Raw genomic sequence first — 58,833 nt, forward strand, 5'->3', positions numbered from 1 at the left:
TAACGATCAGTTAAATAAGAGCTGAGCCAGGAGAGGGCCGTTCCCTTAACTCCCACAACATTTTCTAGTCTATCCAGAAGAATGGAATGATCAATGGTATCAAATGCTGCACTAAGGTCAAGCAACACAAGTAGCGAGACACAGCCCTGATCAGATGCCAACAGTAGGTCATTTACTACTTTAACCAAAGCTGTCTCTGTGCTATGATTAGGTCTAAATCCTGACTGATACATTTCATGGATGTTATTCTTATGTAAATATGAGCATAACTGCTGTGCCACAGCTTTTTCAAGGATCTTGGAGATAAAGGGGAGGTTTGATATTGGCCTATAATTGGATAGCTGACAGGGATCAAGGTCAGGTTTTTTAATCAAGGGTTTGATAACTGCTAGTTTAAAGGATTTGGGTACATAGCCAATCATGAGAGAAGAATTTATTATTTTTAGAAGTGGTTCAATTACTTCAGGTATTATCTGTTTGAATAGACGTGTAGGTAAGGGATCGAGTACGCAAGTTGAGGCTTTTGATGCCGAGATTAATGAAAGTAATTCAGTTTCTTTAAGGGGAGTAAAACATTCTAATTGATGATCTGATACAGTTATATGGTTAACTACAAGGTCACTTACACTGTCTGACCTTAAATTAGTAGTTTGAATTTTTTGTCGGATATTCTCAATTTTGTCATTAAAAAAATTCATGAAATTGTTGCTATTACATACTGCAGGTGTGCATGCGTCTATAGTGGACTTATTCCTGGTTAATGTTGCTACAGTATTAAATAGGAATCTAGGATTATTTTTGTTATCTTCTATTAGGGAGGAGAGATATGTTCATCTCGCAGCACTAAGAGCTTTTCTATACTTCAGGAAGCTCTCCTTCCATGCTAATTTGAACGCTACCAATTTTGTTTGACACCATTTACGGTCCAATTTTTGAGTGGTCTGTTTTAATGTACAAGTGTCATCATTATACCAGGGTGCTAATTTTTTGTCTCTGACCATTTTCCTTTTAAGAGGAGCTACATTATCTAAAGTATGACGGAATGTTGACTCTAAGCATTCAGTTGCCTGATCAAATTCTGCAGGGGCTGACAGTGACCCAATCAAAGTTGATAACTCTGGGAGATAATTTATAAAGCTCTGTGCAGTAGTTGACACGAATGTACATTTAATACAGTAGCGTGGTGAGGTCATATTATTACTCAGACATAGTTTGAATGAGATGAGATAATGATCTGAAATAACTTCAGACCATGGAAGTATGACTATATTGTCTACGTTTAACCTGAATGTTAGTATTAGATCAAGGGTGTGACCACCATTATGGGTCGGTCCTATGACATTCTGATTAATCCCTACTGAATCTAAAATGGACACAAACGCTGTTTTTAAAGGGTCTTCCGGATTATCGAAGTGAATATTAAAATCTCTGACAACTAAAGCTTTGTCAAAGGAAATAACCAGATCTGAGATAAAATCTGCAAATTCAGAAAGAAACTCAGAATATGGCCCCGGGGGCCTGTAAATAATAAGCAATGGAATTAACTGGGTAGACTTATTTTTCGAGGCTACATACATTATATGAGTATGAAGAACTTCAAATGTATTAAATTTTTAACCAGGTTTTTGTGTTACACCTAGGTAATCATTATAAATAACCGCAATGCCTCCTCCTCTGCCAGTTTGACAAGGCTGGTGTATATAACTGTATCCAGGAGGCCTCGCTTCATTTAATGCTATATATTCATTTGGCTTAATCCATGTTTCAGTTAAACAAAGTACATTAAACTTCTGATCAGTAATGAGTTCATTAACCATTAGTGCTTTAGATGTAAGAGATCTAATATTTAATAGCTCCACCTTTAGATCAAAGGTGCTGGCAGCAGCTGTACAGTCAGTGTGATCTTATTTTATATTGATTAGGTTACTGGAGCAAACTCTCTGAAAATTTCTACCTTTTTGTTTAGCTCAGGGAACAGACACAGTCTCAATGTAGTGGACCCTGAGTGACGACTCTGTGCAGCTAGCAGACAGTCGGTTTAGCCTGTTCATCTGCTCCCTGGCCTTGGCTCTGGATTGTCAGGAATTAACTAGGCCTGTCCTGAGACTATGACCTATGCTGCAGGAAATGAGAGCAGCACCTTCCCGAGTGGGATGGATACCGTCCCGCCCTAACAGGCCAGCAGTGCCCTCAAAATTAGCCCAATTATCTAGAAAGTCCACACTGTTTTCAGAGCACCACCTGGACAACCAGCAGTTCAGTGACCATAACCTGCTGTAAGCTATATCGCCACGCCACACTGGGATGGGGCCAGAACATACTACAGCATCGGACATCGCCTTCGCTAATTTAAACACCTCTACAAAGTTAATCTTAGTAACCTCAGACTGACAAAGGCGTATATCATTAGCTCCTGCATGGATAACTATCTTTGAGAACCTGTGCTTGCCTAGGACCCTAAGATTACCTGCTATGTCCGGCACCCTGGCTCCCGGTATACACCTGACTAAAGCTGCTGGTGCCCCTAAAGGCTGAGCTAATTTCACGTGCTCTTTCAGGTTTCTCAGTGGGTGCATCACTAAGAAGAGCAAACCTGTTCGACACGTGACGCAGAGAGGAGTGGTGCTCCCGTGGGCAAGCCTCAGCGGTAGCTTTGGCTCTACGCTTATGCCACCGAGTCATCACCCATTCGCCCCGCTGTAAGGGCTCTAATGCCGGAGTTGGGGGATTACTAACTCCACCTAGGGCATCCAGACTTTCTCCTACAGAAACTACACTGTTCTCACGCTCATTGACCTTCTCTAAAGCCTGGACACGCGCTTCTAGCACTGTGATCTTCTCCGTCAGAGAGCTAACTAATCTGCACTTATCACAAATAAAGCTAATAAATAAAGCTATCGCTAGTGACAGAGGAAGAATGACTAAACATCCTGCACTCAGCACACTGAGCAAGCTGAAGGTGTGCCATGATGAAAAGATTCACGTACCTTATTCGAAGATCTGTTGATATTAAAGCAGATCCGATGTATATGGCCTCCGCTTGTGGTCTTTACACAGGAGGAGAGAAAAAAAGAAAAAGAAAGCTTCCAGTCTTGGTGTTCTTCCGAAAAAAGAGAAAAAAAGTGAATGCCGGCAAGATGAAAGTTCCATCCCGGATCCAGATTGGCGCTGAACTGGGAGATAATAAATCTCTGGAGTGGAAGTCCGGGGCGGAGCATGACACTTTTAGGATTTGTGTGAAAATCTGATGATGTTTTCGGTCATGTTTATGCAGAAATATAGAAAATTCTAAAGGGTTCACAAACTTTCAAGCACCACTGTATTAAACATAAAAGAGGAGAAAGACTTAGGTGTAACCATAACAAGCAAAATAACATGGGGCTCTTATCTGCATGCAGTCACTGCCAAAGCAAAAAATTTACTTGGTTTATTACGATGCACTTTTCCTCTGCTGACTGATGTGAAAATAAGGAGAATGTTATATCTTGCCCTGGTGAAATCTCAGATGTGCTACGCCACTGAAGTGTGGTCCCCTGGCATTGTACATTTGCAACAGAAAGCTGAAAGGATACAGAGAACAGCTACATGTTGGATCCTACAAGTCAAACAAGGAGAACTATCATACAAAGAAAGAATTATTCAGTTGGATCTGTTACCTCTTACCTACGGTATGACCGTGACGTCAAGGACTTAGGTTTTTTTTTTATAAGGCTTTATACGGACATGTTGATATGGATACTAGTTTCTTAAAATATGTAAGTCATGATCACACATCACAATCCCAGTCTAGTGAAATTAAGTACTTAGAAACACTGTTTTGTAAAACCTCTACTTTTCAATCCTCTTGTTTCAATCACGGTGCTAAACTCTGGAACCTCATCTGCAAATGAGCTACATTTAGTTGTTTCCTTAGTTCAAAGTCTTTCAAGGTTTTTGTTACTAATGTGTACGAGGATCAGTTAATTAATGTTAATTAATGATACTGAAATTAATGATACTGAAAGGCCTTGCTCATAGAGCCTCTGTCATAATTGTGGTTGCCACTGGTAATAATAGATTTTACTTGTGTTTTTCTTTTGCCTAAGTCCTTCGAGATTTTTAATGTTTTAGTAGGGAGGTGCCTTGCATGGGACTCTAGGTCCCATTTGCACCTACCCTTTTGGACCTTCTTTTTTTTATTTTTTTTTCATTGGTTTAGTTTCATTTGTATGTCTTGTAAATTTGTAGTTTTGTTGTTTGAAGGCCAATAATGCTGTTAAAATAATAAATAAATCTTGCTTGATATTAAGCATGCACCGATACCGGCATCGGCCCCGATACTCCACTAATATACTCATACTCGTACTTGTCAAACAGTTGCCGATACCATGAACCGATACCAGTGCCGATCCCATGCGCCGATACCAATGTTCCCCGCAGCGCTTTTTGTTCCATTCGAGAGAAAAAAAAAAAACTGAAGCATTGTTGAGCTCAGGCTTGAGCATAATATGATAGGCTATACCATGCGCCGATAGGGTTCCATGAAGCGCCTTTTGCCAGCGTCCGTTCGAGGAAAAAAAGCCTCTCCCAGGAAAAAAATTGTAAATCTCAAGCATTGAGCGTAGGCTAATTTCGTCAGAAGACAAAAAAAAATTGTTCGACAACAACCCATTTTTCCATGACGAAGATGTGTTTGCGTAGTCATGAAACAGTGCCGTCACAACATCTTTCCCCAACACTGTCATTTTAAACATCTCTCCACACTCCACTCCCTTTCGCGGCCATACGCAGATAGGCCTATGCTAAGATCCCCAACGTTGTCCTTTTTTAATGTTGGCTATTCGCCTAGGTAAGGGTTTTGTAGGACAGGCTACTCACTAACAAACAAATGAAAATCATATTTTTGTATAGGTGAATCCAACCGGCAGAGTTTTTAAGTACGAGTCCAACCGGGAGAGTTTAAGAGTGAAGAGTGAGAGAGAGAGCTTTAAGAAATGGCTGATTGAGTTTTCCAACTTGTTTCAGTTGAGGGCAACGCTAAGACCAAGGAAATTGACGTCCCATCTACAGGTATGGAGCTCCACGAGCACGGGACGCGATGTTGCGAATGGATAGCAACAGCGTCTGTCTAACAAGTTCTGCGACTGAACAAGAGCATGCTCGAGGCATTCAACTCTCCTGCAGCACACAGCAGGATGTGCGCACATGCACATGAGAGGAGGAAGGGGGGGCATATTTTAGTCTGCATTACTGGCGATGGAAATTAAATAATACATCGTCGCCGGCCGCCACTGTTATCTTGTGCGCTCTCTGTGATGTTGCGATGGTCACTGCTCCTCCCTTTCACGCCCTTGTCTTGTTGCTAAATGTAATTGGAGTAGTTTAAGCGCACCACCAGAACAACCCTTAAGTCAACCAAGACCGCAATGTTGCGGAAGGCCGATGATACACTCGTTCATGACTAGTTGTCTCCCTCTGCTGGGTACTGAATGTCAGTGCGCAGAGTTGTAGTGGGTGGTTGCGAGCATTGCGGCGGCCCGCGGGTGTTAGATTATAGATATGTAGGTAGCCTATATTTTAATAACATCAACAGTATCGGTATCGGTAGTACTCGGTATCGGCAAGTACTGAAATGATAGTACTCATACTCGTATCGGTTTTCACAAATGTGGTATCGGTGCATCTCTACTTGATATACAATTTCAGTTGATCAACAGTTTTGGGTCTCCTTTGTCGTTTTTTGTTTCATAATGTAATGAGAGACAGGTCTGGACTGCAGACAGGCCAGATTAGCACCCGGACTCTTTTACTACAGAGCCACGTAGTTGTAATACATGCAGAATGTGGTTTGGCATTGTCTTGCTGAAATAAGCAAGGCCTTCCGTGAAAAAGATGTCATCTGGATTGCATGCTGTCACTTCAAAACTGAATATATCATTCAGAATTAATGATGCCTTCCCAGATGTACAAGCTACCCATGTCATGTGCACTAATGCCCCCCATACCATCACAGATGCTGGTTTTTGAACTGTGTGCTGATAATAAGCTAGATGGTCCTGCTCTTCTTTAGCCTGGAGGATGCGGTATCCATGATTTCCAAAAAGAATTTCAATTTTTGATTCATCAGACCACAGGACAGATTTCCATTTTGCCTCAGTCCATCGTAAATGAGCTTGGGCCCAGAAAAAGCAGCGGTGTTTCTGGATATTGTTTATATATGGTTTTAACTTTCATTTGTAGATGCAGTGATGAACTGTGTTCACATTACCTCCCCTGGGAAATGGAGATCACAACTGTGTCCACCTTCTACCCACATACAGAATTGTTCTAAAGAGGGAAAAAGTCCAAACAAAGGACATTAAAAACTGGACAGAGGAGTCCGTGCAGTGCTTGCAGGACTGTTTTGACTGCACAGACTGGAATATGTTTATAGAGCCATGTGATGAGGATTTAGATGAATTAGCAGATGTAACATGTTCCTATGTGGCCTTCTGCAGAGACATGATCATACCATGTAAGAAGGTCAGAATTTTCCCCAATAACAAGCCCTGCGTTACGAAATCTGTGAAATCCAGTTTACAGATTAAGAGATGTGCTTTTAAGTCTGGTTCTGTCCCTGCTTTGCACACAGCCACTAAGGAGCTGAAAATTAACATTTTAAAAGCAAAACAGGACTATAAAATGGCTGCAAATAATCTTGGCTCTGCCTGGTCAAGTATGAAAGCCATAGCAGGCATAAGTAACCCAAAAAATAGAAGCACTGTCACTTTAGAGGGTTTTGACCAATGCTTAATTTGTGAAGTGGGAGGTCCCGGAACGCCAAATATTTTCAAATACATTTTCATGAGAGCCATATATAGAAAGTGACGCTCAATACAACTAAAATGCATTTTTTCGTATGACCAACAATTTGAGTGTAATATATTCTTTTTCATAATGAAGAGGCTCTTGACATGCCATCTTCCTCCTGTCCCCCGCTGAATATTTTGACGCAAACATAGCTTGGCGTATTTTGAAGTGCCGCTTTATTTCATTGTTTCATCGATGCAATCTTGTCATTGTATAGGCCTATTGGACACAAAGCAGAACCCTCTCACCCCACAAAGGCGAATTCCTCTGTCCATTCCTGTTGAAATGTACGGTAGACTACCAGTCACCTTTTTCCGTTTTCGCCATGTTCTTTGTCAAAAGGCTTTGCTTTGCGGACAGCTAACTGACTTTTTCATTAAATGGAGGTGTACTTCTTGATCTCAATGTGAGCTGATTAATCTGCGAGCCAGATGCAGTCACCAAAAGAGCCACATCTGGCTCCCGAGCCATTGCAGACCCCTGTGGTAAGGCAACAACTGGATCAACAATTAACAAATCAAACACAGGTTACAATATATTGATGGCCATAATAAAACACAGCAGAGTAAAGACTTAATCTTGCTTGTGTATCTGACTGAGATTATAAAGAAAATAAATAAATAAAACGGTCCTGGCACTTGCACCCACAACGCAGCCCCATAGACCGTAGAACGCATTTGAACAATAGACCTACCACGTGTCAACCGACCCGGCAGTGGCCCCGCTTGGCAAAAAAAATAATAATAATATCAGACATTATGATCTTAGAAAACGCTTTAGTGACGAACAGTTACAGACAGTAATATGTCGTGATATTATGTTATAAAATATTATTTTTATTAGGCTATATATTAAATTTATCTTCTAAAATAACAGACTGTACTCATATCACAACCGGTTTATTTCACCATTGGAGATCAGATCACACAAGACATGAGTTAAATGACTCATTTTAAGGATTTAAGTAGGGTATTTAAAAGCATAGCCTAGGATTTCAAGCATATTTCAAGTTTAAAAGCAGTGCTTGTTACAGTTTCAGGTTGCTTTTCTGGATGCAGCAGCAGACTGTGTTAAGTGACAAGAGTTTTCCAAAGTACTCCCAAGCCCATGTGGCTATATTTGTCACATTAGCATGATGGTTTCATCAGGCAGTGTCGCATGAGGGCTCGAAGATCATGCACATTCAACAGTGATTTCTGACCTTGCCCTTTACGCACTGAGATATCTCAGAATTCCCTGAATCTTTTCACAATATTATGTACTGTAGATTCTGAAAGACTGAAAATCTTGCATTGAGAAATGTTCTTTTTGAATTGATTAACAATTCTCTCATGAATTTTGGCACAAAGGAGTGAGCCACAACTTGTCCTTGCTTGCAAAGACTGAGACTTTGGCGCTGCTCCTTTTATAATACCCAATCATGTTACCAATTAACCTGCTTATTGTAGAATATTCCAAAATGGTGTTACTTGAATATCCTATAAACTTTTCAGTCTTATTTTGCCTCTGCCTCAGCTTTGTGTGTGTGTGTGTGTGTGTGTGTGTTGCAGGCATCAAATTCAAACTGCATTTATATTTATAAAATACAATTAAGTTGTTCAGTGAAACTATTGAAAATCTTTTGTACTTTTGTCAGTTAAATAAAGGTTCATGTGAATTAACAAATCACAGATTTTTGTTTTTATTGCATTTTGGAAAATATCCCAACTTGTCTGGAAATGGGATAAGTATATTGAGGGACATTATTTTTAAATTGTTGGACTATTTGCCTAGACAGTATTTCACAGAGGGTAGCACGGTGGTGTAGTGGTTAGCGCTGTCGCCTCACAGCAAGAAGGTCCTGGGTTCGAGCCCCGGGGCCGGCGAGGGCCTTTCTGTGTGGAGTTTGCATGTTCTCCCCGTGTCCGCGTGGGTTTCCTCCGGGTGCTCTGGTTTCCCCTACAGTCCAAAGACATGCAGGTTAGGTTAACTGGTGACTCTAAATTGACTGTAGGTGTGAATGTGAGTGTGAATGGTTGTCTGTGTCTATGTGTCAGCCCTGTGATGACCTGGCGACTTGTCCAGGGTGTACCCCGCCTTTCGCCCGTAGTCAGCTGGGATTGGCTCCAGCTTGCCTGCGACCCTGTAGAAGGATAAAGCGGCTAGAGATAATGAGATGAGAGATGAGATTTTTGTTTTTATTGCATTTTGGAAAATATCCCAACTTGTCTGGAAATGGGATAAGTATATTGAGGGACATTATTTTTAAATTGTTGGACTATTTGCCTAGACAGTATTTCACAGAGGGTAGCACGGTGGTGTAGTGGTTAGCGCTGTTGCCTCACAGCAAGAAGGTCCTGGGTTCGAGCCCCGGGGCTGGCGAGGGCCTTTCTGTGTGGAGTTTGCATGTTCTCCCCATGTCCGCGTGGGTTTCCTCCGGGTGCTCTGGTTTCCCCTACAGTCCAAAGACATGCAGGTTAGGTTAACTGGTGACTCTAAATTGACTGTAGGTGTGAATGTGAGTGTGAATGGTTGTCTGTGTCTATGTGTCAGCCCTGTGATGACCTGGCGACTTGTCCAGGGTGTACCCCGCCTTTCGCCCGTAGTCAGCTGGGATAGGCTCCAGCTTGCCTGCGACCCTGTAGAAGGATAAAGCGGCTAGAGATAATGAGATGAGTATTTCACAGAGCAATGAACCCCTCCCCATCTTTACTTCTGAGAGACTCAGCCTCTCTGGGATGTTCTTTTTATACCCAATCATGTTACTGACTTGTTGCCAATGAACATAATTAGGTGGTTTTTGTTTTAATTGCACAACTTTTCCATTTTTTTGTTGCCCAGGTCCCAACTTATTTGAAACATGCTGCTGGCACTAAATTCAAAACGAACATAGATTTTTCAAAAAACAAACAAGATTTCCTCAGTTTCAACATTTGGTTTGTTGTCTTTGTACTATTTTCAAATAAATATAGGGTTTTCATGATTTGTAAATCATCACATTCTCTGTTTAATTATGTTTTACAGAATGTCCCATCTTTTTTGGAATTGGGGCATGTGCCGGCGGGGGCGGGGCCTAACGTCAGTTTGCGAATGGAGGGCGGGGCCAGGAAAGGTGAGTGGCAAAGTCAATGTACCTGTGGTTAATTACATGCTGGGTGTCTGTTGTTGCGGTGACAGAGGACAGAAAAGGAGGGAGAGAGCAGAGAGCTCTCCCGACCAGAACACGTGTGTGTCTGGGTGTGAGCAGCAAGTGAGTAAAGCTGAAAAGCAGGAAAATAAAGTATATGAGAACATTAGCTCCCGCCTGCCGTGCTTTGGTACTCCATCCACATCAGGGACATATTACAGTGGTGCCAAATGTGAACGGCTGGCCGACCTCCTCCAACGTCAGCGTCCGGAAACGCTGACGATGTTGTTCCGGGGAACGGCCGACACACTGCAAGATGGCTTTCATGAGCCGACTGTCGGCAGGGAGCTGCTGTGCTGCGAGCTGCGCCTCGCCAGTCAGGAGGTGGGAGGAGGCGCGTCACTCAAGTGGCCATCCCCTCATCTCAGTCGCTTGCTCAAACAGAGTGAGGCAAACTTCCGGATCATCATGCAGACACATCTTCATGAGGGTGACATGAGGAGGGTCCGCTGTGGTGGCGGTCAAAGCCCCTGCCGATGTGGGCAGATGCCGGAACGCTTGGCGATCTTCCTGCTGGGCCAGCATCAAGGCTTCAAAGCGTTGCTCTTGCTCCTTCCAGAGTGCACTGGTGAATTAAAGCTAGTGGAAAAACTTGACATTAATGACCATAATATCCATACACAATAACTGCATTCAGTGATGACAAATACTTGTCTTCATGCTAAATAGTGGTTAATCTTGATTGTTAATTACTAGTAAGCTCACCAGCACACATAGATCAAGAACAGGATGACAAAAGGGAAGAATGCATCATCATGAAGGGCCAAGTTTTGTATGACAAAGTTTGAATAAAGAATGATCTACATTTCCATTTTAAAAGAAAACTCTAAATATTCACTATTAGTGAGACTAATCAGCAGCCATGCCAAAAATATCCTACAGAACAATGGAGCAACTTCTGGACTGTTATAGAAGCAACATTCTGTCTCCTAATGTAGTCAAAATGCAAAAAAAAAAAAAATTAATAAATAAAGACCCATGATGATCATTTTTCATTGCATATCAAGTCCAGAGCTCCAAGTTTCTGTGTGTGCATGTTACAGGGGTGGTCTTAATTGGACTTTTAGCACCAAATCTCTATCCAAAAAAAGTCCAAAATCATCTCTATTTACAGAGGAGACTCATTAGAGAAAACCAGCAGCCAAATCATGCATGCAGGGCATTCTCAGTCAAAAGGGATTAATGATCCAAAAGTAGAGTCTGGTCAATTAACACAAGAACTTATTGCCATGTTTGTGGACAGCAAACAAGCAAGTTATTAAAACCATGAAGTACACTCAAAAGAAGTGAATATAGAAACCACTCAATGGGATAGATCCTTAAATGTTAACAAAGAAGGATTTTTCCTATGAGTTGGAAAATTATCCATCTGTTGAGCTCCCCAACACCTCAAATTACCTGCTGCTGCAGACATCGTTCTACATGGACAAACAGATAAAAACCTGGAAGAGCACGGAGGCATAAAACTATTTATATGTGGCTGGGTTAAAGATCTGGGAATCAGGACACTACAGGATAGACGGATCTAAGTGTTTATTAGCAGGCATGATCTTTACAAAAATGAAAGCAAAACAGAAAGCAGAATCATAGAGTATTTAAACAGTTATAAACTTGGCTAAAAACAAACGTGACAGTGATAATTATACTTTGCAAAGCCTCTCTGAAAACAGTGTCTGTATCTGCACGTGCTGATGGCACTCAAATCAGTATCAGATGTTTCCCATAATGACCGGGTCCCAAGCGCACGCACAACGAGCTCCGTGAGCAAGCGTGGCTGCTCGAGCTGCACCAGACTCAAGTGCACAAAGGCATGACAGTCAAGTGTTCGCGTGCTGTGTGACCACAACTTTTAGCTCACGTGTATATCGCCATGCATCGCCACCAAAATGCCTCATTCTCATTGATAACCCATCACAAAGCATCACGAGCTGTAGTGTGACCATAACTTAATGAGGCAGATGTGACGTCAGATGTAACCCAGCAATTGTACCCTACTATGAGTAAAAATTAGCTTCAACTTGAACAAAAAAAATCTTGGCCCACAAGAGGGTGCTTTGTGGCCCACTAATGGGCCGCAGCCCAATGATTGAGAAACAGTGCACTAAACCATACCAAAGCATTTGATTTTGCCACCCCCAATGTTTTGACCATGACATTCACTTGTTCTGATATTTCAGTCTACTGGGCTACGGATGACCTGTTTTACTGGCATTGTCTCCTCTTTCTGTCATGTTGAAAGACATAAATGGAGTCCAGGTTCACTCATGAAATTGTAATGTTGCATAATATAGCTGGCCAATCAATCAATCAATCAATCAATCAATCAATCAATCAATCAATCAATCAATCAATCAATCAATCACTTTAGTATAAATCTGCTGACTTAAAAATTAAATATTTGACATTAAGTAATTATACATACAGTATATTAATAAAACACAAGCCAACAAATAAACACACACACACACACACACAGTATATAGAGTTTACAAAGAATGGTCTGAAAAACGAACAAGAAAACAAACAAAAAATCCTGTGAGAGGAGGATCTGCAGGCTGAAACACCTTGTTGATGAGAGAGATCAGAGGGGAATGACCAGAAGTCTATAATAACTCAAATAAGCACTTTTTACTTACATGGTGAGCAGAAAAAACATCTCAAAACACACAACACATCAAACCTTCAGGTGGATGAACTACAACAGCAGAAGACCACATCAGGTTCCACTCCTGTCAGCCAAGAACAAGAATCCGAGGCTCTCATGGGTACAGACTCATTGAAACTGGACAGGTGAAAACTGGAAAAAGACAAATTGATTTTTTTTTCCTCACTATCCACTGCAGGTACTTTTATTCAGCGACATTGCAGTTCCCGAACCAGACAGTGATGTAACTGCAAAGAATACTCTCAATGGTCCCTTGGGAGGAGGATGGGAGGAGGGAGGCTGGCCTTCTTCAGCTTTTGCAGAAACTGTAAACACTGTTGAGCTTTCTTGGTGATGGTGGTGGTGTTCAGGGTCCAAGAGAGGTTGTCTTCAATGTGCACTCCCGGGTACTTCACACTGCTGACTGTTTCAAAAGTACAGCTATTGATGTGCAGTGGGGAGCGAGCAGCAGGATTCTTTCTGAAGTCAATAACCATCTCTTAGTCTTCTCAACATTAAGAGTCAGATTGTTGTCCTGATACCATTCCACCAGGTGTTTGACCTCTGCTCTGTATGCAGAGTTATCATTGTTACTGATGAGACCCACTACTGTTGTGTTGTCTGCAAACTTGATGATGCAATTTCAGCTGTGTTGGGCAGCACAGTCATGGGTCAGTAGAGTAAACAGCAGCAGGCTGAGCATGCAGCTCTGACGGGCAGCTGTGCTCAGTCTGAGGACCCCAGAGGTGTTGTGTCCTATGGAGCACTTGCATGTGACGTCACAGCCGATCCAGATTGTGACAGACGCCATCTTGTCGGTCAAACGCCATATTCCGCCTTCTACTTCTGGTTCTACTTCTGCTTTTACTTCTACCTTTTCTTCTGGAAAACCCTACTATATACAATTCTACTACAACGGCTGTGGCTATAAGCTCTCCCTACCTGTGCACGTTTTTTATGTTTTTTGTGTGTATTTTTGCGTGTTGTTCGTCTGTACTGGACTTCAATATCCACTACAACCGTATGGACTTACTGGACATTGGTTTCCAGCAGAAAATGACGGTTTGTAGCGATTTCCATCGCATGCACAACATTCCGGACGAGAAAAAAAAAAAAAACATTCCGGACGAGATAGTGAGACCAGCGGGGTCTCCATGGATTGTTATCGGAAGCAAAGCGAAGGAGGCGGTGCCGGGAGCGGAAGCAAAAGCGAGGCTGCAGAGCGGCCTGTTGACTAAGCTCAGAAAACAGCCACTCAAACCTCCACTGCTAAGCCTCTACCTCTCCAACGCCAGATCCTTCAATGAACGAGTTGAAGACTGGGAGTCCACCAGGGGGCGAGGTATTGTTTTCGGTGGGCTTCTTGAAACATGGCGGCAGGTAGCAGCAGAGTGGCAGGTGCTGCTGTTTCACCTATCTCAAAACAAACGGGGAGACCGCCTGATTATCAAACTTTATGTGGGAGCTGGGTGCCATGGCGATGTTACTCCCATTTTAGAGTCAAGGATTTTTCATGTCTGCTCAAACTAATGCTCTTCCTAACTATCATCATGGCTGTACAACTGCGGGGAAACTGCCTTGCAGGCAAATGCTCAGCCCTGCTGGCCTACTCTCAAGGAGGCTGCGCTGTCAACTGGGGTCAATATATCATCTACTCCAAAGTTTTGGACGATGGGCGAGTGCGAGACCAGCGTTTACAGCGTGAGGACAGAGAGTGTGTTTGCAAAACATCTCAATCATCAAAACGGAGTACATCTGTGGTTTTCTGCATGTTTCTCTTACTGTGCGGAGATATTCATTTAAATCCTGGTCCTGTGTGCACCGGATTATCACGTGGACAATTGTCAATCAGCTGTTTCATCGAGAATCAACATGCAGGCCACTAGGCCTTCTTACTCCGTAGGATTTCGAGGTAATAACTTTTCTACAATCTGTCTGTCTGAATGTCTGAAAACATCGATCTCTGCTAAGGCTAATATCAAGCGACTCGACAATGTGTCTGCCAAACAACAGCAAACAAAACTTTTTCAGACTGTCAATCATGCACGCGTACTATGGAACCCGAATACAAAACCGAAGGGCGTTTTCGGTGGACATTTAAACACACGTAGTGTTATATCAAAGACTGAACAACTCCAACATCTACTAACGGACTCAAACATTGATTACCTGTGTCTTACTGAAACTTGGCTGATGCCTACAACTCTTCAATCTGTTTTTAGTGTCCCTGGTTATAATGTATACAGACGTGATAGAACTACGGGGAAAGGGGGTGGGTTTTTGATTTATGTGAAAGACACTCTGCAAAGCGAGCAGGTACAACTGCCCGCAAGCAACCTAGAATGTGCAGAGGTAAAAATAACATTATCCCCTCAAATGTCTTTTGTTGTGTTTGTTGTTTACCGACCCCCAACCGCTACAAATGACTTTTTTAATTACATATCTGATGTCCTTAAACAGTATGCAGGGGGTGAAATGATACTCATGGGAGATTTTAATTTAAATTGGCTCGATAAAGTGCGTAGGAAAAAGCTCAAGGATGTAATGGAAACGTTTCAGATGACTCAAATGATAAGTAAACCCACAAGATTAACAAAGTCCTCTCAAACTCTTATAGACCTTATATTTACAAATAAACCGGACAGGATTACTAAAACCTATAACTTGATCACCGGTTTATCAGATCATAATTTGACATTGGTAGCCAGGAAGCTAACTAAGTCACGTTTTCGGAATCAACATATCACAAAAAATAATCCTAGTACATCTTTCATATCAAAGAAAGATTTGGCGTATATGGGTAAAGAGATAAAGGAAACAAGATGGTCTGGTATAGTGGATAACAAATCCTGTGAACAGGCTGGTTCTGATTTAATGATGGCCTTTAAGGCTATTGTTCTAAGATATACAAAAACAAGATCTAAGAAACAGAACAATAAACACAACCTTCCCTGGTTCAATAACCATTTATGGGACATAATGAAAAAGAGGGATGCCGCTCTAAAAAAGTTTTTAAAATCTCGACTTAATATTGATTATCTGATTTTTAAAAGTTTAAGAAACAAAGTTACACAGCAACTTAGAGTGGCTAGAGCAACGTTTTATTTGGATCTCATTAGGGATGCCAAAGGTAACAGCAAAAAACTATGGAATTGCATTGATAAATTACTTGGGAAGGAAAAAAAGATACATGGGAGCATTCAGCTGAAGGTAAATAGCTCAATAGTAAATGATAGCCAAGCTGTTGCTACTCATTTTAATGACTATTTTTTAAATTCTGTGCAACAACTTAGCCTGATGTATCCAGTAATAGACCTTCCACATCCAGTTACCTATGAAGGGCCTGTATTTGACCTGCACATAATAACTGAGGCAAAAGTTGATAAAATCCTATCGATCCTGTCAAATAGTAAGGCCAAGGATATACATTGCTTGGACACTGCTTTTTTAAAGCTGTACAAAGATACTGTCATTCCACCACTAACTACAATAATTAATCAATCTATAAAGGAAGGCATTTTCCCCAGCACCTTTAAAACAGCTATAGTGACTCCAGTTCATAAATCTGGCAATGTTCAGGAGGCCTGTAACTACCGCCCCATCAGTATCCTTCCAGCAGCGTCGAAAGTCATAGAAAAGGTAGTGGCAGAACAACTTACTGCCCATCTTGAATCCAACGCACTATTACATCCTCTGCAGTTTGGATTCAAGAAAAAACAAACATTCTACCGACACAGCCTGTTGCTACCTCCTTGAGGACATAAAAAACAACTTGGATCAAGGAGGAGTGGTTGGCGTGGTCTTTTTAGATCTGCGTAAGGCTTTCGATACTGTAAATCATAAACTGCTTGACAAACTTGGTAATTACAATCTCTCATTACACACCCAAAATTGGATCAAATCATATCTTAGTAATCGTCACCAGTGTGTACGTGTAAATAATATAGTTTCCCCACTAAAAGCATGCACACTGGGAGTCCCACAAGGGTCCATTTTGGGACCATTACTCTTTAGTATATATTTAAATGATCTGCCCACCATGTGTGGTGATGTCAGCATAATAATGTATGCTGATGATACTGTCTTATATACCCATGGGAAAAGTGCCACTGAAGTTGCTCAGAAATTATCAAAATCAATGCAACAAGTCACTTTATGGTTACGTGATTCTTGCCTTACTTTAAATTTAGAAAAAACTGTCACCATGTTTTTTACAAACAGAAATGTGTTCAAGGTGTGTCCCAACATCACGGTAAATGGGCAAAAAAATGAGAATGTAAATAAATTCAAATATCTAGGGGTTACTCTTGATCCAACCCTCACGTTTAAACATCACGTGAAAAAGTTGGCGAACACACTGAAATTCAACTTAGCCAATTTTAGATTTATAAGAAATTCTCTTTCCATTGAGGCCTCCAGCATGTATTTAAATGCCATGATTATACCACATTTTCTGTATTGTATTACAAGTTGGTCCCAGTCAAATAAAACTATTCTAAAACCACTTAAATCATTATACAACAGTGCCTTCAAAATTCATGATAAAAAGCCACGTCATTACCATCATTGTCAGATACTTAACAAATATGGTATTTTAAATTTTGATAACTTAATCAAGCATTCAAATGTTTATTTGCTTTTTAAAATCATTCATAATGCTGTAGCTCCCCCTTTGAAAAAATTTGTTACTCTTCGTTCTGAGCGATCAACAAGAAATACAAGATCTGTAACAAGGGGTGAGTGTAGTGTACCCCAACGTAAAACGGCATTTGGAAAGTCAGCTTTCTCCTGTATAGCCATGACTGAGTGGAATACTCTGCCATCAGAAATTATTTCTTGTAGAAGCCCACACACTTTTTCACATCTTGTTAAGCGCTGGCTAGTGTCAAGTCAGGAATGTACACATCCATGAAATGTGTGTGTGTGTGTGTGTGTGTGTGTGGGTGTATCTGAGGGCAGGGGGATGTTGGGTGAGTGTGTGTATGTTAATGTTTGTGTGTTGTGGTTGTGGGTGATTGTGTATTGGGTGAGTGTGTGTTTGTACAGCATGTGTGTGTTAACGTCTGTGTGTTATGGTTGGTGGAGATAGTAGTTTAGTTTTACAATCTGTGTTCTGTAATTTTATTTGTTTTTATTATTAATATGTGGGTTTTTTTTGTATTCATTATTCCATCAACCTGCCCAGGGACTGCAGGCGGAAAGTAGCAATCTGCTATAACCTGGCACAAAGCATATTATCTTGTTGTACAAGATTAATGTTTTTTTTTGTGCACTGTCCCTGATATGAAATAAATTACAATTACAATCCATGTAAACAAGATGGACGATTTGGAATTACAACCGGAATTACCTTATTCTGTTCTATAATCGGCTGGTCAGTGCTATACTCAATACTTAAGTGACTTACCCATCCAATGAGGATTCTTGTTTACAAGATGCCACATCTGAGTCGCTGACAAATCCTGAATTTCTGTAGAGAAAACTGTCCAGAGATTTATAAGCACGCAGTGCTTCACCACTGAACAGCAAGGGAAAGTTAATGAGGTAATTATACACGTCTGGGTATTCCGCTGGCAGTTCAAAATCCGGTCGTGAAAACTCCGTCCGGTAAGCCATAAGGGTCACAAATCTGTAGATCGTTTATTTTAGACATATATCTAGTTATCTGTTCATTAGAAAAATGAGCCGTGTAGTCCGTCGGTTGAAATTGATCCATTCTGTACACGAGTGCAGCAGTATTCAGCGGTGTTTTTGACCGACAAGATGGCGGTTGTGTACTTTCCGGGCTCTGTCAATCAGGAAGTCCAGGATCCAATTACAGAGAAGGGTGTTCATGCCCAGCAGGTCCAACATCTGTACCAGCTTCTGTGGAATGATTGTGTTAAATGCTTAACTGAACTCAATAAACAGCATTCTGGCGTAACTGTCCTTTTTGTCTAGGTGCGAGAGGGTCGGGTAGAGAGCAGTTGAAATGGTGTCATCTGTGCTGCGGTGTTCATTATAATGAAATGCTGCTTAAAAGTCCAGGTGTGTTCAGCTTTATAATAGATTCTGACAGCATGCTAGTAAACTTTTTTTTTAATCTTTCTTGAATGTAATACAGCTAAACAAAAACAAACAAATAAACAATTCAAATTAAATCTGATTAAGTATTATTACAAGGCTAATGTCACTGTGAGCAATATTTTCTTGATTTGGGAAAGGTATTGTTGTTCTGAAACCTATTTAGATTGCTTTCTCATTCACAAGACAGAAATTTTTGCAGAAAGTTCCACAGGACTGATTCAGGTGTTGAATAATGTTATATAGCCTATTAAAAATGATGTCAGAATAAAGTTGTTATAATTTGTGGATGAACATGACTTTTTCCCCCCAGGCAGCCCTGTTTTCCCCATTTTCTTCCCCCCAGTACTGTGTTCAGCGTTTTCAGGGCAGAGAGATAGAGTTCAATACAATTATACTTCCGGTCTAGACCACACCCTCTTCCAGATTAAAAAAAAAGACGAATATTTTGAACACTAAACAGATAGAGATACAAATCAGATTGGTGATGTTTATTTATTTAATTATACTGAATCCTGTGTTATGGGCGGCACGGTGGTGTAGTGGTTAGCGCTGTCACCTCACAGCAAGAAGGTCCGGGTTCGAGCCCCGTGGCCGGCGAGGGCCTTTCTGTGCGGAGTTTGCATGTTCTCCCCGTGTCCGCGTGGGTTTCCTCCGGGTGCTCCGGTTTCCCCCACAGTCCAAAGACATGCAGGTTAGGTTAACTGGTGACTCTAAATTGACCGTAGGTGTGAATGCGAGTGTGAATGGTTGTCTGTATCTATGTGTCAGCCCTGTGATGACCTGGCGACTTGTCCAGGGTATACCCAGCCTTTCGCCCGTAGTCAGCTGGGATAGGCTCCAGATTGCCTGCGACCCTGTAGAAGGATAAAGCGGCTAGAGATAATGAGATGAGATGAGACAATTATACTTCCGGTCTAGACCACACCCTCTTCCAGATTAAAAAAAAAAAGACAGGAATATTTTGAACACTAAACAGATAGAGATACAAATCAGATTGATGTTTATTTATTTAATTATACTGAATCCTGTGTTATGGGCGGCACGGTGGTGTAGTGGTTAGCGCGGTCACCTCACAGCAAGAAGGTCCGGGTTCGAGCCCTGTGGCCGGCGAGGGCCTTTCTGTGCGGAGTTTGCATGTTCTCCCTGTGTCCGCGTGGGTTTCCTCCGGGTGCTTCGGTTTCCCCCACAGTCCAAAGACATGCAGGTTAGGTTAACTGGTGACTCTAAATTGACCGTAGGTGTGAATGCGAGTGTGAATGGTTGTCTGTGTCTATGTGTCAACCCTGTGATGACCTGGCGACTTGTCCAGGGTGTACCCCGCCTTTCGCCCGTAGTCAGCTGGGATAGGCTCCAGCTTGCCTGCGACCCTGTAGAACAGGATAAAGCGGCTAGAGATAATGAGATGAGAATCCTGTGTTATGTTGCTGCTGCAAACAATACACTGAAAATGTTACTTGCTTTTAGTGGTAATTTTAGTGGTGATTGTACAGTGATTATTACTTAATCTATGAATATTGAATTCATAGAAAACATTGGTTAAGAATTTGGAGGACAGTGAAGATCTTTTAAACCCTGTTGGCAGTCTTAATAAAAATGTAGCTTAATTCTTGCTTCTTCAAAATACGATTAATAGCCTAAACATTTTCTAAACATCCATCCATCTGTAGCCGCTTATCCTGTTCTACAGGGTCGCAGGCAAGCTGGAGCCTATCCCAGCTGACTATGGGTGAGAGGCGGGTACACCCTGGACAAGTCACCAGGTTATCACAGGGCTGACACAGAGACAAACAACCATTCATGCTCACATTCACACCTACGGTCAATTTAGAGCCACCAATTAACCTAACCTGCATGTCTTTGGACTGTGGGGGAAACCAGAGCACCCAGAGGAAACCCACACAGATACAGGGAGAACATGCAAACTCCACACAGAAAGGCCCTCGCCAACCACTGGGCTCGAACCCAGGACCTTCTTGCTGTGAGGCGACAGTGCTAACCACTACACCACTGTGCCGCCATGTCAGTAACCACCCTAATTAAATTTTACTGGCCAACAACACTTGGACAAAATCTTGACAAGTGCATCACTCGGTTTTATCCTGATCCTTAGAGCACAGGGAAAGTTCAAGCGAGACTGCCTTTAGATTTCATAAAACTGGTGAAATTTAGTTCCCTCTGAAATTTGGTCAGTGTGATATGTTTATTTCTGTACTATCTCACAAAATATCAGGCCATTCTGTGCCTGGGAAGTTATTTGAGAGGATTCCATAGCAAATAATGTGCATGAAATTGTGGGCTTCGCGCAGTCAAGCAGATAGAGGAAGTCTGTGTGTGCATGTGCAGGTTTACCTTTGACCGTGCACTGATAGTTACATCATTTTGTCGCTAAACGAACAGCTGATCACACCAAGATGCTTGCTGACTGCCAATATTTATTTGACCGTAGGCTAGCTAGGTTAAGGTTATGCACTCCAAGGTAATCGTTCAAATTTGTTTCAAATTTGGATCCCACAATACCTTGGGTGAATGGGGAAAGCCCTCCACGTGATGCATGATGTAGTATCTTGAATGGGGTCATGTTGAAGCAGGAAAAAATAACAGAGAATTTTGGCCCACGTGGCCCTAAATTCATTAATTGTTCTGTTGGAAAAAAAAATGAATACAATTGGAAGTCTGTGTTTCGAATTCGGTAGCTTTCCGTCCACTAAACAAAAATAATTGGGGGTCAGGGACAACTCTTTTTATGACCTACACTTGAAAAATCTGAAAGGCAGTCTACCTTTAATAGGATTTTTTTTTTCCTTATATGGAAAACAGGAACCGGAAATCCGACGTGTAGAATTGCAAACAAAAGTGCGTCACAACAGCACTGCGGGATTTTCAGTGTGTAGTTGTGTTTTGGTGAAACCTATTTGTGTGTAGAGTTTTACCTGGCTTTTTGTTTGTTTATTTTGCATTGTTTTAAGAATATGGTGAAGATAGCGTTTAATTCCGCTTTGGCGCAAAAAGCGCTTGTAAAGGAGGTACCGGTCTCAGAAAAGGTGAGGTTTTCGTTGTACTGCAGACGCTTGCACTGGTCTACATGAAATTTACATAGCAATAGCTAGTGCATATATTTTTTAGGCTTTATTGCTCATGCTTGTACGTTCTGACTTTTATATATATTTATACCAAAACAAACTAAACGGACGCATCTAAATGGCGTTATTGTAGAAGTCCTAAGGAGGTAAATATGAGGCTGAATCTCAAATAACATTCACTATTTAGGTGCACTACATAGGCTATATTCCGAATGACTCTCTCAATTGGGCATTTAGAGCACTATGGCACTACGTAGGATGTAACTACATACTGTAGTACTCTAAATGCCCAATTGAGTCATTCAGAATATAGCCTCAAAGGTGAAGTTGGTCCTCCAGGTCCAACTAGGTTTTGGTCCTCCGTTTTAGAGCTCGTCTGGTTATGGAAGTGAAGCGGTGTGCGGTTTCGCATACTCTTCTGTCGCCAAGTTGGGCATTTGTGAATTAACATAGTATTTTAAAATACTAATTTTAAACGGTTGAATATTCAGACGACGTCATCCATGTTTGCAATTGTGATGGACCCATTATTGTAAAATCAGCTAGGTTAAGGTTATCAAACACGACATGAATATGAATCATCTAATATAAAGCTTGGTTATTTCACTAATTCAGTATTAATAGTATTAGTAACCTACAGCTTCATAGACAGTCTCTTGTGCAATAACTGAACTGTTAGCAGTGCTTGGATTGGATAATTTTGTAATTTTTGTACCGTTAATATGTATCTCTCACCAGGAAATGTGGATCTAGAGAACTTTTAAACGGTTTAACATGTCGAAATGAGCTGTAGTTGTTCAGGTTTTTGAAGGAAGAGTACATGTACCTTTTGAGGTAAAATATACATACTTGGAGTGCAAAAGATCTTTATTGAGCAAGAGCACAGCTTGGTCCCCCCCCCCCCCCCCCCCCCCCCAAAAAAAAATGTTGAAACTGGATCTGTATTCGATGGAGCCTTTTAACCTGTTCATGTGTTGTCTTTTTTTTTTTTTACCCCAGTGCCCTGAATACTTTTTCTACTGTAATGCTTACTTTTATTTTTTGTCAATGGCATATCTTTCTTTGCATGATAAATGCACAGGGCAAAGATGTAGACTCATCAGTGAGAGATGTAGGGCCTACAGCAGAATACAGGACAGTGTATAGGACATGGCACTCATTTACTTAGTTTATTTGGTAATTGTGTTTGTACTGTTTAATGGCCAGGACCCTGAGACGGGCTCTGTGTACAGCAGTGAGAGTTCCACCGGCCGCTGTCTGCTCACGCTGCTCGGCCTGGGCTTTGTAATTTCTGGCCTCATTGTTGGTGGAGCCTGTGTGTACAGGTATTTTACACCCAAGGTATGTGCTTCAAAGGTCTGCGTTTACTTATACATTGCCAGTTTTGGAAAATGTCGTTTCCCCCCCAATTGTGTATGACATACAAATGTGAATGCCCATATCTTGTGTATTGCACATTTACAAGAGGATCTCAGGAATTTATATTGGAGCGGCAGTTACAATTATCAACAGTCCATAATTATCAACACCTTTTCAGATTTACTAATAAACAATTTTACATAGGTGAGTTTCAGTCACAGCAATTATTATTGGTTAATTAATCAACCGGAAGACCCTCCTCGCCCTTTGATCTTGTAGTCTGATGATACAGGTTGTTACCTGAGATGGAATTTTTTTTTTCAGCACTATCAACAAGTTGAGAAAAACCCAGACGTTATCACAGGTAAGCATGGTGGAAAGATCATGGACATGTTTTTACTTATCGAATTCACTGATATTTCATGATATCCTTGTTGAAACCTACTTTTTTCTTACGCTTTCATTTGACAGTCGCCATTTTGTATCTAAATGTGTGTTTGAGAAGTCATGTGAGGTGTCGATAATAGTGAACACTTTCACCAGTGTCCACCATTATCGACAGCCTGTGAAATTGACATTGAAGTCAAGTTTATTTTGATGGTGCTTTTAACAATAGATATTGTTGCAAAGCAGCTTTACAGAATTTTAATGACTTGAACATGAGCTAATTTTTATCCCCAATGAGCAAGCCTGTGGCGACGGTGGCAAGGGAAAAACTCCCTCAGACGACACAAGGAAGAAAACATCGAGAGGAACCAGATTCAAAAGGGAACCCATCCTCATTTGGGCAACAACAGACAATGTGATATAAGTTTTAACATGAAGTCTCTTTTGTTGAAGTTATAAACTGTTCATTGATGGAAACTTGAGTGCAAAACTGTTCATGATAACTGCAGTCCTAAAGTTAGCAAGTCAACTGTCGTCCTCAGGCATAAAAGCATTACTATAAGGGCCCGTCCACACGAGTACATGGCCTCACCCAATATGGTGTCGTTTTGAAAAAAATCTCCGTAAACATGGCATCGTTTCCAGAAATATCTGCGTCCACACAGATTCACTGGAAATGACCCAAAACGCTGTAGTACATATGCCAGGTCTGTATATGGCGCTGTGACGCCGCCACACCAATACACTAAAACCGGAAGAGAAGCCATGGAGCATGCATATAAAGGTCACGTGCTGTTTACAAACAAGCTCATAACACGAGGACTATCATGGCCAGCGCAACTCTGAGAGGAAGAGGAGTCTTTTGTGTGGACCGACAGTGAAGTGGAACTATATGGTAGAAGCCTGTAGTCCGCCATTGTTATGACGCGGCTGAGGTTAAAGGTTAGCAAGGTGGGGCTTATATGTCATCGTTTCTGAAAAAATCTGGCGTTTTAGGATTTTCCCACTCTGGGACACGTTTTCAAAAAATACCGGTTTCACACCTCGAGAAAGCCAGATCCGTCTGGACGCGAGGCCGAAACAAAGTATTTATGTGGATTCGACAAAAATGTACTCGTGTGGACGGGCCTTAAGTGTCCAGAGAATCTTCCAAGTGTGACTTTCAACTGTCCAAATGGGGCTGTCCTCCACAGGAGTGATGTGATGAAACTCCAGCCAGACATGGGGCACCAGGATGGATCAGGCAGGTCCGAGGAGCAGAAGAGGTCAGCGTCTTGATCTCCGGATTGACATGTGACTCAGAGGAACAGACAGTGGGGGGGGAGAGAAAAAACACAGGTGGTCACCTGATGAGTAGGAACAGTATACATTTTGCACTGAGTGCAAGCAGGGACTCTGACAGAACTAACTATGACAGCATAACTAAAAGGGGAGAGCCAGAAGGTAACACAGGCATGAGGGTGCCCTGGGACATAAAGCAGCCAGCCACTACATCAACAAACTCGAGTGCGCAAGTGAGTGGGGGACTGACAGCATCCATACATCCCAGTTTACCAAAACGCTCTGTCTAAGGACCCTCCAGATCTACACCTTTTACTTCATAAACATTATTAACAAAGGCTTGACTAAACAGATGTTTTCAGCCTAGGCTTAAACGCTGAGATTGTGTCTGAGTCCTGAACACTACTTGGAAGGCTGTTCCATAACTGTGGGTCTTTGTAAGAAAAGGCTAAATTCCATTCGCCCCAGATTCAGAATAGAATGGAATGCTTGGATTATTTGGAATCCTATTGCAATAAATAGAATTGGCCCAGAATTAAATTCCTAGCATATCTTAAAAAATATATATATATTACATGCTTGAAATATTCAGATTTTTCTATTCCATTCAGAAAATATTTTTGCAGTTTGTTGTAAATATCTACCACCTATCAGACATTTTTATGTTTTGGTTTGAGGAATGACATGCGACCTTTGCCCTGGATTTTCATGTGGTTAGTGTCAATAGAGATCTTGCAGTCACGTGACCGGAAGGTACACAACCGCCATCGTGTCGGTCAAAAACACCGCTGAATACTGCTGCACTTGTGTACAGAATGGATCAATTTCAACCGGCGGACTACACGGCTCATTTTTCTAATGAACAGATAACTAGATATATGTCTAAAATAAACGATCTACAGATTAGTGACCCTTATGGCTTTCCGGACGGAGTTTTCACGACCGGATTTTGAACTGCCAGCGGAATACCCGGACGTGTATGATTACCTCATCAACTTTCCCTCGCTGTTCAGTGGTGAAGCACTGCGTGCTTATAAATCTCTGGACAGTTATCTTTACAGAAATTCAGGATTTGTCAGCGACTCAGATGTGGCATCTTGTAAACAAGAAAATGATCCTCACTGGATGGGTAAGTCCAGCCGATTATAGAATAAGGTAATTCCAAATCGTCCGTCTTGTTTACATGGATCTGGCGTTGGAGAGGTAGAGGCTTGGCAGTGGAGATTTGAGTGGCTGTTTTCTGAGCTTAGTCAACAGGCTGGCTCTGCCTGTAGCCTCGCTTTCGCTTCTGCTCCCGGTGCTGCCTCCTTTGATTTGCTTCTGATAACAATCCACGGAGACCCCGCTGGTCTCGCAATCTGGTCTCGTCCGGAATGTTTTGTTTTCTCGTCCGGAATGTTGTGCATGCGATGGAAATCGCTACAAACCGTCACTTTCTTCTGGAAACCAATGTCCAGTAAGTCCATACGGTTGTAGTGGATATTGAAGTCCGGTACAGACGAACAACACGCAAAAATACACACAAAAAACATAAACGTGCACAGGTAGGGAGAGCTTGTAGCCGCAGCCGTTGTAGTAGAATTGTATATAGTAGGGTTTTCCAGAAGAAAAGGTAGAAGTAAAAGCAGAAGTAGAAGGCGGAATATGGTGTTTGACACGATGGCGTCTGTCACAATCTGGATCGGCTGTGACGTCACATGCAAGATCTCTATTGGCTGACATTTACTGGTGAACTAGAAATTAACAAAATGTAACCTATGAAAACGCTTGGGTATCCTTGTCAACCTACTTTGTGGAGCAGAAAGATTTTCTGATAGGTTAAACATTCAGTTCATATTAGCCTACTTCATTTATGTAAGCACTGACCGATAAATTAAAATATATTTTGAATTAAATATAAGTATGTAAAATTAAGTAAACTTTTTTTTTTTACATTATATAAATAATCATCTGGATGTCTAAACTGTGGACAAAGGTGTTAGTACTTGTGGAACAGTGTCATGTCGTGATACGATAAGTAATTGGGAATCAACTCATTCTCTCCCCCCATGTGGAAGTTTGAGTAACGATTCATGCACAGTTTACATATCGAAAAGCTTTTCTACTTTTGCAGGGGCTAAAAGATCGTTAAGGTGTTGATAATTGTAGCCGCTGTTCTAGTATACAAAGGGTGTTAAAGTTAAATAAAATGATTATGCAATTTTGGCTAAATGTTTGCCTTGGATCTGAATGGAAGTGCTAAAGCTACAGGATGTAGGCCTGCGTTTTGAATTTAATCTGGTAGAGCGATGCTCTTTTCAAATTAGTTGCAGAAGGGCCTTCTGTAATGCTACTTGTGCTGTATTAGGATAATTTCAGTCCTGCATTACTGCTTGGATTTTTTTTTTTTTTTAAATGAACTGCTCGGCAAGGGCAGATCAGCTGAGTTTTTCTTGTTCAGATGCATATAGATCTGTTATAATAAATGAGCTCGTTTGTTAGCCTATTTGGTGTGCATTAAAATAAGTTAATTGTGATCAAAATGTTGGGCCTCGAGTGAATTAGGTAGTCGGAGTTATAGTACGTTATGCAATTAGCGCCCCCTTCTGCATATAAAAATGAACAGTTAATGGAGCCGACTCTGCTTAAATTTTTTTTTTTTTTTTCCTGGAATGAAATTGATTAATGTGTAGGTTTGGGGGGGGAGCGCATCTTGCCTTTATTTGAGGAATGTGTGAGTAGCTTGTTTAGGGGACTTATGGATGTATGACTGTACTAATTATAAGGACCAGTTTCATCTTTCATTGTCCTACTTGAAAGCAAAACCCCTATAAGCTGTAGAACTTGCAGTTCCTTTTTTCACTTCTAACTTTGTGCCATGGTTTTGATTTCTCACGTTATTTACTTTGCAGAAGCTCTATCATGGATCCATGCAGTTCACAGATATGGACAGTGCTGACATGGAGGCCCATGCACCTTACTACCTACCCCGTGTTGATGAGGCTGTAGAGATCCGAGACAATGTAGCCATCATTAATGTCCCTGCTCCTCGTTTTGGGGCAGGAGACCCAGCTTACATCCTGCATGATTTTAAGAGGGTAATAAATGCTGCTAGGTTGCTAGCAGTTAAGCAGCTGATATTCTAAGGCATGCATCTTGCTTTGTCATGCAAGAGTAATGATTTGTAAACCTGGGCCTAATATACTTAAACTGTGGTGGTATGATGGGGAGACTTGAACCATCTGGTATACTTCAATAAGACTTTTTCATACAGTTGAATATTAACGTGTTAGACCTGCATATGTAAAGTTGGCCTGTATTTATTGTAATCACTTCTATATGATATCTGTCAACAGAAGCTGACTGCTTATTTGGACCTAACACTAAGGACATGCTTTGTGATTCCTCTCAACACCTCTGTAGTGTTGCAGCCCCAGGACCTCTTGGATTTGTTCTTGCAGCTCATGGTGTGTGGGTGTGCTGGCTGGTGAATGAAACAATGTTCTTTTTAATACAAAGGTTAGGGTTAAGTGTAGGTAGATGTGCTAATTTGATCTAAAGAGGGCTTGGGGACTCATGGTAGAAAACTATATATGAATAAAGTGCGCCTATCATCTTATGATATCTAGTACTTTTGAAAGGGTATTTAAAAAATTGTTCACAGCAATAATGTTTTCTGGAAAAACGGAATAGCTTTTTATTTCCATTGCCTTTTTTTTAATTTTTTTAGTCTGTAATGCATGGAAACAGAATTATATGAAGTGATGTTTGTGATCTCAAAATTAGTGTGGCTGATTCTTGTAACAGTTAAAGCTACAATGCTTAAGCCTGGCTTACACTGTAGGAAGAGTCGTTTTACTTCCTCTCTCAGAGCACGTTTCTCTCTGAATGCAACAGAAATTGCACGATGAAAGTACCCGCACTGTATAAGTAGCTCACAGCATCGGGGCTCATACTGGGTGATTGCTGAATTGAACATTTAAAGATCAGCTGCACCTCTATATAGTCAAGGAGCATATGTAACCACCTTTGCAAAATTTGCCAAGTCTGGTTTCTCAGTATTAACCCTTTATTTACATCCCAAATTAATTGTTTACTTGTTGTAATGTCAGCAATCACCACTTTCACCAAAAAAAAGGAAATGATAAATATCTAATGTAAAAACGTTAAAAACATACCCGTATCACTTAAGTCCATTATAACATCTGTGGGTTTTTAATTACGTTTACTAACTTTGTGAATAGATATATTTACATGATCTTATCAAGCTAAGTTTAAAATGAGACATTTAAGTACATGGAGAACATAAAGACAGAAATATCTTACACTATTGCTACAGAACTTGAGAATATTTATAGCTTATCTACAATCCAGAACTTGGCTCACAATCTCTCTCATTTCAGAAATTTGAGACCTTTATGGTATTACTAAGCTGCTAGCAGTTTATTTTATGTCCAAACTACATCAAAAAGCAACACTTTGCCTAAGGATTCAAACACGAAGATAAAAGCAGTTATTGGTAACACATGACCAGAAATAAAGCAGACTGAGCATTTTCTAAGAGCATGCATATTAAGCTACCTTCAAATGTGTCCACATGTTATGATGCAGTGAACTCCTCATTTGATATTCCATATTAAGTAAAAAATGATACTTTTAATTCAAAATATTATTTGACGTGCATGTTTCAAATTTTCTTTTAAAGTCTTTTCAAGTAAGGAATCCCTTATCCCAGCTTTTTATTGAAGAGTTGGTATGTGGACAGATTGTTATTAAGCATTAGCATATTAGCACAAAGCATATTTACAGGATGGGTGCAAGGATGAGGAATCTGTTGTGGTATGTGGTTATGTATGGAGAGTGCATGGACAGATAAGCATCAGAAATTTCAGTAACTCTTAGAACAGGTTCACTAGTCGTCTGCAACTTGTAAGAAAGTGTTTTATATTCTTAATTATGGCAGACATCTGAGACAAGCATGCAAACATACAGATAGGCAAAGGTAGACACACAAAAAAGCGACTAACTTGCTGAAATATTTTTGCAACAAATCGGAGTTATGGAACCCCAACAGAAAATCGGTCACTTTGTTGAACGCTTTTTTTTTTCTCATATCAATCTTGAAACAAATCTACTTTTAGATAAAGAATCTATAGAGTAACAAACTTCTAAAAGCAAAAAGTTATGTCAGTTGAATAGATGGTTTTCACTGACGTCACGGCATTCCGGGGAACGCCCCCCAGCCGTCATCTTGGGGGGCAAACAAAACGGACCATCGCCACTACCGGCTATGTTATCTCGGACGAATTTATGAAGTTGTATAGTCAGTTTTCTAAAATAAAGATCAATGTCGGCAAAATCAAGCAAACAGAAGTATATAGATACATTAGACGACATCTCACGACAACGGTATGCAGCCAAACTGGCCTTGATTGGGGGAATTGACCCCTACGAAGTGGACAATAATGCATTTTCAAGTGACTATGCAGGGCTGCCAAAGCCTGAAACTGACTTCATCAAACTTTAAAGGCTGTCCGATATATACAACTTTATATATTCACAGCGCGCCTTTTGGCGGATGCCGCCTGAATCGCGCAGATCCGATTATTTTTTTTTTTTATTTTTATTTTTTTTAGGGGGGGGCGTTGGAGTGTCTGATTATAATTTCAAAGTAAATTCAGTATTAAAATTACTAAATAAGCAAATCCGTTACAGTCCATGAAACAGGAAGTATAAGGATGAGAAAAAAAACAGTTTAAATCGGAAAGCTGCGCACATATGCGCAGTCCTGCACACCGCTTGGGCTGCGCAAATGTGCGCAACTTTACGATTTAAACTGTTGTTTTTCTCATCCTTATACTTCCTGTTTCATGGACTGTAACGGATTTGCTTATTTAGTAATTTTAATACAGAATTTACTTTGAAATTATAATCAGACACTCCAACGCCCCCCCCAAAAAGAAAATCGGATCTGCACGATTCAGGCGGCATCCGCCAAAAGGCGCGCTGTTTGCATCCCAAACACAAATCAAATCATACAGAATAGACCTAAAATGTTTTTCAAAAATGACCCTTGCGTGAGTGAAGTGACACGTTTCAAATAGAAACGTGACAAACGAGCGATAGTAAGTGTACATTACAATGTAAACGTACACTCAGCAGTTCCAGTTAGGCATTCTCCAGATATTGTTCACATAATGTTTTGGTTTCCAAAAACAAACTTAAACACAATTGTTTATTTAAACAACTTACCACTTATAAAATGATCGGAGCAGACTTTGCTGTGTTTGGAAGGCTGATGATCCTTGCGGTTGATTCTCGCAAGCCATAGATTTCTCCTTTGTATGCTGAGTTTCTTTGTTTGCTCGCCTTCGTGCTCCCGTACAGTGGGAATTCCATAAAAGCTCCGCTTGACATCATCTGACCTATTACGACAGCCGTGAATACAACAGGTGTGCACCATTGCTAGCTTTAAATAGCCTGCTTGGGTTCTTTTGAAGACTTTGTACTCGCGCGTTACAATGTGTGCTCAGTGACCCGTACAGTAAGCTGGACCCCCAAGATGGCCGCCACTAGGGAATCCCTGACTCTGTGACGTCATGTGAAAACTATCTATAGACTGAGCAGCACACCACCTCTGAGGTTCCAACTGATCCCACTTAGTAGTTTAGGTCCTTTCAGGGTTAAATGTGTATCTAATGTATAAACCATGCTTTTGACCTGAGTAAAAAGGTTGTGTGCCACAAAACTTTTTTTTGCAGTCCGGTTTCCATCAAATCCTGCGCTCTGATTGGCTGGCGAGTGGGTCCGTATCCTATGGTACAGACCCTGGTTACGGACCTCTGGCGACTCGCTTGTTCACAACAAAAAACATAATTTTTTTGTCAACATTTTTTTTTTTTGTAAGATTTATGATTGTCAAATCTTATACATTTTTACCAGCATTTCTCAGGAAAATAGCATTAATTTTACAGCATGGATAGTGATAACGACAGTCTTCACAGCGAAAGTGAGTTTTACTACCCTGAGGAAGAAGAAATAAAATAAAACATTTCAGGAGAAAGCTAAGAACCTGTAACTTGCTAATGCCAAGCAAAAACATGGCTGAATCCTGAATGACTCCTTTTTGTTTAACAAGGGGACTACATAGGTGGCAAAATGTTTTCCCCCTGCCATGGAAGTGCACTTGTATACTGAGGAGGAAGCAATTTGCATTACAGCTGTGAATGAGGATTCAAAATGGCTGCTTGGCTCGGTTTTCCCTTTCGGGCATGCTCATTTTCTGTTTAGAATTTGGTAAAGAAAAAAAAATTATTTACCAGCTTAAGGTCTGTCCATATGGTGAAATACCATGGCCTCGGTCAGTACTTTCAGGACCGAGGTCACAGTATTTCACGATACGGACCTCCCAGCTGGTAAATAACCATTTATGGATATAATTGCATATTAATGATGTAATACTTTTATACCAATTTCCTTTGTGGTTTCAGAGCTCTTTTTTTTTTTTTTTTTTTTTTTTTTAAATGCGCAAAGTTCCCCTGCATAATTAACTATGAAACAACAGCCTACAAACATAAGTCCAGATTTATGAATTTATATCTGAACTTGTATATTATTACCAAAAACAAGACTTGGCAAATTTTGCAAAGTAGTCTCCAAATATAAACAAATACCGCCTGACTATATATGGCTCAAGTTGATAAAATGTTGACAACCAGGATGTGCTCTGCTAATTTACACAAGTTTAAGTGCAAAAGCTTTTTATTTATTTATGAAATTGGTCAGTCGTCTTTGCTGCCACCTTCTTTGCTTCAAACTTGTTAACATGTTCATTAAACACTGAAGCTGGTCATGTTTGCAGCCTACAGGAGTGAAGGTCATTTTACTGAGAAACCATCCAGTGCTGCTGATGGTTTCACCACTAGGCTACATGGGTCCTTTATGCATATTGAATCATGGAACTGCTCACAAACCAGTGCATGTGGGCATGGTATTTTGATGCACAAGTAAATGCAAATTCCTCATGAATACAATGGAGGATGGTTGACAAGGGTGGGTGGCTTTGTGCCATTTTGCACAGCTTAATACATTTACATTAGGACACTTTCATACTATATTCATGTAGTATAATACAAGAAACAAGTGTGCACATTGATTGATTTTAGAATTAAAAAATTGCACTGTGAGTTTTGGACAAAGTGGGCTGCATAAGACCTATCTGAGATGTTCAACATCATAATTACATGTAAACAGGTTGACTTTAGCCCACATTAGCTATGCAATGTATGGTAGGTATATTAGAAAAACCAGGATAATTCCTTTAACAAAATTGCAAAATCCTTTACAAATTGTAATGTGCAATTTGTCATTTTCTGTAATTACTGAATTGCTATGTGTTTGTCTTGTGGGTTTTTTTTTTTATTTATTTTATTTATTTAAATCATCATGATTTACCAAATTATGTGATTGTTTTTTGTTCTCCATTTCTGTTTTCAGTCCGGCTCATTCAAGACTCACTTGGTGCATGAGGATCTGGTGGTGACTGAGCGCATTGATGACCTCAAACCCTTGGGTTATTATACTTATAGCCTGTGTGAGGACAGACCAACATACAGAATGCAGCGCCGCAGTGAGATAATGGGTAAATGGTGTTGACTGACTACTTAAGATTATTTTAAGTGGTGTGCTGCCCCCCCCCGGCATCTGAGTATGATTGCACCAAATTAATTAAATAACATTTATCCTTGTATTATGCAATGTATCCTTAAATAAATCCTTTAGTAAATATAAAACAATCTATACCTACACTAATCTATAATGCATGTACACTAAGGATTTATTTTGCCGTACAATTATAGCTATATTGATGGATTGATTTAATCAGAAAGTAACTTATTAATTTATTCGAAAAGAAAATGGCAAACCAAGCTCACTTATAAACTAATTTATAGATGAAATTCCAACAAAATAGTGACATTGATTATTAGACTAGTAATCATCAACTGAATATACAGGAGCCTCAACCGCAAGCAGCCTTTCACCACTTTCAGCTGAAATACAATCGTCTACAAAGTTGGAATATGTAGTGTAGTGAATCTGATATGCAGCATCATTCAGTGTGTTAGAAAGAATTAACGCGTCGTCTTTTGGCTAACCGTTTTGTTGGTGTAACAGTTCCTGATGTGGGTGGAGCACAGAAGTATGGCAGGTGAGAGTTGATGGTTGCACAAAACACTTGATTTTAGCTTTTCAGCTTGCTTTCCAGCTTCCACTCACTCACTCAAACGTGCTATGGTTGGGGAGAGAGCTCCTTTTCTCTGCGCGTGCGCTTTCTCTCTCCCCTTTTATGCTCCATCTCTGTAACAAAAACACGCACTAATTGACAGCAGGTGGAATGACTTGGCCACTTACCTTCCCCAACCCGCCCTCCATTCACAGACTGCTGCTTGGCCATGTCCCTGCTGCCCCACACCCTCACTGCCCGACTCAGGCCAGGGAGCCATCTGGCCTGAAGCTGGACCCCCACCCCCCCCACCCCAGGACAGGAAGTCCGCCACCACCATCTGCACCCCTGGCCTGCGGATCACCTCGAACTTAAATGGCTGGAGGGTGAGGTACCAACGGGTGATCTGCGCATTGGCATCCTTCATGCAGTGGAGCCACTGGAGGGGTGTGTGGTTTGAACAGAGCGTAAAAGGGTGCCCCAGCAGGTAGTATCAGAAGGCAAGGACCACCCACTTGATGGTGAGAGACTCCTTCTCAGTTGTGCTGTACCTGCTTTTGCGTATTGACGGTTTCTGGCTGATGTACAGCACGAGGCACTCCTCGCCCTCCACCTCCTGGGACAAAATGGCCCCCAGCCCGATGCATCAGTCTGCAAAATAAAGGGGAGAGAGAAGTCAGGGGAGTGTACCTCAGAGAAGGCCTGTTGGCACTGCTCCGTCCACTGGACCGGATCTGGAGCCCCCTTTTTAGTGAGATTGGTTAGCGGGCTGGTGACGTCCGAATAATTAGGTAGAAACCTACGTTAATAACCAGCCAGCCTCAGGAACCGTCTCGCCTCCTTTTTGGTCTTGGGCCTCAGGCAGGCTGCAATCGCTGTGGTCTTGTTAATTTGGGGACGCACCTGCTCATGGTCCAAGTGGAACCCCAAATACCGTACTTCCAGCCGCCCAATCGCACACTTCTTCGGGTTGGCTGTGAGACCCGCTTGCCTCAGCGACTTTAGAACGGCCCTCAGGTGTTCCAAGTGCCACGGCCAAGCATTACTGTAAATTATGATGTCTAGATAGGCGGCAGCGTGAGGGCAGAGGACCCTGTCCATAAGTCAAATCAAATCAAGTTTATTTGTACAGCGCTTTGAACAATAAACATTGTCGCAAAGCAGCTTTACAGAATTTGAACGACTTAAAACATGAGCTAATTTTATCCCTAATCTATCCCCAATGAGCAAGCCTGTGGCGACGGTGGCAAGGAAAAACTCCCTCAGACGACATGAGGAAGAAACCTCGAGAGGAACCAGACTCAAAAGGGAACCCATCCTCATTTGGGCAACAACAGACAGCCTGACTATAATATTAACAGTTTTAACAGATATAACCCTCAACTGTCCTCATGGGGCCGTCCTTCACAGGAGTGGGGCGATAAAACTCCGACCAGACACAGGGCACCAGGATGGATCAAGCAGGTCCGAGGGGCAGAAGAGGCCAGCATCTCAATCCCAGGATCAACATGTAACTCAGAGGGACAGATGGGGGGGGGGGGGGGGAGAGAGAGAGAAAGAAAACACGTTGTTAGGTATGCCCTAAAAATGACAAGTATTAAATCTGTGTGGTAGGCTCGCAGAGACGAGAGTCTTTACATCAGGCATAACACACAATGGCATGTTAATATGGTAAATATATCATGACCTGCTCTGGCTGGATGCTTGATTGGGTGATGGGAGCACACTCCTCAGCAATGATGAGATGCAGATGGGACCCTTAGGCCTGGCCAAGACAATTCAGTTACATTTCACCGGGTCTGGGACATGCGACAGAATGTCTGATGGTCGATTCCCTGCAGGCTACGATAGCCAGTCGAGGTCCCCACCGTCTCCACCAAAAGATTTCCTGTTGACTCCATGTAACTCAGAGGGACAGATTTGGGGTGGGGGGGAGGGAAAGAAAACACAGGTGGTTAGGTATGCCCAATGTCACCTGAATAAGTAGGAACAGTATACATATTGCACCGAGTACAAGCAGGGACTCCGGCAACTAACTATGACAGCATAACTAAAAGGAGAGAGCCAGAAGGTAACACAGGCATGAGGGAGCCCCGGGACATAAAGCAGCCAGCCACTACACCGTCAACAAACTCGAGTGAGCAAGCGAGTGGGGACTGACAGCATCCATACATCCCAGTTTACCAAAACACACTGTCTGAGGACCCTCCAGATCTACTCCTTTACCTCATAAACACCATTAACAAAAGGCTTGACTAAACAGATGTTTTCAGCCTAGACTTAAATGCTGAGACTGTGTCTGATTCCCGAACATTACTTGGAAGGCTGTTCCATAACAGTGGGGCTTTGTAAGAAAAGGCTCTGCCCCCTGATGTAGCCTTCACTATACGAGGTACCAGCAGATAGCCTGCACCTTTTGATCTAAGTAGGCGTGGCGGGTCATAGAGGAGCAGAAGTTCACTCAGGTACTGTGGTGCGAGACCATTTAGTGCTTTAAAGGTCAATAGTAGTATTTTATAATCAATACGAAATTTGATTGGGAGCCAATGCAGTGTGGATAAGACAGGCGTGATGTGGTCATATTTTCTAGTTCTAGTAAGGACTCTTGCTGCTGCATTTTGAATTAACTGGAGCTTGTTTATGCACTTATTGGAACATCCAGACAGTAAGGCATTACAATAATCCAACCTGGAGGTAACGAAAGCATGGACTAGTTTTTCTGCATCATGCAATGACATTAAATTTCTTATCTTTGCAATATTTCTGAGATGAAAGAAAGCTATCCGGGTGATATCAATGTGAGTTTCGAATGAAAGACTGGGGTCAATAATCACTCCGAGGTCTTTTACTGCTGCACGTGAAGAAACAGAAAGGCCATCCAGAGTTACTGTGTAATCAGAAAACTTACTTCTAGCTGTATGTGGTCCTAGCACAAGTACTTCAGTCTTGTCAGAGTTAAGCAGAAGGAAATTTATAAGCATCCAGTGTCTAATGTCCTTAACACATTCCTCAATTTTATTAAGCTGGTGTCTCTCATCAGGTTTTGCAGAGACATACAACTGTGTGTCATCAGCATAACAGTGGAAACTAATACAATGTTTACGAATAATATCGCCCAGAGGTAACATATATAGAGAAAAAAGCAGTGGACCCAAAACAGAACCTTGTGGAACACCAAACTTTACCTCGGTACGTCTAGAAATATCACCATTTATATCAACATACTGATAACGATCAGTTAGATAAGACCTGAGCCAGGAGAGGGCCATTCCCTTAACTCCCACAACATTTTCTAGTCTATCCAGAAGAATGGAATGATCAATGGTATCAAATGCTGCACTAAGGTCAAGCAACACAAGTAGCGAGACACAGCCCTGATCAGACGCCAACAGTAGGTCGTTTACTACTTTAACCAGTGCTGTCTCTGTGCTATGATGAGGTCTAAATCCTGACTGATACATTTCATGGATGTTATTCCTATGTAAATATGAGCATAACTGCTGTGCCACAGCTTTTTCAAGGATCTTGGAGATAAAGGGGAGGTTTGATATTGGCCTATAATTGGACAGCTGACAGGGATCAAGGTCAGGTTTTTTAATCAGGGGTTTGATAACTGCTAGTTTAAAGGATTTGGGTACATAGCCAATCATAAGAGAAGAATTTATTTTTAGAAGCGGTTCAATCACTCCAGGCATTATCTGTTTGAATAGATGTGTCGGTAAGGGATCTAGTACGCAAGTTGAGGCTTTTGATGTAGAGATTAATGAAAGTAATTCAGTTTCTTTTAGGGGAGTAAAACATTCTAACTGATGATCTGATAGTTATATTGTTAACTACAAGGTCACTTTCATTGTCTAACCTTAAATTAGTAGTTTGAATTTTTTGTCGGATATTCTCAATTTTGTCATTAAAATTCATGAAGTCGTTGCTACTACATACTGCAGGTGTGCATGTGTTGATAGTGGACTTATTCCTGGTTAATTTTGCTACAGTATTAAATAGGAATCTAGGATTATTTTTGTTATCTTCTATTAGGGAGGAGAAATATGTTGATCTCGCAGCACTAAGAGCTTTTCTATACTTCAGGAAGCTCTCCTTCCAAGCTAATTTGAACACCACCAATTTTGTTTGACGCCATTTACGTTCCAATTTTCGAGTGGTCTGTTTTAATGTGCGAGTGTCATCATTATACCAGGGTGCTAATTTTTTGTCTCTGACCATTTTCCTTTTTAGAGGAGCTACATTATCTAAAGTATGGCGGAATGTTGACTCTAAGCATTCAGTTGCCTGATCAAGTTCTGCAGGGGCTGACAGTGACCCAATCAAAGTTGACAGCTCTGGGAGATCATTTATAAAGCTCTGTGCAGTAGTTGATGTGAAAGTATGTTTAATACAGTAGCGTGGTGAGGTGCATATATTATTACTCAGACATATTTTGAATGAGATGAGACAATGATCTGAGAACTTCAGACTGTGGAAGTATGACTATATTGTCTACGTTTAATCTGAATGTTAGTATTAGATCAAGGGTGTGACCACCATTATGGGTCGGTCCTATGACATTCTGATTAATCCCGACTGAATCTAAGATGGACACAAATGCTGTTTTTAAAGGGTCTTCTGGGTTATCGAAGTGAATATTAAAATCTCCAACTAAAGCTTTGTCTAAGGAAATAACCAAATCTGAGATAAAATCTGCAAATTCAGAAAGAAACTCAGAATATGGCCCCGGGGGCCTGTAAATAATAAGCAATGGAATTAACTGGGTAGACTTATTTTTCGAGGCTACATACCTTATGAGTATGAAGAACTTCAAATGTATTAAATTTATAACCAGGTTTGTGTGTTACACCTAGATAATCGTTATAAATAACCGCGACGCCGCCTCCTCTGCCAGTTAGACGAGGCTGGTGTATATAACTGTATCCAGGAGGACTCGCTTCATTTAAAGCTATATATTCATTTGGCTTAATCCATGTTTCTGTTAAACACAGTACATTAAACTCCTGATCAGTAATGAGTTCATTAACCATTAGCGCTTTAGATGTAAGAGATCTAATATTTAATAGCCCCACCTTTAGATCAAAGGTGCTGGCAGCAGCTGTACAGTCAGTCTGATCTAATTTTATATTGATTAGGTTACTGGAACAAACTCTCTGAAAATTTCTACCTTTTTGTTGAGCTCGGGGAACAGACACAGTCTCGATGTGGTGGGCCCTGAGTGACGACTCTGTGCAGCTAGCAGACAGTCGGTTTAGCCTGTTCGTCTGCTCCCTGGCCTTGGCTCTGGATTGTCAGAAATTAACTAGGCCTGTTCTGAGACTATGACCTATGCTGCAGGAAATGAGAGCAGCACCTTCCCGAGTGGGATGGATACCGTCCCGCCCTAACAGGCCAACAGTGCCCTCAAAATTAGCCCAATTATCTATAAAGCCCACACTGTTTTCAGAGCACCACCTGGACAGCCAGCAGTTCAGCGACCATAACCTGCTGTAAGCTACATCGCCACGCCGCATTGGGATGGGGCCAGAGCATACTACAGCATCGGACATCGCCTTCGCTAATTTAAACACCCCTACAAAGTTACTCTTAGTAACCTCAGACTGACGAAGGCGTATATCATTAGCTCCTGCATGGATAACTATCTTTGAGAACCTGTGCTTGCCTAGGACCCTAAGATTACCTGCTATGTCCGGCGCCCTGGCTCCCGGTATACACCTGACTAAAGCTGCTGGTGCCCCTAAAGGCTGAGCTAATTTCACGTGCCGTATGATAGTCCCCTATAACCAGAGCTCTTTCAGGTTTCTCAGTGGGTGCATCACTAAGGAGAGCAAACCTGTTCGACACGTGACGCGGAGAGGAGTGGTGCTCCCGTGGGCCATGATGAAAAGATTCACGTACCTTAAATGATCTGTTGATATTAAAGCAGATCAGATGGCCTCCGCTTGTGGACTTTACACAGGAGGAGAGAAAAAGAAAGCTTCCGGTCTCGGCGTTCTTCCGAAAAAAGAGAGAAAAAACCGGGGAAAAAAACGGAAAAAGGAAAGCGAAAGTGAAAAGTACAAAAATGAAAGCGACAGTATAATAAAAATGAAGAGGATACTGGAAATTTATTTATAGAAAAAAAGTTAAAAAAGGATTAGTAATTAACGCCGGCACTCGCGGGAAAAAGGACTCGGCGCGAACAACTCAGGAAACAGGAAGTGCGTAAACCTGCATAAGCTGCTGGAACATAGCGGGCACCCCAAACAACCCAAAAGGGAGCATGACGAATTGGTGTAATCCAAACGGTGTGGAAAAGGCCATTTTCTCTCGGGATAGAGGAGTCAAGGGGATCTGCCAGTATCCCTTTGTTAGATCCAGTGTCGAATAAAAGCGAGCAGTGCCTAACAGATCAAGCAACTCATCAATGCGAGGCATTGGGTATGCGTTGAATTTAGACACCACGTTGACCTTTCTATAGTCCACACAGAACTGGACCGACCTGTCGGTCTTGGGAACCAGGACCACTGGGCTGCTCCAGTCATTGTGGGACTCCTCGATTATGCCCATTTCGAGCATGGCCTTGAGTTCGTCCCGAACCACCTTTTTCTTGTGTTCGGGCAATCGTTAATGGCGGCTGTGCACTCCCACCCCGAGGGTGTTTTGATGTGTTCTATGAGGTGGGTAAGACCAGGAAGAGGTGAGAACACGTCGGAAAATTCCTTCTACAACTTGGCTACCTCCGTGAGTTGGGCCAGTGAGAGGTGGTCTCAACAAGGGACCGGAGTGGTCTGAGATGTTATCTTTTTTTACCTCCGGCCCCAGCTCCACCTTCTCTGGGACTACCGACACCAATGCCACGGGCACCCCCTTATTCCAGCGTTTTAAAAGGTTGAGGTGGTAAGTTTGCAGTGCTCCGCCCCTATCCGTTCGCTTCACCTCATAGTCAACGTCCCCGACTTGCCGTGTGACCTCAAAGGGTCCTTGACACTTGGTGACTAATTTAGAACTCTACGTGGGCAATAATACGAGCACTTTGTCTCCTATCGTGAACTCTCTAAGGTGCGTGCCCCTGTCATACAGCCAGCTTTGATGTTCTTGTGCCTGTCGCAAATTCTCCTGGGTTAAGTGTGTGCGGGTGTGGAGTTGTGTGCAAGTCAAGAACATACTCGATTTCATTTTTACTAGGTGAAGGTCCCACCTCCCAATTTTCCCATAGTACGTCCAGAATGCCATGCAGCTTACGCCCATATAATAATTTTCAAGGGAGAAAACCTCGTGGAGGCTTGCAGGACCTCTCGTACTGCGAATAACAGGGGCTCGAGCCACTTATCCCAATTACACACACTTTCACTTACGAATTTCCGGATTATGTTTGAGTGTTTGGTTAAATTGCTTGACTAAGCCATCCCGGTGTGGGTGATAGACACTGGTGCGGCTAGGCTTAATCCCCAGTAACCCATCCAGCTTGCGCAGTGTGCGTGGCATAAACAAAGTGCCTTGGTCTGTCAGGATTTCTTTCAGAATCCCGACCTAGGCGATCAAGTGGAAGAGTGCTTCTGCAATACTGCGTGCTGAGATATTGCGGAGAGGCACTGCTTCAGGATATCGCGTTGCATAGTCCACCAGAACCAAAAGTGATCTCCCCATGCTGATCAATCTAATGGCCCGACAAGATCATCCCAATTCGCTCAAACGGGGTCTCGATTAGAGGAAGAGGGCGCAATGGTGCTTTTGGAGTGGCCACAGGATTTACTAATTGGCATTCATGGCACGTCGCACACCACCAACTGACATCTCCCCCGAATCCCTGGCCAATAGAACTGGGCCATTATTCGGGCTAGTGTGCTATCTTGCCCCAAGTGTCCAGCCATGGGATTAAAGTGAGCCGCATGGAATACGAGTTCCCTACGGGTCTTTGGGATTAACAACTGGGTTATTCATTCCTTAGTTTGAGTGTCCTGCGTCACTCTGTACAATCTGTCTTTGGCAAAATAGGGGAAGGTCTGTGTCACACTTGGCTGAAGAGTTTGACCATCAATTACTCTCACTTGGTCAAACGCATGCCACAGAGTCTCGTCTTGCAACTACTCTAATGGGAAATCCCCCAAGGGAATCCCTGAGAGAGGGAGGAGGAGCGGGCTGCTCCTCACTCTGACGCGGTGTTGATGTAGATGGCTCTGTGACAGCTTCTCCAGTCAATGCCACACCGGGATATTCCCGTGACCTACTAGTGCAGGACCCACTATGTGTTAAATATTCAATTAGGTTTTTTTTTTTTAAATCCCGGCTAATCAGTACCTAAAATCGAGTGGGTGAGATGAGAACTAACCACCGCCTTTATGCATTTGGCCCCGGAATAGAACATGGACAGACACTAGAGGGTAATGGTGAACATCTCTGTGCGCACACAACACTTTCACTGCTTGTGCCCCCCCCCCGAATGCCTCACCTTGAACCAGGCGTTGGTGAATTGAGGTCTGATTGCAACCGGAATCCACCAAAGCGTGATATGTATCCCCTTGAATATTCACCGGTATGCGATATGTTCCGGCACGATCGGGGGTGGTTTCTGGTGCATCAGGGATCTGGATTACAACACCCACTTCCCTTGCGGAGCTCTGACCCTGGAGATGCTCTTATTCCCTGCTGCGCCAGCACACTGGCCCAGGCTTTTCCTCTGCACTGGTGTGATGGGCCTCACTCAACTGAGGGGGAGACAACACCGACACGGGAAAGGGGAGGACACGGGTGTGACGGGCCGGCTGGGGAGGAGCCAGCCACCACCTCTGTGGCAGGGGAATGGGGTGGAGGGGGATGAGAGATGAGGGGGAACAGAGAGAGAAGAGAAGCAAGGGGAGATGCCATCAGAGCTGCTTCCAGATGGTTCTCCACCGGCTCGTTCCAGCGACGCCAGGTGATGACACTGGACCTATTCCACCGTTCCTTCCAGAAGTCGAGAGACAAACTGTTCCAGTGTCACCACATCAATTATCTCGTCTGCATTGCAGCCTTCCACTCTCGGCCACCGCCGGCAGGTGTCCCGGAGTTGCTGGGCGAATGCAGCCAGCCGGCCGACCTCCTCCAATGCCAGCGTCCAGAAGCGCTGGCGATGTTGCTCTGGGGAGCGGCCGAGCCCCTGCAGGATGGCTTTCCTTAGGTCAGCGTAGACCAGCCGGGTGTCAGCAGGGAGCTGCGAGCTGCTCCTTGCCAGTCAGGAGCGGGAGGAGGTGCCCCGTGCGCTGCTCCAGTGGCCAGCCCCACGCCTCGGCTGCTTGCTTGAAGAGGGTGAGGAACGCCTCTGGATAGTCCTGCGGTCTCATCTTCGTGAGGGTGGCGGGGGCGGTGGTTGATGCACCTGCTCGCATCAGCAGGGACTGGAGCGCCTGGCGATCTTCCTGCTGGGCCAGCATCAAGGCTTTGAAGTGTTGCTCCTGCTCCTTTCAGAGGGTGATCAGCGCTTGATGCTGGTTCTCCTGGGCGGTGGCAAGGACTCCATGGGGTGGTTCCCTTCTGTGCTCCCAGATTTTGGCATCACTGTAACAGTTCCTGATGTGGGTGACGCACAGAAGCACGGCAGGTGAGAGTTGATGGTTGCACAACTTTTTTTTTTTTTTTTTTTCCCCCCCCTTGCTGGCTTGCATGCATTCACGCTCACGTGGTCAGGGAGAGAGCTCCTTTTTCTTTGCTTGCTCTCTCTTTTTATGCTCCTCCCTGCAACTAACACACGCACACTAATTGACAGCAGGTGGAATGACTCGGCCACTTACCTTCCCCGAACTCCATTCACAGACTGCTGCTTGGCCACGCCACAGCTGCCACAGTTTGCTTCCTTCAGTTAATCTGAAAAGCTCTTAATGGAAGCCCATCTCATCTCTAGCTGCTTTATCCTGTTCTACAGGGTTGCAGGCAAGCTGAAGCCTATCCCAGCTGACTATGGGGGGAAAGGCAGGGTACACCCTGGACAAGTTGCCAGGTCATCACAGGGCTGACACACAGACAACCATTCACACCTACGGTCAATTTAGTCACCAGTTAACCTAACCTGCATGCCTTTGGACTGTGGGGGAAACCGGAGCACCCGGAGGAAACCCACGCGGACACAAGGAGAACATGCAAACTCACCACAGAAAGGCCCTCGCCGGCCACGGGGCTCGAACCCGGACCCTCTTGCTCTGAGGTGACAGCGCTAACCACTACACCAGCGTGTCGCCGGAAGTCTACCTGCCCATACAATCCCAAATCAGGAAAAAGTTGGGATGGTCTGATATTAAAACTGAAAACAATGTTTTCGTAAATAATTAACCTGTATTGCACTCAAAACAATATAATGGCACCTTATTTGATGTTTTACCTCATGAATTTAACACCCCACCCCCACCCCCCTGATTCTTGCAACATGTTTCAAAAATTGGGACAGTAAAGCATTTACCACTTTATAATGTTGTTCCTTCTCACAACACTTTTAAGATATTTTGGAGACTGAAGACACCAAGTGATGAAGTGTTTCAAGTGGTGTTTTGTCCCATTCTTCCTTCAAACAGGTCTTAAGGTGTGCAGCAGTATGGGGTGTGTGCGTGTGGGGGGGGGTTTGGTTTTCAAAATTCGTCACACATTCTGTATTGGGGACAGCACTAAGACACCCTCTTCTTCCACAGCCATGTCTTTGTAATATGTGCAGAATGTGGTTTTGCTTTGTTTTGTTGAAATATCCCTGGAAAAGATGTCATGAAGGCAGCATATGTTGCTCCAAAATCTCAATGTACTTTTCTGCTTTAATGCTGCCATCACAGAAGTGTAAGTTACCTTTGCCAAGGGCACTGACAACCCTATACCATGACGGACCTTGGCTTTTGGACTTGTTGCTGGTAACAGTCTGGATGGACTTTTTTCTTCTTCGGTCCATCTTTGGACATCCATTTCTTTCAAAATGGACCTGAAATACATACCTGTCTGACCACAATGTGATGTGCACTGTAGAGGGTGAAATCCAAATTTCTTTCTATTGTTGTTTTGAAGAACTTTTTGTTTTGAAACGTTTCAATAACTCTCTCATGCATTTGTTGACAAACTGGAGATCCTCAGTCCGTCTTTACGTCTCAAAGATTAGACCTTTCCTGCATACTCCTTTTGTTCCAAATTATGATTGCAATCACTGGTTTCAAGTCGCATGTTTTACCTCATTACTATCTCTATATTTCCCCCGTCCCAACTTTTTGGGGAATGTGCTACAGCCCTGAACTGCAAGAATGGATGTATTTTAACAAATAAAATGAAGTTACCCAGACAAAACATGAAATGGCTTGGGTTCATGCTGCCTGCAATGAAATACAAGCAAAAGTAAACTTACAAATCACTGTCTGTGAAGATTCTCAGTCATCCAGGTCATAGTAACTGTGGGTGGTAAGAGAGCAACTGGACTTGCTTGAAGGTTCTTGAAGACGTTTCACCTCTCATCTGAAAGGCTTCTTCAGTTCTGTCTGACTAGTAGGGAGTATCAGGTATTTATCCTCTCATGGATGAAAAGCTCATCTAAGGTGTCGTTGAGTCATCCTGTTGGTGTGGGTCACTGGGGGCTGGATGTGAACGACCTCGAGTCGTTAGGGTGATCAGTGGATTGCCCGTTAAGGTGATCAATGGAATGCTGATTCTCTCTGTCCTCTTGTGAGTCACTGAAAACAGCTGGGTTTTGGTGTGCATTCAGTTGTGTGGGAAGTGTGCCAAGGACTGCATTGTAGGTGGCTGATAAATGATGTCTTAGACCCCCACCTCTGTTCAGTGATTGCCGTTCCAAGTTGACAAAAATGGCTTCTTTAACTCCTCGCTCATACCAACAATCCTCTCTGGCTAAAATGCATACGTTGCAATCCTGAAATGAGTGTCCTTTGTTGTTAAGATGAAGGTAGACAGCAGAGTCCTGGCCTGAGGAACTGGCTCTCCTGTGTTGAGCCATACACCTGTGGAGCGGTTGTTTAGTTTTCCCAATATACGAGTCCGTGCATTCCTCACTGCACTGAATTGCATACACTACGTTGTCCTGTTTGTGTCTGGGTGTTCTGTCCTTAGGGTGGACCAGTTTCTGCTTCAGGGTGTTACTGGGTCTGAAATGTACCGGAATGTTGTGTTTTTGTAGAAGATCCTCCTGAGTTTCTCAGACCAGAAATGTAGGGAATGACAATGTTCTTGCGTTTGTTCCTGTTATCCTCCTTGTCCATTATGTTCCTTTTTCTGCTCTTGAAGAAAGACCAGTTGGGATACCCGCAGTTCTGGAGTGCTTTCTTGATGTGATTCTGCTCCTTCTCTTTTCCCTCTACCGTTGTAGGGATGTTCTGAGCCCTGTGTTGCAAGGTCCTAATGACCCCCAATTTGTGTTCCAGTGGGTGGTGAGAGTCGAAGAGTAGGTCCTGGTCTGTGTGTGTGGGTTTCCGGTAGACCTCAATGCTAAGGCTTCGGTCTTGTCTAATGTGTACATCACAATCCAAGAAGGCTAGATTATTCCCACTGACGTCCTCCCGAGTGAAATTGATGTTGATATCCACTGCATTGATGTGCTTAGAGAAGGCTTCCACTTCATGGGTTTTGATTTTAACCCAGGTGTCATCCACATTATCTGAACCAGTGGCTGGGAGCAACTTCTGAGGTCAAAGCTTTATGTTCCACTTTCTCCATGTAAAGATTGGCCACAATAGGGGACACCGGTGAGCCCATGGTTTATCCATGCTTCTGTCTGTAGAAACTTTCATTAAACTGGAAATAAGTGGTAGTCAGGCAGAGGTCAAGCAGGGTGCAAATCTGGTCTGTCGTAAGGTTTGTTCTATCCAGTAAGGTGTTGTCTTGGAGTCATTGTCTAACAGATTCAACTGCTTCTCTGGTGGGAATGCAGGTGAAAAGAGAAGTGACATCGTAAGAAACCATAGTTTCATCTAAGTCTAGTTTGAGGTCTGCAACTTTAGTAGCAAAATCTTGAGTTTTTGACATGATGTAGCGTATTCCCAACAAGAGGAGCCACGATAGTGGCTAGGTGTTTGGCAATGGTATAGGTGACAGTTTATGCTGCTGATGATGGGTCTGAGTGGAGCTCCTTCCTTGTGAATCTTGGAGTCCATATATGAGAGGAACTGCTTCGCCAGGGTACAATCTGTAGTACAGAGATCGGTTGATGGCTTGGTCCTTTTCTAGTTGTTGCAGGCAGCTAACAACTTTCTTTTTGTAACAGCTGGTGGGGTCCCACCTTAAGGTTTCATAGGTGGTTGTGTCACTGAGGAGACTGGTCATCTTTGAGTGGTAGTCCACTGTGTTTAGCACCACTGTGCATCTCCCTTTGTCAGCAGGAAGGATGATGTCCCGGTCTCTTTGAAGCAATGTAAGAGCCCTCCTTTCTTGGCTGGTGAGGTTGGAGGGGGGTGCTTTTGCACTAGACAGAGCAGCTGATATCTTCAGTTTAAGTTGTTCTGCCTCTGTGTTGGTCAGATTGTTGTTTCTGATGGCTGACTCTGTGGCTGTGATAAGATCTACCACTGGTATCCGCTCTGGTGAAACTGCAAAGTTAAGTCCCTTGGATAAAACATCTTTCTCTGGTTGGGTGAGTACCCTGTCGGATAAGTTCTTCACCCATTTCTCTTCTAGGTCTGGTTGTGTAGCCTGGTCAGATTTCTTCCTCCAAGTCAGCACTTCTGTCTTACTGGAAGAGGTGGTTTTAGACAGCAATGTTTGAAATTTGCGCATCTGTCGTTCCTTGCCTTTGGTATGTTGTGAAATCTGTGCCTTCTCTGTGAAATCAGAGACTTGTTCCAAAACTTCACTGGGAAGAAGTACTGTCAACTCTTCAAACATCAGTTCAGTCTTGTTCTGGAGAGTATCGATGGTGAAATCTAGCCTTCTTGGATTGTGATGTACACATTAGACAAGACAGAAGCCTTAGCATCGAGGTCTACCGGAAACCCACACACACAGACCAGGACCTACTCTTCGACTCTCACCACCCACTGGAACACAAATTGGGGGTCATTAGGACCTTGCAACACAGGGCTCAGAACATCCCTACAACGGTAGAAGGAAAAGAGAAGGAGCAGAATCACATCAAGAAAGCACTTCAGAACTGCGGGTATCCCAACTGGTCTTTCTTCAAGAGCAGAAAAAGGAACATAATGGCAGGGGTGATAGCGTTCTGGCGCCGCGCCGGATTTCCGGCGTACCGTGGCTGGGGAAAAAAAAAAAAAAAAATCTAGTTCGCCCATTGTCCTGTGTCATTCTGAGATTCGCAGATAGACAGTAAAGGGAATTCGCATGATATGGAACTAGTGGGAAAAAAGTGCCGTCACGGCACGACGGCACTTTTTTCCCCACTAGTTCCATATCATGCGAATTCCCTTTACTGTATCTGCGCATCTCAGAATGACACAGGACAATGGGTGAACTAGATTTTTTTTTTTTTTTCCCCCAGCCACGGTACGCCGGAAATCCGGCGCGGTGCCGGAACGCTATCACCCCTGTAATGGACAAGGAGGATAACAGGAACAAACACAAGAACATTTGTCATTCCCTACATTTCTGGTCTATCTGAGAAACTCAGGAGGATCTTCCACAAACACAACATTCTGGTACATTTCAGACCCAGTAACACCCTGAAGCAGAAACTGGTCCACCCTAAGGACAGAACACCCAGACACAAACAGGACAACGTAGTGTATGCAATTCAGTGCAGTGAGGAATGCACGGACTCATATATTGGGAAAACTAAACAACCGCTCCACAGGTGTATGGCTCAACACAGGAGAGCCAGTTCCTCAGGCCAGGACTCTGCTGTCTACCTTCATCTTAACAACAAAGGACACTCATTTCAGGATTGCAACGTATGCATTTTAGCCAGAGAGGATCGTTGGTATGAGCGAGGAGTTAAAGAAGCCATTTTTGTCAACTTGGAACGGCAATCACTGAACAGAGGTGGGGGTCTAAGACGACATTTATCAGCCACCTACAATGCAGTCCTTGGCACACTTCCCAGACAACTGAATGCACACCAAAACCCAGCTGTTTTCACATCACATTATCTCTAGCCGCTTTATCCTTCTACAGGGTCGCAGGCAAGCTGGAGCCTATCCCAGCTGACTACGGGCGAAAGGCGGGGTACACCCTGGACAAGTCGCCAGGTCATCACAGGGCTGACACATAGACACAGACAACCATTCACACTCACATTCACACCTACGGTCAATTTAGAGTCACCAGTTAACCTAACCTGCATGTCTTTGGACTGTGGGGGAAACCGGAGCACCCGGAGGAAACCCACGCGGACACGGGGAGAACATGCAAACTCCGCACAGAAAGGCCCTCGCCGGCCCCGGGGCTCGAACCCAGGACCTTCTTGCTGTGAGGCGACAGCGCTAACCACTACACCACCGTGCCGCCCCCAGCTGTTTTCAGTCACTACGTTTACATGCACATAGAGAGAATCGAATTTCTGCCGTTGCTCGACTGAAATCGAAGTTCAAAATGCCATGTATGCACCTTAATTCGGCTGAAATTGAACCGAACTTGATTTCTCGGAATCGAGCTACATGACCTAGTTTATGCGATTTCTGCCGAGCTACTTTGTGCATGTATACCCTATCGAGCTAGTTGTCGAGCTACTTCCGGGAGTGACGAGACCACAAGCGGGAAACACAACAGCCTCGGTCGGCATGACAACAGTAGTAGCGAGCAGCAGAAGAGGTCAGGAGGAACAAACGAAGAAGAGAAAATGGCGATGTAGAGCTCTCTGAAGTGTGGGTGGAGCACAGAGGACAGCAGGACAAAGCTTCTGGTACTAATAGGCTTTTTATTGTCAGACTTTTCAGTTTAACAGCCTACTTTTATTCTTGAGAGAAAAAAATGCGCGCGCGTTGTGTTCTAGTCCCGGGATGAGCTCTCCCCTCTGCTCTCCCTCTGCCTCCTTAAATAGGGCGCGGTTACTGGGAAGACACACACACACACACACACACACACAGGTTAATTACCATCAGGTGTAGTTATTCTGCCACTCACCTTCCCTGGCTCCGCTCTCCTGTCACAGACCGGCGCTTGACCACGCCCCCACTGCCACAGGCAAGCAGAAACGTGCACTTCTGGAGCAATGAGGAGACAGTTCATGCTCATTCAGCTTGAGTTGAATATATTAAAATTCATGGACGGGAGAAAAACGCGCAATGGAGAACACGGAACTGATAACTTTGTTTACACTCTTGAATAGCTCTTCATGACGACAACCGGAAGTGTACCAACACGATGGGGCGTGTAGCGCCACCTGTGGCTCGGGTGCACAATGCACCTCACACAATAGCCCGATTTCATTGTGTGCATGTACGATCGGATTTCTCTGGCACCCTGCTGGGACCTTCAGCTCAATTACTGATAGCAGCTCGATTTGGATGTGCATGTAAACGTAGTCAGTGACTCCCAAGAGGACAGAGAATCGGCAATCCACTGATCACCCTAAGTACTCTCGAGGCCGTTCACATCCAGCCCCCAGTGCCCCACACCAACAGGGTGACTCAACGACACATTAGATGAGCTTTTCATCCATGAGAGGATAAATACCTGATACTCCCTACTAGTCAGACAGAACTGAAGAAGCCTTTCAGATGAGAGGTGAAACATCTTCAAGAACCTTCAAGCAAGTCCAGTTGCTCTCTCTTACCACCTACAGTTACAAATCACTACTTTCTCAATTTGTATTTTTCATATCCTAACTTTTTTTCTGATTTGGGGTTGTATAAGCATGAAATATTTCAGTAAATGCCTCAATAAAGCTCTAGAGGTACAGATTAATACACCTATATAACCAGAGGTTTATGGACACCTGACCACCACACCATATGTGGATCTTCCCAAAACTGGTGCTAGCAAAGATAAAAGCAAAATTTAAAGTGTCTTAGTACGCTGTAGCATTTAAGATTTGCCTTCATTGCAATGAAAGGGCCCCAAACATGGTGTCCCTGCTCACAAAAATGAGCGCCATGAAGATCTAGTCTACCAAGATTGAAGTGGGAAAACTTAAATGGCCTGCACAGAGCCCTGACCTCAACACCACTGAACACGTTTGGGATGGACAGAAACTCCAAATATATGCCAGCCCTATTTACCTGACAGTGTCTCACCTCACTAAGCTGAATGGGCAGAAATTCCCACAGCTATGTTCCAAATTCAGGTAGAAAGCCTTTCCAGAAGCATAGAGGTTATGAAGCAAAGGGGGATAAACCCTGGAATGGGACAGGAAGCATATGGGTGCGATGGTCTGGTGTCTGCATAGTTTCGGCCATATGTTGTAAAACAAAGACATCCTTCAGTAAGTTATTGAATAATTCAGTAAATTTCAATATCTTATTGACTATTTTTCTTAAAGGCTATATTAAAGACTTGGTATACCTAATGATGCATATCGTATTGAATTTTCATTGTCTATCTAATGTCTGCAACTCTTAATTTTTTCTCCCTCATATTTTTCGTTTTGGTATTTGTTGCAGGCCTCCAGAAGCGCTCGGTGGAAGACTGCAGTATAATCCGCCACTTTGAGAATAGGTTTGTTACTGAAACGAAGATCTGTCGAGCCTGAGCAAGCAGGAAGTCAGGAGGGAACAGAGACACAGCCCCCTTCCCAATCCCCCAGTCCATGGTAGGGAGAGGTGAAGTGAGCGGAGAAAGGGAGGGCTGAGAGGAAAGGGTCTGTCTTCCAGCTCCTGCTGTAGTCTTTAGCATTGGGTGGTTTTGTATTAATTTAGAGACGAGACTTTTTCTCTTCTCCCAATTAAGTTGTAGTGATGTAGCTCCCCTAAAGCAGTTTGATTCCTTACACCTTTGTCACTGTACACTGTGATTCCCTCTATAGCTTGACTGCAGGTCAAGTCTTGTTCTAGTGTGTGCCTTCTGTTCTGTCACCACCATGTTTTTGTGGATAATGATTTGTGAACTGTGCAAAATATTAACTTTAATCTTTAAGTTAACTTTTTTTTTCTTCTCTCCATTTACAGAAGTATTATTACCTAAGCTCATGTAGATATGCCTCTAGTCTAGCCTGTAAGATATTTCCCAACATCCTTTCCTCCAGCTAATGACCTATCAATGTATATACATATGGTCTCTACAGGTTTGATCAGCTTAACTCTTAATATTCAACCCTTTGTGTTCACGTATTTGAGTAACTAACCAATGTGATGTGTAATTTCCGCATGTATACTGATCTAGCAGACTGTGTAGCGTTGCTTCTGCCAGTATCCCTGCTAATGTACATGCATACAATTTAAGGTGTCCGGTATACATGGCCTGATTCTAACATCTCAATCCAAATTAAAAAGGCCTCATGGATAGTCGGTACAAATACACCATGATGCTAAGACTTTATAATTTGGTACTGTAAACAACTTCCTGTGCAAGATTTCACACCTGGAGTTGTCAAGCCTGGCCATTTCTGTTCTCTCACATTTTCTCATGGGCTCTGGCCTAAACATTTGTTGTGGGCTATGATGAAAATTTCACTGCTGAGACACAGTGGTGTGTTAACTATCACTCGACTGATCAGCTACCTGAACTCTGCTCAGGCATTATTATTATTTAGAGGTCTTGATGTTCATCTTTCAGCAAAACGATGTAACATTTTTAAGATATGAAAATGAATACCAGCAGGCTCCCCCCCCCCCCCCCCCCTTTCAAAAGCCATGAGTGCTGTTTTTAATTATAAGTAGAAGATGCATGTCTGAACAAAACCAGACCAACAGCTTGTATACTGGGATGTTCTGCTGAATGTTTGCTGCAGGTCATTGTAAACATGCGTTCACTCGGTATTGATGTAAATGTACCTGACGCCACCGCACCAATCCCTTTTATTTATTTTTTTCACAATGGTTTTCCGTTGCAACGTCCTGTCAACTCTGGTGTAACCCTGCATGGCATCGTGGTTGTTTTGATGGTTTTTAAATTCCCTGCATTCTAAAAACTTACATTTACATGTATATTTTGGAAAGATCAGTAGCTTAACTGTTGATCAGAAAATGACAATCAAGAACGAAGTCTCTGTTGCTGTCTTTGTCCGGATTTCATAAAAACGGACCGGAATGATGCTGTACTGATTCAAAGAAATGTACTACTGAAATGTTAAACTGCTGACTGAAGTTTGTTTGAAAATAAAAATGCATTTCTTCACTTAAATTGTGCTCTTTGGTTAGAGTTTGGACTGTCATCTGAACCTTGAACCTGTTTCAAGTTATTTTAGGATTTATGTAATACAATGCAAGTTCTCTAGGTTTTTATTTTGTAAACAGTCTTGTGATGTTTCAAAAGTTGGAGCTGTCATTTATGCAGTTTGCAATTTGGTAACTGCAAAGAAGTACATTTTTGAAAATATGCACTTATTTTTAGTGATTCATGAAAGTGCAGGCAGCAACTAACTGTTCCTGACAAGGCTGTTACCGGTATGTGAAGACTGGCCAGCTCTTTGCAGTTAACAGGCTTCATGCAGAGCTCTTATTGCTTTCTGATCTTACATCAACTTTGTTGGGCTGTTGTCAACAGTCAAATGAGCACAGGACTGCATAAATGAACTCTGACGAGTAGGAGAATCTCAAACATGTACCTCCTGTCAAACTCTTAACTTTGGCAAAATGTGCTTTTGTAGTTCATCTGACCACACTTGGCTGAAAAAACCAGTGAATTGGCTGAGAATAGGTGAATATTGACATGTTGCTACCTCTGCCCAGAGGATTTTTGGCTCCATGTTGAAAATAAACTAAATTGTAAATAATTGTTTGTCTTATTTACTAGAAACTGTTCTGGAAACTATTGAGTCCTTCAGTATTGGATTTTGTTGCTCATTCATATAAAACTGTAAAAGTCTGTTTGATAAATCTGAGGCTGAAATGAGAAACTGGTTGCTGAGTGGTTAAGGCTCTCTGAGCAAGTGATCAGATGATCCCAAATTCCAGCACTGCAAAAGAGGTGCCCCTGAACTAGGCCTTTAACACTCGGCCCTTAACCCTCCCTCGTTTGTAAGTAGCTTTGGATAAATCTATTAGCCACTATTTCACATTTAGATAACATTAGGTTATTTTCGTATTAGGCTGCAAACATGACAAATTCTTTTTTTTTCCTTTTTTTTTTACTTTTAGAACACTTTTATGCTGTTTGTAACAAGTGTTCAGTATGCTGTATTGTAATTTTTATCATCACTTATCTGGAAAAATCTGCTTTGCTTACCTGCCAGTTTATCAAAAGAAACCTTTTGGTAATCTACATTTTAATACCAGTTTCTAAGGCTACACACAGCAACAGCAAACCACCCTATGTTAATGATTATGAAGGACAATTCCTAATAATGCCTCTGTACCTGAAATGTTTAACAATGGCCAAAAGTCCATCCATCCATTATCCATAACCGCTTATCCTGTGCAAGGTTGCAGGCAAGCTGGAGCCGATCCCAGCTGACTATGGGCAAGAGGCAGGGTACATCCTGGACAAGTCGCCAGGTCATCACAGGGCTGACACACAGAGACAGCCATTCACACCTACGGTCAATTTAGAGCCACCAATTAACCTAACCTGCATGTCTTTGGACTGCGGGGGAGACCGGAGCACCCGGAGAAAACCCACGCAGACACAAGGAGAACATGCAAACTTCACACAGAAAGGCCCCCATTGGTTGCTGGGCCTGAACCCAGAACCTTCTTGCTGTGAGGTGACAGTGCTAACCACTACACCACTGTGCCACCCCATGGCCAAAAGTGACATAGATAATATACTAAACACACTGATCAGCTATAACATTAAAACTGCCCATCTAATATTGTGTAGGTACCCTTTGTGCCACCAAAACAGCTGTGCCTCATCAAGGAATGGACAGCGCAAGACCTCTGAAGGTGTGCTGTGGTATCTGGCACCAAGATGTTAACAGCAGATCCTTTAGGTCATGTGAGTTGCAAGGTGGGGCCTCCATTTGTTTGTCCAGCACATCCGACATATGCTTGATCAGATTGAAATCTGGGGAATTTGGAGGCCAAGTTACCTTGAACTGTTTTGTCACCTTCCTTAGGCAGTGGTTTTAATTTTGTGCACATTTGAAACTTTATGTTAAAAAACCCTCTAATTTTCTTCTGGTCCCAAGAAGTATTGTTAATAAGTAATAATTAAAATAAGTTAGTGCGGATAGTGGCAAATTTTTCGGCTATTTTTGTGACCACTTGGCACATGACGTCATTTAAGCCAAACAAACCGCTTGAGTTGAGTCCACTTCCGTTTACTTACATTGCCGTTTGGCTTGAGTGTAGACGTGTGTTCAGGAATTTCCAAAGAAAAAACATGCCTTGTTGTGCAGTGAACTGTAACAATGGGACCGGTTCAGGAAGAAGTTTTTACTTTTTTCCGAGAGAGGAGAAGAGGCAGAGAGAGTGGACTGGCTTTTTCCAGAAGAGGAGAAGAGGCAGAGCAAGAGGATCGGCTTTTTCCGAAAAAGGAGAAGAGATGGAGCGAGTGGGTTGGCTTTTTCCGAAAAAGGGGAAGAGGTGGAGCGAGTGGGTTGGCTTTTTCCAAAAGAGAAGAGGCAGAGCAAGAGGGTTGGCTTTTTCCGAAAAAGGAGAAGAGGCGGAGTGAGAGGGTTAGCTTTTTCTGAAAAAGCAGAGGCAGAGCGAGTGGTTTGGCTTTTTCTGAAAGAGGAGACGAGGCTGGGAGAGTGGATTGTGTGCGTGAAACAAAATCAAGCAGTCAAAGAAGAAACGGCCCAGCAACGCTCAAGCAAAAAGGAGAAGATTGGAGGTAAACATTTTTACTTTTGTTTGCAATTGACAAGTCAAGAATCCTGAGGGATCCTGTACAATCATTGTGGAAATGAGACAAAGGGATATTTCCTCACTTAGAGTAGGCTATAAATAGTATAATGCCATGGATGGCAGGCTAATGTGGCCTACCGGCGCACTCAAGTAATCGTTACCTATATCCACTAGGGATGGCAGTTTAGTTATTCTTCAAAAGGGCTCTTATTTAGTATTATGACAAAAGTAGGAATTTATCATAATTACCAGGATAAATCGTTTGTGCGCGAGTCTTGTTGAGTTCCGGGGTCACCGCGATCAGAGTCGGCCGAGTCGCTGTCCGATTCCAAGGCCGCACGGTCAAACCAGTGAGCCATATTCACCAATTGCTTCGCAATGGCCATAGGTTCATACGTATATGGTTTCACCTCTTGATATTCAATTTGAAGAGTTCCTACTTAAATCGCTATCGCTTTCAGACATTTTACACAACCTCTCACAACCAAAGTCCATACACTTGTGCTTGGTTCGCAGGTAAACACAGAACTGCTCCCAGTCTGTTTGGCTTAAATGACGTCACGACGACTGTCCCCTGGTGGTGAAAGTGCGCATAAGTGAGATGTGAACAAACCTTCAGAAATTGGGCAAAATAGTATATTTTAACCGTTTTATTCAATTTTAGGGTGCAAATTAGACACTAGGAAAATTGAATTAGCTTTTTGGGTCGTTCTTCTAGACAATAAAGTTGATATTCTATGTTTCACCTCCAACCATTGCCTATGACCTTTAAACCATTCCTGAACAATTTTTGCCGTGTCTCAGGGCACATTATCCTGCTGAAAGAGGCCACTGCAATTAAGGGATACTGTTGCCATGAAGGGGTGTACTTGGTCTGCAACAATGTTTAAGTAGGTGGTACATGCCATCCACATAAAAGCCAGGACCCAAGGCTTCTCAGCAGAACATTACCAAGAGCATCACACTGCATCTGCTGGCTTTCTTTCTTCCCATTGTGCATCCTGGTGTCATATCTTTCCCAGGTAAACAACTCGCATGCACCCAGCTGTCCACATGATGGAAAAGACAGTGAGATTCATCAGACCAGGCCACCTACTTTCATTGATCCATGATCCTGTTCTGATGCCCACATGCCTATTTTAGGTGCTTTTGGTGGTGAACAGGGGTCAGCATGGGCCTGATGACCAGTCTGCAGCTATGCAGCCCCATGCACAGCAAGCTCTGACACCTTTTTATCATAGTCAGCATTAACTTTTTCAGCAATTTGTACTACAGTAGCTCTTCTATGGGATCAGACCACACAGGTTAGCCTTCACTCTCCATGCACAGCAATGAGACTTGGACACCCATGACTGCCGCCACTTTTGGTAACTACTTACCACTACATACCAGGAACACCCCATAACACCTGCCGTTTTGAAGACACACTGACCCAGTTGTCTAGCCATCACAATTTTGTGAAGCTCTTGTCAAAGTCACTCAGATTCTTATGCATGCCCATTTTTGCTGCTGACTGTTTACTTGCTGCTTAATATATCCCATCCCTTGACAGGTGCCACTGTAATGAGATAATCTATATTTTTCACTTCACCTTAATGTTATGACTGTGGTGTGTATATAACAAATGTTTGTAGTTCTAAGCTAAATTATTACTAATAAGATTATGTTCAGAAATGTTTCTTTGCTTATTTTTGTTGCCATGCTATCTTTCCTCTTCATTCCCCCCTGATATTTAGCTTTTTTTAAGTTTCATGTCAGTTATTAAACAGTAATATTTATTCCCAAATACATTTGAATTGTGAAAATGTTCTGGAAGATTTTACAAACCATGAGTTTCCTATGAACCTCAAATATTATTAAAGAGTAAAGAATCAAACTGTAACACACTAAGGAAACTGTACCCTGGATAATTATCAAAAAACACTTATAAAATACTTATAATAATAATAATTAATAAGCCTTTATTTGTCACATGTACACTCAAACACAGCGAAATTCCTCCTCTGCATTTAACCTATCTGAATCAGTGAACACACGCATGCATACACAAGTGAGCAATGAGCACATACACATACCCAGAGAAGTGGGCAGCTATGCTACAGTGCCCAGGGAGCAGTTGGGGGTTAGGTGCCTTGCTCAAGGGCACTTCAGCCATGATACAGAGGGATGGGGAAGTGCTGTTCATTCACTCAACTCCTCTCACATTTTTCTCACAACTCCCCTCGCATTAATAATACTTAATAAATATTTTAAAATACATTATAATTAATCAATTATTTATATTTATGAAGCACTCAACCATTACATGAGTCATTGAATATCTTTCTTTTTTTAACTTTGTTCCTTTTAAAAGGAAATATTTAAAAAAGATTTTAAACATTGAGACATAACCCTTTTGTACTGTTCAGTGAATTGAAGCGTCTTTCTTTTTAATACATACTGTATTACTAGTTTTGTTTTCCTTTTTTTAGTTTGACAATGTTTATGTCCCATTCCAGCTAAAATGTTCATTGCCTAGGTGGTAAATAGGCAAGAAAAAAAATATCCATGACTGACTGCTGAACGTTGACTGTAGGAAAACTCATGTTGAATCCTCATGTAGTCAGAATTTCGCATCCTTTTTGCACCCAGTTTCAGTTTTCCTCGGGATATTCTTACCCACTTTCCTTTCATATTTCCTTTGGTATTTTTCCCTGCGGGCGGCACGGTCGTGTAGTGGTTAGCGCTGTCGCCTCACAGCAAGAAGGTCCTGGGTTCGAGCCCCGGGGCCGGCGAGGGCCTTCCTGTGTGGAGTTTGCATGTTCTCCCCGTGTCCGCGTAGGTTTCCCCCACAGTCCAAAGACATGCAGGTTAGGTTAACTGGTGACTCTAAATTGACCATAGGTGTGAATGTGGGTGTGAATGGTTGTCTGTGTCTATGTGTCAGCCCTGTGATGACCTGGCGACTTGTCCAGGGTGTACCCCGCCTTTCGCCCATAGTCAGCTGGGATAGGCTCCAGTTTGCCTGCGACCCTGTAGAAGGATAAAGCGGCTAGAGATAATGAGATGAG

At 42.6% G+C, this 58,833-nt stretch overlaps 1 protein-coding gene across 1 annotated transcript; it reads left to right on the forward strand.

The window, feature by feature from the left end:
* Positions 1-21,534: 21,534 nt before the first annotated feature.
* Positions 21,535-53,174, forward strand: LOC132890575 (integral membrane protein 2A-like). The gene is made up of 6 exons (XM_060927573.1): positions 21,535-21,745; positions 22,991-23,125; positions 27,703-27,888; positions 28,147-28,257; positions 33,287-33,431; positions 51,497-53,174. The coding sequence occupies exons 1-6, from the start codon at positions 21,674-21,676 to the stop codon at positions 51,583-51,585; spliced, it is 738 nt and encodes a 245-aa protein (XP_060783556.1). The 5' UTR covers positions 21,535-21,673; the 3' UTR covers positions 51,586-53,174.
* Positions 53,175-58,833: the final 5,659 nt, after the last annotated feature.

Source organism: Neoarius graeffei, chromosome 8 (genome assembly GCF_027579695.1).
Source record: "Neoarius graeffei isolate fNeoGra1 chromosome 8, fNeoGra1.pri, whole genome shotgun sequence".
NCBI classification, from domain to species: Eukaryota; Metazoa; Chordata; class Actinopteri; order Siluriformes; family Ariidae; genus Neoarius; species Neoarius graeffei.

Coding starts and splice junctions, on each gene's coding strand:
- LOC132890575 (XM_060927573.1), top strand. CDS start 21,674: ATGGTGAAGATAGCGTTTAATTCCGCTTTGGCGCAAAAAGCGCTTGTA. Junction 21,746..22,990: donor AGGTACCGGTCTCAGAAAAG/GTGAGGTTTTCG, acceptor TTTAATGGCCAG/GACCCTGAGACGGGCTCTGT. Junction 23,126..27,702: donor ACAGGTATTTTACACCCAAG/GTATGTGCTTCA, acceptor TTTACTTTGCAG/AAGCTCTATCATGGATCCAT.